This window comes from Podarcis gaigeae, assembly GCF_964106915.1.
Source record: "Podarcis gaigeae genome assembly, chromosome: 3".
Classification (NCBI taxonomy): Eukaryota; Metazoa; Chordata; class Lepidosauria; order Squamata; family Lacertidae; genus Podarcis; species Podarcis gaigeae.
Window position 1 is genome coordinate 46,290,511 of NC_139680.1, and position 72,089 is coordinate 46,362,599.

Consider the following 72,089-nt stretch of genomic DNA (forward strand, 5'->3'; position numbering starts at 1 on the left):
TCCTTTGGGGGCTTGGGCAAAAACCTCAATCAGGGGTGCAGTCCTGGAGAATTTGTACCGTGATTCTGGTGCATTTGTACATCAGCTCTCATAACTTCCTTAAAAAAATAAAACACTTCCTGCACCGTGGTGCACAAACAGAAATCTTGATATATCCAAAGGGCTGTATAATATAACATTTGATTAGCAAGTAATAAAATCAGCCCTCTCTATTTTTAACCATAATCATATATTAGGCTAGCTTTGAGAATAAGAGCTCCAGTTGTTTACCATTGCTTTATGCTATTGACAGTAATGCAGCATAACACCTACTTTGGAATCGTAAAAACCGTAAGATAATACTGACAGAAGCAATAATATAAAATCTTGCTAAGCTGATAAAAAAACAAATATTCTTCCCTGTGGCTAAAGCAGGCTAAGTGTTTGTGATGGACAAGACAAATATAAATTCAGCTTTAACGTTTTTCACAGCGGTTGGAGATCAAACACTGTAATGCTGAAAGTTGCAAAGGATCTAAAACCTTCTGAAATGCTCATGTACTGAACACAACCTTGGATGGGAATGAAAAGAATTAAATGTGTTGTTGGTTTTGCCTGTATTTTGAAATTATAGTTGGAAGTGAGCTGAGGATAAATACATCCTGAGTTATGCTTGAATGGCTTCTCTGTAGCAAAATTAGCAGTTTGAGAGTCTTTTGCAGGAAATATTGTACTTGAAACCAGGTTATTTTTCTTCTTCCTCAGTATTCTCCCCCCATTTATATCTGTGAGACTTTCTTCCAAATAAGCATGCTTAGAATGGCATCCTTTATTATGTAAGTGTACAAATATGTGACTTTACCCCCCTACACATTAGAAAGGTGTGCAATTCAGTTCCTGCTCAGTTTTATGTTTGGCTTATCTGAGTTGCAGATTGTATTCTACAGGAAGAAAGCTGCCTGCGATGGAGAAATAAGAAAAGTTGTTTTATGTCACATTGGTTAACATATGCAAGCTTATTTAACATGTGGACAACGAATAAGCGTAATTACATTAAAACTGGGATCTGTAGCACAGAAGCAATAAAAATAGACTAGGTTGTATTATTAATTCTTGTGTTAAGGGTTTTTGAGCCGTGTTGATTGGCCTGAATTTTTTGATTTTGTTATGGTACAAAGGGATTGTTTGAAGTAATTTGTCCCCGAGAGAGGCTCACAATCCCAAGCGGGTTTCAATTCAGCAAAGCAAATCTAATTTTGTTTGCTTTATGCAAACCAGAAGGGGCTGTGGTTCATTCTGTTTTCACTGGAGGGGAAAGGCGCACTAATGGGACCTGCTGAAATGCATGCACTGCAAACATCCATACCCCTGCATATATTAAATTTAGCTATGTGATGCTCTCTGTTCATCATCTTTTTGTGTACACAGACACGCTTTAGAACAAAGCCTTAATAGTAGGAGAACCTTACTACATTATGCCAACATGCTATTGTGTTTATATTTACCGCTGCCATTTACTTTCTCTCCCTGAATCAAGTGTGCTAAATGCGGTCCTTTTCCCCACCCTCATGCTGTTTATTTAAAATAGGATATGATAGAGCTGAGCTGCAAGCCATCCAAAGATTAATTTGTACAGAAGGAGGAAAATAGTGGGTTTTCATCCCCCACCCACCTCCACAACCTCAAAAGTTAAACAGCCGACATATTTAGCATCTATTTGCCTAACAGCAGTAATTTCCAGACCATCAGATCTAACCCGAGGGAAGGAAGGAAACATGGAAGTCACAGCACTTGCCAGTCAGGTAACGTAACATACAATATTCAACATTTTGACAAATCCTTATTTTCAGTACAGCATGATTCCTTCCGACACCTTCTCCTACTGATGTTTCTTGTGCTCTCTCTCTTTATCTCATCCGATTCCCAAAGGATCTGGACAGGTAACTAGCATGCATAACAATGCCCTCCCACTAGGTTCAACAAATATTAGAGCTATGGTCTAGTTATGGTGATTTATTTAGAGCAGCTCTCCCTAACCTGGTCCCCTTTCAGATGTTTTGCACTACAATTCTTATCAAGCCCAGCCTGCAGGGGTGATTTAGTCCCAAACAAACAGAGGGCACCAGGTTGGGATTGGTTAAGCCAATGCTATTCTTGTGGCTCCCAAGAGAAAATTGTACATTTTAAGTATAGTTCCAAAAGGCTTACCCATGCAAAAAAATGAATCAATCCTATTTTCAATGACAGAAACATCTCTCTTAAAACAGTTATAATGGTTGACCATTATTTATCCAACTTTAGAGAACATACAGGATCTTCTGTCATTCCCGGAGGGAACACATATACAGTGGTACCTCGGGTTACATACACTTCAGTTTACATACGCTTCAGGTTACAGACTCCGTTAACCCAGAAATAGTGCTTCAGGTTAAGAACTTTGCTTCAGGATGAGAACAGAAATTGTGCTCTGGCGGCATGGCAGCAGCAGGAGGCCCCATTAGCTAAAGTGGTTAAGAACAGTTTCAGGTTAAGTACGGACCTCCGGAACGAATTAAGTACTTAACCCAAGGACTGGGAAAGGCTTGTTTACCACATTAGAAGGAAATGGAGGGAATACTAGGTACCCACCAAACAGCAACAAGGACAGCATAAGCATTCTTACCCATCTATCTCCTTGCAGCATCAGGAAGGTGAACAAAACTCACATCTCACTGTCACGGAAAGTACCTCCTGAGAACTTTTGTTGACCAGATTGTAGCCTGATTGTTGGTTTTGTCAGTTGTGACCTGTGCAAATTCCCTAAAAATTCTACTTGTGCCAGGCCTTCAGAATAAAGACCCTTTAAACATAGAGAATATCCAGAGCCCTATCCTTAATGATAAACAAGAGCTAATACTGTACTCTTTTAGTGGAGTAAGATGAAGATTATTAGGTGAACAATGAATGCCAAAACTGTAGCAAAGTAGACATCTTCACTATGTGTCCAAATTATGAGTGAAATGCAAACACAATTTTTGAAAATAAATCTGGTTGTGCTGGAATTTTGACATAATGATGGAAAAAAATTCTTCTAATTGGAATCTGCTAATGTGCATGCTTACATACATATGTGTGCACATACACAGAGAGACAGAGTAAATGTTTCTGGAATAAAAAAACACATTGTCTATTAGGACACTTGCCATGGCCACTGAGAGAGCATGTACCCAATTGTAGCATGGAACATATCAGTTTGAAGGAAAATAGTGGTTTTGTCAGAAGAAGATATTTGATGAAAATGCTGGTTGCAGTCTTTGTAATCTCTGCTCTGAAAGATCTGGCTTCAACAAATAATGTGAACCCAAGACATTGGCTTAATTAATTTAGGTCTTGTGGAATGTTTATAAACCCAGAATTTTTTTAAAAAACTATTGGTAAAGCAAGGCTTAGGCATAAAATTATTAGAGGTTAATTCATCAGAGAAGAGAGTTACTACCACTATCAAAGAGTTAAATTCAGCTCTAGCAAACAACTGTTTTGACATACCAGCACTCAGGATCTGCCCACTTATCACTATGCTCAAATGACTGTGAATTGGATAGTAAAATGTTGCCCTCTACAGCAATATTATTTTGCCTTTAGATATTTTTATTAACTGTCATGGCTAATATGGAATAAAAAAGACACATCATTATTCATTTGAAATTCAGTTCCATTGACATCATTAAATAAAGTGGATCAATCTGCTTGAACAATATTTATCACTAGACTATTTATGGAACAAGGGTCTACAGTTTTTAAAAGTGGAAAATTCTTTCTTTCTTCATTCTGTGTGAATTGGATCAGGAAAATATATTTCAATACATCGCAATCACTGCTGAACAAAGCTGATTTAAAATTAAAGCTACATATCGCTGATATGAAATGGCTTACTTTGGCTTTTAAATAATAAAAAATAATTAATGCCAATGTGGATGTCAGCCATGCTTATATTCTGAAGGTGAGTATTGGAGGCTTGTAGACTATCAGTGATTACATATATGACTCAGTGCATAACTCTTCCCTGCCAAACCACGGTTGTTGGTGGCTATCTAATCTGCCTAATGGATAGACCAGCTAGGAGTGCATCTCTTAACCAAATGGGACACAGTTCAAATGTATACCTTAAACATTAAAATATTCAGGAGGCATATTCCAAAGCCAGGTTGCAGATAGCCCCTAATTATCAAAATGAATTACACATTTCTTATGTAGCCACCATCGTATGGTGTTCCTCCTTATTATGATTTTGATAACTGAGTTTGTAATGTCAGGGCAAAATAATTTACGTCAGATTGAAGACTACAGCAATCCATTCCATGGAATTGCTGGAGGCACATTAATCCGTTTTGCAATCATTGGAGCTAACTGCCATGTTTACTTGGAAGTAAGACACACAGATTTCAAAGTGTGTTCTCAATTGTGCTTAGAAACATAACCATGCATGAATTCTCTGTGATTTCCACTGATTTCAGCTGGACTGCACACATTTTCTGATGGAAATCACTGTTAACGGCTTGGTATTTGTTTATAGTAAACAGCACTTTCAAAGGCAAAACAGCAATCTTCATCAGAAAAGCAGTCTGGCTTCAGAACACATTCCAGATCAGAGCCCCTTGACAGCTTCTTCTTCAGAAGACTAATGCCACATGTAAATTAGCAGTGAATTGCCTCCTTCTAAGGTGAAAGCTAGAAAACAGGGTCTCCTGTATTCTGTGACTTCTTTGGGCGGCCCCACAGTGGCTTAAAGAATGAAATCAACCTGTTCACTGTCAACTTAGAAGTGCCCCCCAGAAGGCTCTTGGCATCAACCTTCCCAAGCTGGTGAGCCTTGAGGTCAATGCCACCTGATCAGGGTCGTCTCTTTCTAGGTTCCCTTGAACTGGCAACCCTTCATGTATGCTGATGGTTAGACCCCAGTGTCTTGCAAGACAAGGCATCAGATTTCCCATACCGCAACCCATATAAATAAGAGACCAATCAGACTGGTTTTGGGGTAAAAACAGACCACAATTTTATTGAATACAGATGAAAGAGGTTTGGCTTGGGCATAAAAGGTAAAGGTAAAGGGACCCCTGACCATTAGGTCCAGTTGTGACCGACTCTGGGATTGCGGCACTCATCTTGCTTTATTGGCTGAGGGAGCCGGTGTACAGCTTCCGGGTCATGTGGCCAGCATGACTAAGCTGCTTCTGGCGAACCAGAGCAGCGCATGGAAACACCACTTACCTTCCCACTTTGACATGCTTTCGAACTGCTAGGTTGGCAGGAGCAGGGGCAGAGCAACGGGAGCTCACCCTGTCACGGGGATTCAAACTACCGACCTTCTGATTGGCAAGTCCTAGGCTCTGTGGTTTAACCCACAGCACCACCCATGGGGCAATCTAAATACTTCCAGCTCGCCCACCGGAAGTGACACATGGTTGGTCAATCCAGGCTTACGTCAAATAGAGTGACCCCCACAGGGTCCGCCATCTAAGGGAGTGCCTTCAGCCCTGGCCCCCCTGGGCATGCGGATATGGCCACTCCCCCCAGATCCCTTTAATGGGATACACCAGCGTTTGGAGGGGCAGGTGGGGAATACAACCTTCCCTCCGTCCAAAACAAGGGATTGCCCCAATGCTCAACCAGTTGTGATGAATTGCTGTGAGGTAGACAAAAACCCCAGGTCAGTGCCAATTAGCTCAATGGGCAAATTCCTAACCAGCCCCGTAAAGAACTGCAACCACCGTAGCCACAGCAAAGTCATTGCCTATCAGTGTAAATTGTGGGTGGGTGGGATGGGAGGGAAATCCCGTGCAGGAACAAATAGGCTATGCCCCACGTGTGGGCTGCTTAAATGGGCAGGGGGCGGATCCGAGGGAATCCCACTGTCGGCTCCATTGGCTCTGCCCCCTGGCACAACCCACGTCCCAGCCTGCATTCCCATTCGCCAATGCAGCTCCTGATAGGCGGGTGGGGCATATGCCCCACCCCCACCTATCAGGAAGGGCACTGCCATTTGAATTTTACCACCAGGGCCCCAGTGAAGCCTCTTCCATCCAGCAATGCTGCCGCACCAAAAGAGCTGAGTGGACTTAGTAGTTCTCCCCCCATACCTTCTCCTTGGCTGGCTGGTACAAGGCCTTGCACAGGTGGCTCCTTGCAGACTCACAAAAAGTTGGTGATAATGCTGGTCAGAGAACTTAAAATCTACAGTTATTAGTATTTCTTGCAATAATACAAAAGAATTTAAATTGCAGCAGGTATGGAAAGCTCTGGAAGCTGTTACATATTTTTCTCAAAAATTCCAATATGCATTCCCCCCAGGAATAATTTTGGTCACATTTTTTGTTCCTTTGTTTAAATTCATCACAATACAGAAGAGGTTTGCTTTCATTGGTTCCTGTGTTACTGAGGTCCAAGCATTCCAGTTGCACGGTAGCCTTTTTCAGGCAGGGTTAAGAAAAATGCCAAAATGGATACAGAAATGTTGTCTTGTTGTGCAATTCACTTCAATGCATATTAGTTCTCAAGCAGAATTCTGCTTATTATTCTTATCCTTATTAATAAAAAAAATATTATTATTAATTCTGTGCAACAATTTGTAGACCCATCTTCCTATGGCTTTGTTTATATGACTTCCTTTCTCTCTCTCTCCTTTTATACAAAGTCTTGCAACATCAGGTTGAAAAGTCATTGTGATCCTTCCATATTTCCTTGCTCTACTTCATGTACCTCCATGTGGTAAAAGAGGTGCAGGAACAGATTCATGCCACTGAAATTTTGCTAAAATGCACTCCTCCTCTCTATGGTTTGTGAGCACTTCTCTCTCCATAATTAATCAGGGGTGCCTCTCGTGGTTTACTTGTGTGAGGTGGAATAGTCTCCTAAATTTTAAACAAGATACTTGATATGAGACATGAAGATTACTGAGCAAGAAAAAGTATGTGAGGAGGTAGGTCTCACAGGATCTGTGACAACACATGGGCTTCCTCGATTGTCCCTCTGAGAGGTGCTCTTGGCATTTCTTGCTTGTATGAGTCAATGTCTTAACCAATGCTTTATTAATGTCCCCATAAATGCTTTACACATTACTTTAAAATGTGTTTGTTAGGAGATGTAGCCAGAGCAAACTGTCAGCACTTTGAAGGCCCATTGAATTCAAGGGGAAAGTTATGCACATGATTAACTCTGCCCAATTGAAATCAAAGACACCTAAAAGTGCTTAACTTTGACTTGGCTCTGTCCTTTTATTTGCTTGGATGCAAATAATGAGTGCCTGCAAAGGGTACAGCTTGATTAACATTATGACTCTCTATAAAACAAATCATAAAGCAAAATAAATAAAGTCATTAAGGCTGAAAGCCTGCTTGCAGAAAGTTCTGCCGCTGACCCCAGTGGGGTCTAGGCTCCGTCCTAAGAGTTTCGCAGCATTTCCTTGAACGTAAGATGCAAAAACTGTTTGGTTAAAGCATCTCTGCATATTATTATTATTGCTGCCCAAAGGCTTTTGGTATTTGTTCTCTGTGTATATTGCACTTGCATGGGATTTTATTGTGCCAATTATTGTAGTTCATTAAGTTTATTGCAGCTGAATTAAAATAAAACATGACCCTAACAAACTCTGAAGAAATAACAACTCCTGTTGCTTATTCAAAAAGTATCGTTTTTGTTAAGAATCAAACCGTAGATAAATAGAGGAGTGACAGATCTAGAAAGGAGGGTTCACCAGAAGAAAAATGCAGTAAAAAAATGGTAAGTAACAATAATTATGATCAAGGCTGGATTTAGGTTTGATGAGGCCCTAAGCTACTCAAGGTAATGGGGCCCTTTATATGTCCAGTTGTCCTTTGTCAACAACAAATTGTCGCTGTTTTTTGTGTTGAATATATGCTATATGTGGGGCCCATCACTTACAGCATAGGAGCTTACACAACGCAAAACACTGTTGCTGCATGTAGGTTTTGTTTTATTTTATTTGTTTTTTTTATCTTATATTTTGGAAATATACCATACATCCAGGGTTTTTTTCCCTTAAATTTTTTTTGGGGGGTGGGGGCAAGAGAATGGGGCCCTAAGTTATAGCTTGTATAGCTTATACGTAAATCTGGCACTGATTATGATACAGTGTTTCATTGTTGTCCTATACACTTAGAAGGTATATCGCAGGAACATGTATCAGCTGTGCTTGGATGCAGAATAACAAAGTTTTGGAGCCGGGGGACACCTGCCTCCTTCCTTACTTGAAGCAGGTTGTCAATAATATGGATATAAAAGGGACACCTGACCATTAGGTTCAGTCTCGGACGACTCTGAGGTTGCGGCGCTCATCTCGCTTTACTGGCCGAGGGAGCCTGCGTTCAGCTTCCGGGATATGTGGCCAGCATGATTAAGCCATTTCTGGTGCACCAGAGCAACGCATGGAAACACCATTTACTTTCCTGCCAGAGCGGTACCTATTTATCTACTTGCATTTCGATGTGCTTTCGAACTGCTAGGTTGACAGGAGCAGGGACCGAGCAACGGGAGCTCACCCTGTCGAGGGGGTTCGAATCACGACCTTCTGATCAGCAAGCCCTAGGCTCTGTAGTTTAGACCACAGTGCCACCTGTGTCCCTCTAATATGGAGATATTCATCCCATAATGGATCAGGGCCCCCAAAAGCCTTACATTACACTGTTGTTTCTATACTTTTTATACTTTATAGCTCTTATTGTTTCTTTCATTTCATTTTAATAATGAACCACTTCTCATGAAACATTCCAAAGTGATTGACAATGAAAGCATCATAAAATCAAATATAGGTTTTCCTATAGATCTATGTTTGTCAAAGTCCTTGGGCTTTGCAAGAGGTGTGGTTGTCCAAAATGCTGCTTGTGGTGTATTGAAGAGCTCTGTTTTGTTAAAGAACAGCAGTGGAGGATTTTTGTCAGCATTAAAAGCTTCATTTAAGTTTTTCTTTTTTTAAGTCCTACTTTATTCTGCTTTGACATGAAATGGAAAAAACAAAAACAAAATACCAGAGGCCTGTAAGATCTACCCAAGGACACAAACAAGTACAGTCGTACCTTGGTTTTCGACAGCTTAGTTCTCGAATGTTTTGGCTCCCAAACATTGCAAACCTGGAAGTGACTGTTCCAGTTTGCAAGCTATTTTTGGAAGCCGAACGTCTGATGGGGCTTCCATGGCTTCCGATTGGCTGCAGGAGCTTATTCTAGGGTTTTCATGCATTAATTAGAGTTAAGTATGTTGGTTATATGAGGCTGGATACATCCCACATTTTTATGCATACTTTGCCCAAGTATATGCATTTTTCGACACATTCCTTGGCTTCTTTGGCTAGAGAATGGCATTGCAACATTCAGATAAGTGCACATTTTGAAGGATGAGTGTGTTTTGATTCATATATTGTTTTGAAAAGAGTGAATCAGGTAAGTTTGCCTATAAATGTGAACTGAATTAAATTTCTTCCCCAACTCTAGTTGTGTGAGGTTAGCATCTCAAAGGTTATTAGCTAACACTTCATCCAACTTTCAGAAAACAGGGGATTCTGCAGAGTCTGCTGGAGGATAAGTGGGCAGTGTTCTCAGAAGTATACGCATGTGCTGTCTGGTTGGAATGGGGAAGACGAAAGGGGAGTGAAGTTTGGTTTCACCTTAGTCCATTTCAGCCTCACTTGCCATGCCTCTTCTACTGGCACTCAACTTTTCTGCCCCCCCTAATGATTTATTCCAAATACTGTCGATCAGCTTTAACTAATACAGTTCTTATATGAAGCACCTCTCTAATCTCTTCAAACACAGATGTGGAAGCACGGCTTAGAGCATGGAGGCCAACAAAAGCTCTTTGCCTGTACTAGTGATTAGCTTTGATTGACACCGAACACTTCTGCTTTCACAGACATACTTTAACATCCATAAATGATTGTTTTAAAATGAGAAGCACTGGGCTTCTACGGTCCCTGCTTTAGTAAATAGGCAGTACAAGTGTATTAACAGATAACTCTGGAGCAAATACAAAGCACTGTATACTCTTTTTAATCTTGTCTCTCCCCCCTTTTGGGGGGGTGGAGAAATCTTCCAACTGCAAATATTCTTTCATAAAGATTTCAAAACAAATAAGCCAGGAGTATTTCCACCAAAGAACCTTAATTTCATTTCATGATAGGCACTCCGAACTTCCATCCCAGTGTCACGATTTTAAAAACCAATGACATACATGATTCCATTTAAAGCAGAAATTATCATTTACCCACATTTTGTTTCTTATGTCTACTGCTGTTAGTGCAGCTGGGAGATAGGAGAGGAAGGAGAAATGCAACAACTAAACACCAACACGGGCTTGCTCTTCTGCAGCCAAATCCTGATTGTTGTTGTTTGTTGTTTTAAGGAAAGGAAAGGAATGATTGTGTACTCAGTTGTTGTTGTTTTTACTCTGCAAGCTCTCCAAATGGGGACAGGAAGCTACCAGGCTAGGACAGAATACAAGAATGCTGCCTGATAAAAAATAGGGACAGTTTGAGCATATGGGACTTTTCCACTGGTACTTTCATGTGTGCACTGATCTCTGCTGCTTCTGTGGGCCAAAGTGATTCCTAGGCTCTCATGTGGAGATGGGGGAAGATATAGAGCAGATACCTTATGCCTTTACTGACACAGGACCACTTTTAACCCAAACATGTATTTGGGGTCCTATTTCTTAATCTTTTACCACATATTTGCATCGTGCATGTGCTCCTGTTGCGGGCCACATAAGATCAGGCTGTGACTCACGAGCTGAAGACCAGTGCTATAGAGGACCATACTTTTACCGGACGGACATTACATCTTTCTTTCTTTGGAATAGCTGTGCCTAAAACAAGGGAAGCAAAGAGGATAGCAAAGTGACTTCTGTCCTGATCAGACAATGGGATCATTAAAAAGAGTAAAATTCACACACAGGTTCTGAAAAGTTAAGGAAAACAAACAAGCCAGCAAAAAGCAGCAGCGCTATAAAGCAACATTGGTTTGTTGTCATTACAGCAATCAGCTGCATGAATTTCAGAGTATCTTTGACAATGTCTCACTGCAGCTTTTGCAAAGGTTAAGTATTACAATTAGGCAGTTAGGCAACTTGGCAAAGAACAGAATTGAAGCCACAGTCTCTGGATTTAAGCCAGTCCGCACCCCACCATGAGTATGTGCACAAAGAGACAGAACACACAATGCGGCTAACTTGTGCCAAACCAAAACTTTTTTTAACTTAATAAGTTAGTTATATCAGTGACTCAGTTTGACTCTCAATTGTATTGAGCTTCATTATGCTAAACTCTTTTAGAATACCTTTAACGTTGTTGCCACCATGCTAAAGATTTGGGGGTTTTGAATATTATTTTGGTGTTAGATATTTTGCTAGAATTTGCACACCCAAATTCATGGATATATTAATTTGAAAACAAGATAGTGAGGCAAAGCAAGGAAAGACACCAACTGCAGTTGCTCAGACTGGAACAGCTCTGAAGCCAAGACTTTATATATTAAGGTAATCATTGATTGACCTATGGGATCAATTGACAATTACTGCATTGGGTGTCTTACACTGCAGTGCTTAGTCACATTTGTAAGGGAGTCGGCGTTCTGGTGGTGCAGGATGTAAGGCACCCTGTATTGAATGCCAGGTACATAGGGAGAGGAAAGAGATTTGAATCAATTATTGCTTTAATGTGAACCTGCCTAATTCACATTTTCCAGAAGAGTATATGAACTGAAACACTGGTATAGTTCAAAATTCACACCTGTCTGAACGTTGCCAAGTTCTCCAACCCAAAATGTATATAGTAAATGAAAGGCTATCTGAAAATGCATGTATTAATGAAACCAACATACAGAAAAGCAGTATACATGGGAAAACTGTTTGCAAAAATGGTTACCTTAGGAGAAATTTGCAACAAAATAGTGACAAATTTTTCATGAGAACTGGAAAAAATAATCTAACTGTTGCAGAAGCGTGGTGAACTGAATTTAAGAACTGGAAAATGAGAAATTGAAGTCAACAGATTCATCCATTCCTATTGTTACCTAGGGATAAGGGAATTTGCCAATTTTATTTTCTCTTTTTCCATTTTCCCAATCTCAACTTCAGTCCTCCATATTTCCACATCAGTCTGTAGATTTATTTTTAAGCCTTCATGAAAATTCAACAGCATTTTAGTGCAAATAAGCACATGTTTGTATGTCATTTTGCCTAATATAAACATTTCTGCAAAGCAAGTTTCCTGAAACACAATGCAGTTTGGTATTTTATTTTCACTAATACATGCATTTTATGCACACAGTTTACCCTAGCACATTCATTTTTGTACACATGTTTAAGTAGATTAGCTTTTAAACATGAACAGAATCAAATTGCTCCCCCATCCTTACCAAAGCAACATTTTCATACACCCCCCCTGATGCTTCTGATGTTTTAAAACTGATAAGAGATTGGACAGCACAGGAAATTCCTTTCTCTTCCATGCATCAGCTTTAGTCCACTGCTACTCAATCTAGAGAAAATATTCCCTCTTCCACTGATCCTCAAGCAAGGAAGATGAGGTGATTTCCTGAACTGGTCAATCTCTAATAAACATACACACATTTCCTTCCCTTACTCTCAACAAACCCTGTCAGAGCCAGCATGGTGTAGTGGTTAAGAGCAGTGGACTCGTAATCTGGTGAACTGGGTTCGCATCTCCGCTCCTCCACATGCAGCTGCTGGGTGACCTTGGGCTAGTCACACTTCTCTGAAGTCTCTGAGCCTCACTCACCTCACAGAGTGTTTGTTGTGGGGGAGGAAGGGAATGGAGATTGTTAGCCACTTTGAGACTCCTTGGGGAGTGATAAAGCAGGATATCAAATCCAAACTCCTCCTCCTCCTTTTCTTCTTCTTCACCCCAGGCTTCCCATTTTCCATGCCCACCAACCATATGTGTGGGAAAGGTGGAATCCGGGTAAGATTTTTTTTAAAAGCTTGTTGGCTTGTTTTCATGGGAAAGCTGAAGCCAAGTGTGGCAACTCTCAAAGGATGTTGTGGGACATAAAAGCCCAGAGCTATTTTGGGAAGTAAATTCCAACCAATGCAATTATGGACATGAGAATGATTTGGAAGTGAGTGCAAGCAAGCAGTAGAGAATGGCTATAATGTGCTCCTGGTGAGAAACTTTCATTAACAGAAAAGTAGCCATAATTTGTACTTGGTTTAGTTTCAAGCGGCCTCAAGGCATAGCGCTATGTGTGCTGCTTCTTAATAATAATAGCACTGTCACTGTTGACAGAAAGGACTGTTGGAAGCATACGTTTTAATGTATGGCAGAAAGGAGAAAATGTACAGATAAGTTACAAGATTTTGTAGAATGACAGACAGGCCATAATGGTTCTTTGAAGCCTTTAATTGACCTCCAATGTAAAAAAACCCAACTTATTGTGAGGCTTCCTTGGGTCCAGCAACAAGGCCCTAACCAGGATGAAAAAAAGGAGAAGGAGTTAGGTTGAATGATTGGAAATACCACAGATGCTTATACCTTTATTTTTGGAAATAAAGCTAGAATAAAGGTGCAAATTTCAAACTTGCTTAAAACTTGGCTGTTTCCCAGGTATTTGTGGGTTATTAGTTATCCAGTTTTGGTTGATTTATGTTGGCATCCTATAGTTTTAATCAAAGTTGTATTTATTTATTTCATATATATTATTCACTGTTACTTGAAATGTTTTATTTTAAATTGAATTTTGGTGTACCCTTCCCTGAGAAGAACATTTTCTAAGAAATTCCCTCAGAATCCTGGAGGTTGGAGATTTTGCTTCATACCCTGAAGGATACTCAGTGAAGTGCCTCTCTCAGTTTTGCCAGCCACAAAGAGGGTAGAGAATTTTGGGAGGCCAATTTCTTCAGCCATATGGAGTGTTTCAACTGGGGCTTTAAATTGGTTTATATGCAATACTTATTATAAAAGTTAAAAGAAATATACATTCCAAAGGCACTTGTGGTGATATAGCAAGTAATGAAATTTACACAACAAAATGAAACAAAAAAGCAACATAATCAATTGCTCAACAATAAACAGCAACATTCTTCCATTTGCACAATTTTCTCTTTAATCACTTGCCCGCTTTTTGAATTGCAAGGATAGTCCGGTCTTATTACACCTCCTGCACTTTCTCCAAAGCTGTTTGGATACAGCTGCTTCTCAGAAATCATTCTTCATGGTGAAAATGGCACACAGCTTGGCTAGGAACAAAATGTAGGCCTTCGCTCCTTCCTGAACAAAGGATTTTTAAAGTGGAAGAAATTCTCTTCGACTCGCCTGAGTGGCTGGGTTGACATTCCGGGGAAAAGAGAATCCTATTCCTATTGTCTGTAAGTGATGGAGATTCTTGTGCAGTCTTAATTGTTCTGTCTATCCCTGGTATCCGACACCCAAAACATAATGGTGCAATTCAAGGCTCCTTCATGTTTTTGACTTCGAGAAAGGATAAACAAAATCCTTTAATGCAGACTGACTCTTCATATATTTAAAATTCATGGTACCCACATTTAAATAAACTCAGCTAATATGTTCTTTCTTTAATAGGAATACAGCTTTAACATTTAAATATTCATTTCTAGCTGTGTTTTCCTTTTGTGGTAATAAAATTCATAAATGTTTTAATGCAAAGTATTAAGTATTGCTGCAACTTTTACTTGGGACATACTGATGAATTCTCTGCAATGTTTCCATATGAAGAATAATAGCCATAGGGCAAAAAAAAACCCAACCCACCATTATCAAAGCCTACCTCCTGATGATCTGCAGTACAAAAGTGCTTCCACTTCAGAATTCGATTCTGAAGCCTTGATTTCACCCCATGAATTGCCTCTTGACAGTAATGAAAGTGGAGCAAAGCATCCTATAGGTACAGTTATATTCAGAGCTTCCTCCTGTAAATATATATGTCCATTTTAACCAAAACTGAAGACTCATGTGAAGATAATTGGAAGAAGATACACTTTGAAAAATGTGAGGTTGATTCCATATCAAACCTTTGCAGAATGATAGTTTGAGGACATTTAGAAATGATAATTCAGCCTAAATGACAAATGGAATATACAGCATGGTTCAAAAAACTTGTTGTTGTTTAGTCGTTTAGTCGTGTCCGACTCTTCGTGACCCCATGGACCAGAGCACGCGAGACACTCCTATCTTTCACTGCCTCCCGCAGTTTGGTCAGACTCATATTTGTAGCTTTGAGAACGCTGTCTAACCATCTTGTCCTCTGTCGTCCCCTTCTTCTTGTGCCATCAATCTTTCCCAACATCAGGGTCTTTTCCAGGGAGTCTTCTCTTCTTATGAGGTGGCCAAAGTATTGGAGCCTCAGCTTCACAATCTGTCCTTCCAGTGAGCACTCAGGGATGATTTCCTTCAGAATGGATGCGTTTGATCTTCTTGCAGTCCATGGGACTCTCAAGAGTCTCCTCCAGCACCACAGTTCAAAAGCATCAATTCTTCTGCAATCAGCCTTCTTTATGGTCCAGCTCTCACTTCCATACATCACTACTGGGAAAACCATGGCTTTTACTATACGGACCTTTGTTGGCAAGGTGATGTCTCTGCTTTTTAAGATGTTGTCTAGGTTTGCCATCGCCTTTCTCCCAAGGAGCAGGCGTCTTTTAATTTCGTGACTGCTGTCACCATCTGCAGTGATCATGGAGCCCAAGAAAGTAAAATCCCTCACTGCCTCCATTTCTTCCCCTTCTATTTGCCAGGAGGTGATGGGCCCAGTGGCCATGATCTTCGTTTTTTTGATGTTGAGCTTCAGACCATATTTTGCGCTCTCCTCTTTCACCCTCATTAAAAGGTTCTTTAATTCCTCCTCACTTTCTGCCATCAAAGTTGTGTCATCTGCATATCTGAGGTTGTTGATATTTCTTCCGGCGATCTTAATTCCGGCTTGGGATTCATCCAGCCCAGGCTTTTGCATGATGAATTCTGCATATAAGTTAAATAAGCAGGGAGACAATATACAGCCTTGCCGTACTCCTTTCCCAATTTTGAACCAATCAGTTGTTCCATATCCAGTTCTAACTGTAGCTTCTTGCCCCACATAGAGATTTCTCAGGAGACAGATGAGGTGATCAGGCACTCCCATTTCTTTAAGAACTTGCCATAGTTTGCTGTGGTCAACATAGTCAAAGGCTTTTGCAAAAAACTATCTTTAGGTTTATTGCATAAATCAACAGATACCCATTGATTGTCTACAACAAGGCTATCAGAACAGTGCATCCATTAATGGAGATTATATTCTACCTGTTGTTAGTTTACCTTATTCAGATGGGTTTCTTGTCTACAAAAGTCCAGTTTACCACAGATTATACTATTCCAAAATGAAAAATGATTTAGAAATCAGGCTAACTTCTAAGTTACCCCCTTCCAAGGTTTAGGCATGTATGAAACAAACTAAGAAGCACATTCCACACATTAAGAGCGCAAAATATGTATTCAGTGGCTCTTGGGGGTCAAATTAATTGTTGAACTACACTTCATGTATATTATTCTTTTCAGGGACAGGTTTTTAAATAGAATATAACCACAAGGGTGCTGATAAGAGAACAGAGGGACTACGAAGCCCTTTTTCTTGAATCATTTCCCCACCAAAACAGACACCAAACGCTGGGTAGAGGTGGGACACAAAGAATAAAAGTGTTCCAAAAGGGGCTAAGCTCTTTTCATTTGTACCATGGTACTTGACTGAGAGATCTCTACCTTCCTGAAGACCAATCTGATTTTTTGTGGGTGGGAGAAACAACATCCCAGTCAGAATGCTGGGCTGGGTGGACACAGATTGCCCCACTCATCTGGTTAATAAAACTAGTAAAATCTGAACAAATTCCCAATGTTTAAATTGATACTGGTTGTTTAATCTATTACTCAATCCCAATTAAACACACCAATAATATATTATTGTTTCCTATAATATAATAGCCTATGTGTGCTCAGGAGAAACCCTGTTTTTGTAATTACCCTTTATAAACATATTGTGTTTCGTGTGAGTGTGTGAGTGTTTGTGTGTGTACCCAATCTGCAGGTTTTATAAAATCTATCTGTGGGTGTTCTCTTGAGAAGAGAGAGTCTAGCTTGTAATAAAAATATATGATTGATTTAAACTTCATTGCCCAACCTGCAATATTTTTGTAGCATTTGTGGGTATTGATCATATATCTTATGTTTTTATTAAAACCATACCCTCCATTTTCCACAAAAAGGAAATAAATCTTTAAAAAGTGACGATTGCTTAATTAATCACAGGATAAAGTGAAACGATGTTGAGAACTGGAGTGATTAAATAAAAGCCAAATGAAACAGTAGGTGGCTCACAGGACTGCTGATCATGCTCCCTCCCCCACCTCCCCCAAAAAGAACCCACCATGAGCAATTTTAAAGAATATTTAGGAAAATACATTTGGGCTTAAAGCCTGCTCTGGAGTAAGACTAAGGAATTCCTCTATGGCAGACCTGACCAGCAGGTTTGGTGACCAGCAGCCAGATAGAATTGAAAAAGACCTTTGTCTGTGTAGACAACAGTGAGCAACCTGGACCAGTAATCTGACTTTGTATACAGTGAAAATTTCCATTCTAACTAAACAAAATTAAGAATATACATAAAAAATGAGCAGTGATCAGTACTCCAGTACTGAAGGTTCGCATCCTACTATATTATTTTCATTAGATAGATATTCTATCCATTTGCATAATAAATTCCATATTTTTTCTCGTAATGATAGCTGTCAAATCTCCTATGCCTTATAATGTTCTGCTTCATAATTAGTTTGGAAGCTTGTGATTGTTTGCATTTAAGTCAGCAGATAGATGCTGCCAAGCCATTTGAGCAGAAAAGTTGTCATAATGGCTTCCGATTAGTGCTTGCTGATTTATTTAATCTCTTTTGATCAAGCTGCAACTCTCAAATAAAATCACAGAAAATCAGTGCAGGATTTTTTTTAAGCAGCAAAGGCTGTTAGTGGATTGCTTGCAGGACAGAGTACATGGATATGCTGCAACACAAAATACATTGTTTTCAAGATCAGAGACTGTGCCAGAGCAACTTTTATAATGTAGCAACACCTCAAATAGCTTTTGTAGTTAAGAACATGAACAATCTGTGCATATAAACAATGGACTGTAGAGACCCACCATATCTGACCAGTGCTGTCAGAGTATTCCCCAGTTTTATGATCATGGTAGATATTCAAAGTCATGTGAACAAAAGTCCTCTCACACAACAGGCGTTTCTCTTCCTCTCTTCCCTCCATGCGCCCACAAAATTTGCTTCTCCCACTCCCCTAGATCAGATTTGTGGGCATGCAGGAAGCTACAGGTTCGAGGAAAGGTAGGAGCAGTCCAGTTCTGCTCATGTGTCAGGAGCAGAAGTCCAGGACCAGGGACTCAGCTAGACTGGTAAAGAAAAAGCATTTTCTATGTGTTGCATATATACGACATGACACCAGATGGCATTGTGGAGTTCCGTCTTTCCCTACGGGATTTCCCTGTGTGAGAATACACCGCGTTTAACTGAAACACTTCTTTGACATGTCTAGCTCCAGCCCAGGTCAGGCCTAGTGATCACAGCAACCCTTCCCAGTAGGTCTTTTCCCAATGAAGCATTTGTGAGGAATGAAGATCCCAGCCTTCCCTCTGATCTCCAAGACTCCTCCCTCAGGTTTTTCCCCAGAAAACTGAGGCTCTGTCACCTTATCTCTCTTTGGTCCACCCTCTCCATCCCTCTTCATGTTCTGGGAGACAAGGGATGAGGAGAGCTGGTCACAGCCAGAGGTGTGAGGAGAGCTAGCATCCCAGGGGGGTGGGGCAGTGATGTCATTCCCCCTCAGGGATGACACCCGGGGCAGACTGCACCCACCGCACCCCCTTCCTCCACCAGTGGTCACAGCAGGAGGGGAAAATTGTTGGGATACTGCCAGGGAGATAAAGCCCATCATGGCCCCCACGTCGCCACCGGACGATCCATCGATCTCCCGTAGATACAGTATCAGCAATTAGCGACACGAGCTCCAGAAAATAGCTTGCCACATTCCAGAGCTGATGCATGCTCTATCAGCAGAATTCGCACAGCGAAAGATGCACGTAGGAGAGCATTATTTAGAGGTTTATTCAGCGTTGGTCAGAACAAAGGAAAAAAACATGACTGCCTGCTTGCGTGTTCAGGCACAGAGAGAGAAATGAAAGCAAAAACAAAACATAAACTTCCTGTGAACAGGAAATACTCAGACTCTGCGACTCAGAAAGCCTGCTCCCTTTTAAGGTGGAACGGAAATATCCTAACAGAAATTACATCCACTCTGTCTCATGAACCCCTGCTCTCCAGCCTCCACTTCAGCCTCTGGTGCTGGACTGCCCTCTTGTCACAGCCTCTGCATGCTCACTAAACCCTGTTGCCTCTTCACCAATCCCCTGGCCTTCATCCCCTGGGGGTTCATTGGGGGTTCCACAGCTGATGCCTCCCACCACTCCTCTACATCCAGCCAGTCCATAACATCACGGAAGTCCATTCCTTTAGTGGGCAGATACAAGTGGATATTACTCTATGATTAGGATTGTTTTAAGAACACATGCAGCATATACAGAATTTCTATTTCTCGGTGCCCTAAATACTTGAAATATGCCCAGGATATCATACAGCTTATCATTCCAAAAATTAGGAAAAGATAACCAGTATTTTACAAAATATTGTTTTCTTCTGTTCATGCTAGTTAATTTAGCCATTGCAACATTCTTAAACTAATTATAATCCTGTTCAGATACATTTGAATTTTCTCTGTTCTCCAATATTTTGTTCAGAGGATCCTCAAAGAATTCACCATGTCTGAGATGAACAGTGCCATGCTATACATGTCTATTTAGAAGTACTATTTAGAGTTCAACAAGAATTACTCTCAGATAATTATGTATATGGGACTAAAGCCCAATTTTCTGTATTCTTAAAATATGTTTAGTATCTGTGAGAAGAAATAACAAAGGGTTTATAGCCAAGCTTTAACCAGTCAAATAATTAATCTTTTCTAGCACATTAGTCCAAAAATTGATTATAGCTGGACATAAATGATAAAAGAGAATAATATTATCCCAGCATTTCCTATAAGAGCTATAAGAGGGATTGTAATCACTACTTATTCTTTAAAGTTTGAACAGGGAGATACACTGTCTCATCATCAGTTAAATACTTTTTCTCTTTATTATAATATTGTTCATATTGCAGTCAAAGATATATATTAAAAACACATAGATTAGCTGTAAATAAAATTATAAACACAAATAAAAGATTAGTGAGAGTGCTGTCATGCGAAATTAGTTCAAGTGTACATAATCAGTGGCTTGGATGCAACTGTGCATGCAGGGAGACATCTTAGAATAGTGATATCCTCAGTTGTTCAGTAGAGAGGGGGACAATGAGGCTAAAGAGGGTCCCTACTATTGTTACTATACAGTACAGCTATTCGGTGCAATTATGACTTCTCTAAGAGGGTTCTCTGGACTTGCTCAATGGGCATTTCCCATCCTCTCCTTCCTCCCTGGAGCCCTCCATGCTTCTCCCTACTCTTTGGAACCGATTTTGGTGTGGGAGTCAAATTATATTGGGACTGCAGCATGCAGGCAGGGATGGTTTTCAGGGAGATCTCAGCTGATGAGGAAAGAATAAAAAACCTCATGTTCTTCACACTATGGACCTGATTAAAAATAAACTCCATACTTCCTATTAAAGAAGCAGTGTAGCTGGCAGTCACAAATATTATCAATTCTTTACTCAATAAAAACAATTAACAATTACCACATTTGATGGAATTGGTTCAGTATTGGGTCATTAGGGACAGCTATCTAATGACAGTTTCAAATCCTTTTATAAAAGCCAACCTCTGCCACCCTATTTTTTGAAAAACCCTCTACAAATAAAAGGACCCAGGCTGGCCATGGTTTTTCTAGCAAAGCCCTTTTCCTGCCCAGAGTATATTCCTAGTCTGTCTGAGACATAAGGTACCACATAATGCAAAATTTAATAGCACTCTCTCTGATGTTGACATTAATTGAAATTTGCGGACCACTCTTCCATATACTGTTCCAGCATTGTTCATCTAATTGTCTGTCAAAATCTTTGTTCCAGGCCTTCGTGTAACTTGGCAGATCCTTAGTGTTAACTTCCAACAACCAATCATAAATCTTTGAGATGAGCCTTTTGAAATATTAATCGAGGAAGGAAAGGTTTTTTTTTTTTCTTTTCCTGCAAAATGAGCAGAGCTATAAAAAGTAAAAGTAACTTTACAAAAATAATTGTTTATTTGATGTACCTGTTGATTTGCATGAACACAAACAAAGATTATTCCATTGGTGATTATGCATCAAGCTACATATTATGTGGTGTAATGTGATTTTTGTAATCCACTGTGGCCTTTTTAAACTTAAAGCAGAAAGGAAAGTACACACAAACAGCCTAGTAAACCTTTCCCCACAGCTTTGTATTTTAGGTGTGGATGGGGACTCCGTATCATTTTTCCACAAGCAAAAAAGCAGCTGCGGGATGGCAATTTTGAGCTAGAAAAGAGTTTGCAGCCTTTCTCTAAATGTCTTCTTCACTCCCAGAACCAAGGTGGACATGACAATCTCTTTTGACCTTTGTGTGCTTAATTTGCTTTTTCAAAAACTAAACAGTAACCAGGGGTGGCACCTGAATCAGGACTGCAGCACTGGTAGCTTGGGTCTTTAACCCTTTATCCCTGCTGCAGTTCTGATGCTATCATTCAGTTAATTCCCCAAAACTTGCTGAAATTTAGTAAGGAAAAAAACAAGCAGGCAAACATGTAATTAATCTTACATCTAGTAAGGTCCTCAGACTGGCGTCCTAAAAAGGGGAAAGATGTAGAATGTTGTATTCAGCTTAGCGTCTTCCCTTAAATACCAGCCCAGCCTCTGCCTTACCTTTTCCTTCCCAATTTCCAATGGACTAGCCTAGGATGGGAAAGTTGTGACCTTCCAGATGTTGTTGCAGCTTCCATTATGCCTCATAATTAGATGTGCTGGATGGGGCTGATAGACCTGTAGTCCAACTATATTTCTTGAGGGGCAAAGGTTGCCCTTCTCTAGAAAAGCCCAGCTACAAACCTTTGTTCTGCCAGCAAGCTGCATATAAATCCATTTAATAAACAGGAAACATTAACAAAACATGAGTGGTACCCGAGTGAGTAAGGAAGATTCAACAGACAACTCATTGTATGCAACATCACATTACTTGAAGCTAATGTTCGCAATGAAATGAATTGTTTTCTACAAACAGTTCCAGCTTCTCCATAGGGTACCTTCTTTTTGTATTGATTCCTTCCTGTCTACCTCCTTTCAGTACACTGTGTATTAAACAATAGGAAGATAACAAATCAAGGCAGAAGATTTATCAGGGAGCAGCAATGTTTTCCCCCTCCCTCCTCTTGCCAAGCTCAGGTGCGTGAATCTGCTAGTTAAACAAACAAGGAAAATAACACAGAAATGGAAAAAAGCCACATTAGACAAAGTGGGAGAGGGGGAGTAAAGAACACAATCTAAACTCTACACAAATTTAATTAGAGCTGCAGGGGACCTGTATGCCAATAATCAAACTCTGAGAACCTGCTCTAGTTTCTGTAGTGCATCTATGCCATGCCATTTCGTGTTACGGTAATTTGTTGTTGGAATTTGGGAGTGAGCATTAAAGATTGCTTCTAATAAATTCCCATTACTCTAAATGGATAAAAAGAATGCCAAATGTGTAATGCAGCACTGATAGGAGCCTTCGTGGTAAGCGCTTCAGAGATCTACCATCAACAGAATTTTATTTCATTTTCAGCATGCAGTTTGTTCAATCTGAATTGTAAATCTTCTCTAATCTACATTCTAGTTTCTGTTTCTTAATATTTATCTGTATATCACATTACATTGCCATATACTATGTTGGGGGAAAATATTGGCACATGCATTACATTTGTGGTGGGTGAGGTTGTAAAAGAAAAAACTAAACAATTTATAGCAGTCATGATTGTTTACCTATATCTGATATTTCTAATTTTTTATATAGCTGCCCACCAGGTTCTCATCACTTAAAAGTTTTTTTCATGTTTCCCGACTTCTTAGCATAGCCATTAGTTTGATTGTCCCTAGTTGCTCCCATAATTGCTTAATTAAATCTAGTCTGCTGGGCTTTTTTTCCAAGCTCTAGAAAATGTAATTCTAGCCAACGTAAGTATATATATTATACCTGAAGCTGACCATTTCTTACAATGCTGGTATTACTAACATAATTCAAAAGGCATGTTAATGTGTTAGCTCACATTCCAGTTTGGAAGATTTTGTTAATGGTTCAATATGTTTGCACTTCTTGATGTTTCCACCAAAGCTGGAAAATGGGAAAACTCATTTTTTCCCTCTTCCCAGGAATGAGTGAAAATGTATATAGAAAGGGTCATAGTGACATTCAGTGGACACACACTTAATTTATAAAGCACTTGATAAAAGACATGCTGATCTGGATCCTGAACCAAAGTACAGTCCAAAAATACAAATACAATACAAAACTACATGCCTGTTCCTAGCGTTTACATCCTTCAAGCTATGCGAGAATTGGTTGCCAAGGCTACAGTTTTCTAAACACCTTTCTAGATGGCACACCCACACTAAAGACAGTGGGACTTCCTTCTGAATAAACATGCATAGCATTGCAATGCCCAGGTCTGGACACCAGGCACAGGAAATACAAAGTTTCTATACAACTAATAAATAACAATGACAAATAGCAATGACAAACCTAGACAGCATCTTAAAAAGCAGAGACATCACCTTGCAAACAAAGGTCCGTATAGTTAAAGCTATGGTTTTCCCAGTAGTGATGTATGGAAGTGAGAGCTGGACCATAAAGAAGGCTGATTGCCAAAAAATTGATGCTTTTCAATTATGGTGCTGGAGGAGACTCTTGAGAGTCCCATGGACTGCAAGAAGATCAAACCTATCCATTCTGAAGGAAATCATCCCTGAGTGCTCACTGGAAGGACAGATTGTGAAGCTGAGGCTTCAATACTTTGGCCACCTCCTGAGAAGAGAAGACTCCCTAGAAAAGACCCTGGTGTTGGGAAAGATTGAGGGCACAAGGAGAAGGGGACAACAGGGGATGAGATGGTTGGACAGTGTTCTCGAAGCTACCAGCATGAGTTTGACCAAACTGCGGGAGGCAGTGGAAGACAGGAGTGCCTGGCATGCTCTGGTCCATGGGGTCACGAAGAGTCGGACACGACTAAACGACTAAACAACAACAATAAATAACTGCAGAACTAAGCCTTCAAGTCGCAGTATGACTGGTTGGGCTCCAGCAGCTGTAATTTCTAGCTAAAACACTTGCATCCAGTTACCCAAACACCTTCCTGCGGCACAGGATGATGCTGACTAAAAATGAATATATAAATAAAATAAAACTGTGTGACTACATGACATTAAAGAGCTCAGTAGGCCAAGAGACACATAGCTTCTTGAAATACTGAAACACAAATATATTTATATTATAACTTTCTGCCTTAGATCTTATTCCAGACAGTGCTGTGAGGGACTAATTCAAGGGTTCTTTATTAGAGGCAACAGCTATGCAGTTTTAGAGCATCCATTTTGTGCAGAACCTCCTTTAGTCCCTACTATACCATAACAGTGAATATAAAGAGAACCGTCAACACTTTTACAAGGATTGCTACCGCTTTGTCAAAAGGTAATCTTAGTCTCCGCTGCTTTAAAGTGTCATGCTTTTGGGGGGACAGGTGAGGAAGTTTCAGTCCCAATTAGAGGTTAGGTTACGGGCTCACATTCCTAAATAATTGAAGGGCGAGCATCCTTTTACTCCCCTGTTTGTTTTCAAGACACCTTCATTTTCTTCTTCTCTTTTTCTTTCTTTCACATTTTCCCAGCTTTCCTGGCTCAGTTAATTTTGAAGTAAGAGAGAGAGAGAAGAGAATAAACACTGCATGTCTCCCATCTGTCTTCTCTTCTACAGGCTAAACATACCCAGTTCCTTTAACCTTTTCTCGCAGAACTTGTTTTCCATACCAATGACCAGCCAGACATAGAAAGTCAATGTAAACCAATGATGGAGAACCTAAGGCCAATTCCTATCTCACTGATCATTGGGCCATGCTGTCCAACTACATCAGGGGGCATCACAAGTTATTCATGTAAATGAGGATTATTATTTTGTTGAATTAAGAAGAATGAAGAATCCTCATGTAGTGCCATCCTAGGCATGTTTACTCATACTTCAGCCTCTGTGTTCAGTGCAGTTTGCTCTCAGGTAAGTTTGTATATGATTGCAGCCACAGTCTAGCTTCCACAGTGAATGTCTGCAGAGTCAAGGCATACAAGTGCTCTTTAAAAGTCTTAATTTTCATTGCAAGACACTTTGTGACATGGCTGATGGGGCTGAAAAGCAGAAGGCGGTAGCACAAAGATTTAAATGTGGACCAGAAGTAGGTTGTCATGAACTTCAAAGTAAGGACAGAAAGGAAAGGGGGAAAACAAGTGGGACAGCAGTATAGGAAAGTGATAAGAGGTTTGGAGAGAAAAGTAGGACTAAGATTCATGAATAGATATAAAATGATAGCATAGGGACCATTAATATGCTCTTAACATGAGCTGATCTTAAAATCAGCCTAAATGTGATATAGATTCAGTTACAGATAGGTAGCCGTGTTGGTCTGCCATAGTCAAAACAAAAAAATTCCTTCCAGTAGCACCTTAAAGACCAACTAAGTCAGTTCTTGGTATGAGCTTTCGTGTGCATGCACACTTCTTCAGATATCTGAAGAAGTGTGCATGCACACGAAAGCTCATACCAAGAACTGACTTAGTTGGTCTTTAAGATGCTACTGGAAGGAATTTTTTTGTTGTGATATAGATTATTATTCTGCAACCTAATGAATGTATGTTCCCAGTCCCATTTTCATAGATTTCAAAACTGCTTTTGCATTATGCCAAATGTCATTGATATACATATGGTTGCTATGTGATTAACGGTGGTGCTTGGGTTACTCTAGAAAAATATGGGATCATTCAGGGCGGAGTGCTCAGAGCAGCGGTTTCATGCTATCCTAGAAGCAAAAGCTTTTAGGATGCATAAATTCAGTTATGATTTGCCTTTTTTCAGTGGCAGAGATCACAACAGAGATCACAACCAGACATTACATGGGGAGGGAAATGCTATATCTGTTTTGCTTTTATGTTCATGCTGCAAATGCACGCTAGTTTCAACACTATGCGGTCCCTTTTCTTCCATTTATTTTTTTGTTACAGATTTTTTTTGTACATAAGGCTTTCTGTATCTATGTTTTGGCTTTATGTCAGATAACCCTATGTAAATAGCACTACTGGTTAATTTAACCTGAACATAGGGTTATCTTAATGCTTTGTGTCCAAGAATATTTTGGTAGCCTACATTCTGCAACAACGTTCTGTTCAACAAAGGACTTGTCCAACATTCATTGAAAGCTTCCTGTTTGCAGGCTCATATTATTGTGCTCTTTCTCAGTACAGCTTATTCTTCCTTATTTAATCATCTATTGTGAAACTACTGGCTTCTTTCTATTTTAAAAAATCTTTTCCTTCCATTATTACAATATAGCCCTATTTTGCTATTAATAGGAATGCAATGCCTTGGAAATTGTATTGTGTGGATTCTCCATCAACAATAAAATGAGAATGACAGAGCAAAGAGCTAGTATGGAAAGAATTCTAATCCCAGTTATAGTTCCTACAGTTCTTACTAAAACCTTGTGTTATTATTACTGCTAGTGTTATTATTATCATTTTCTGCATTACAGGTAGGCCCGAAGAAAGAAGTTAAAGAAATGAGATCAGCCCACTACTAGGATCATGACTGAAGCAAGATTTGAAGCAGAGATTTCCTAGGCTAGAGTTTACGCTCTTGGTAACTACAGTACACCAGTACTCACCTATGAACAGTATTAGCAATTGATAGCTTTCCTTTTATAAGTACTCTGTGTTTTCCAATAATATATATGGCTTTCCCTTCTGTTTGTATGCCTGTGTGTATGTATGCTTGTGAACACACTTCCATCACCCATCTGTCCAAGAATAGACTGTCTTGAAAGATTAAGTGTGCCTATTTTGAAATGGAGACGACAAGTCATAATTTTTAGCTAACCCGTTTCCTTCTTAGTGAAAACAGAAATAAAAATATATTGTGCACACTTCATTGCCGAAACCTTTGACCTCTGCTGCCTGTCTAGCTGCGGCTGTGATGAATGCTTTGTGTCTCTTCATTTTTAATTGCTCATAAATTGTTATCCCATGAAATACAAAACTAGCCTTGTCCTCATTTGAGTAGGGGTTGGAGGGCAGCCTCATAGTAATACAATTAAGGAGGGTCTTTGTGTATGGGTGTGGGAGTGAGGAGGGCAGGGAGGTTACAGAAGGTTGTAGTTGTGAAAGATGTGGTTTTCTTTCTTGTGGAAATACAAAGCCCCTTCCTCACTTACAAAGATATATTGTTCATGATAGACAATACGATACTGGAAAATGTTCTCTGGAAGACTTTTGGAAAGACATTAAAATAAAGTATTTTTGGTATATTCCTTTATAAGCTAATGTACAGTATTTTTAATACTTTAATTTTCTGGTATAACAGTTATATTCACTTAACACACCTTCCTGTTATCCATTTTCTTGTATTGTCTTCCATTCACTTGTATAAGCTACAAACATTTCTTTCATTACTGACTTTTACTGACATCCCTGAGGAGAGTTTATACATTTTTCCTAATCCAAAGCTCCATGTATACCCTGATGCCCACACATGACTTTGAGATAAATGGGGTAGCTCTTGAGCTGTGTAGCATTCTGCCTTCCCCACTTTCTCTCACCGTGCTCCATTTTTAAAATGGAAAGCACTAGGCTGCCCATCTCTCAGCCAAATAAAAGTTTAGAGAAGTGGCTTGGTTATTAAAGGAAAACTAAGCAATCTACATGGGACGCAGGTGGCGCTGTGGGTAAAACCTCAGTGCCTAGGACTTGCTGATTGTATGGTCGGCGGTTCGAATCCCGCGACGGGGTGAGCTCCCGTCGTTCGGTCCCAGCTCCTGCCCACCTAGCAGTTCGAAAGCACCCTTAAGTGCAAGTAGATAAATAGGCACTGCTTTATAGCGGGAAGGTAAATGGCATTTCTGTGTGCGGCACTGGTCTGGCTCGCCAGTTGCAGCTTCATCACGCTGGCCACGTGACCCGGAAGTGTCTTCGGACGGCGCTGGCTCCCGGCATCTTGAGTGAGATGAGCACACAACCCTAGAGTCGGTCACGACTGGCCCGTACGTGCAGGGGTACCTTTACCTTTTAAGCAATCTACAAGTTTCATAATCCACTCAGCTGAATTCCCCCCGCCCCCCAATTGTTTGGAGCGGTTTCCTCCTATCCTAAAATACCTCTTAACTTCCATCTGGTTCTAAAATTCTGCCCAGCCTGCTGCAACATCCCTTAGAAGAATTACATCTTTCATGGGTTCCTAGCTTTTAAAGTAAAGCACAGTGATATACTGGGCTTCTTGTCTCTGAAATGAATAACAAGAATTTTCAAACCCCTTCTCTAACTGGACGAATCAGGCAGTGTAAAAGTAAAGGTTTATAGAAAACACAAGTGGGAAACAAAAACCCCTTGAAGAGCACTCCAGCAAGTAAAGTCACGCCTTGCACAACCCCTCCTTCACCTATCAATCTAAAGTTTTGCAGGCTTCATCTCCTCAGAAGGGGTTATTATGCTTACAAAACCACTTTGTGCTAGGCTGTGGTAACACTCCCTCTAAAGACTAAACCTACCTGTCAGAGCTGCCTCTAGGTCCCAGCTCACAGAGGACCAATGCTAGGCTGTAGTAATGTACAAAAGTCTTTATTGAAGTTCAGTTTCCATTTCAAAGCCACAGCGTGCAGCCCTACGTCTTAAACCCTAGATCGGTGAAGTACCATCTGAGTCTCCTCCCCTCTGACACCAGTTTAAGATCCTAGCCCTGCTCCACCTTTTCCGCTGCTCTCTCCTCCTCTGGGTCCTCCTGCCCGCTGGGGCATTCCCCTTTCTGGACTCTTCCGACGCTGAGTCGCTTAGCTCCTCCCCCTGCCTCTGGCGGGCTTTAGGACCCGGTTCCCAATCCTCATTCTCTGCTGTCCCGCGCTCCTGTACATTTGAACTTGCCTCTCGTGCCAACCCAGTGACCTTTCTCCTAACCGTTACACTACTTCTGTCACTGCTCCCCTCTTCCGTGATACTGGCCGGATCTGACCTCCCCTCCGTTGTCCGACTCTCCGATGGAGGCGTGGTCAGCCCTGCCTCGTCTTCTCTCCCTGGTGGGGAATGCACTGGCCCCGATACTTGGGACTCTTTCCCCCCACTCTGCTCTGGTGGGGAAGCTGGTCCTGATTTCCAACTACTGCTCTGGGAGTCCCTGCTGCCCCCTTGCTCCTGGGGCGTTCCCCTTGGGAACCCCCTACCCCTGGCCACTGGCGCCCCCTTCTGTGAATCTTCCGATTCGCTGGAGAGGCTCATGGAATCCCTCGGGCCACTGTCCTCTTCTCCTACGCTCCCCTCGGATTCTTCCCCTTCGCTCTCCATTTCCTCTCTTCCCTTTGCCTCTGCTCCTGAGCCCCTGACACTACCGTTTGGGAATACTCTTGGATTTGTCCCTGACTGAGGAAGTCCAGACAGTACTGTTGGCCATCAGTGTGTTTTATCAGGTTTAACTGGTATGCCAACTGCAGCCCTTTTTCGAGAGTGCAGACCCAGCCGCTGTGACTCATGTTCTGGTCACAGTCAGACTAAACTAATGCAAAGCACTCTTTGTAGGGCTGCCTTTAAAGGCAACCACCAAAGTCCTGATGAGTGTATGGCACGGTGGTCAGTTTCAATAATTCCTGTGCTATACAAGCTACACTGGCTTCAAGTCCATTTCTGGGCCAAATTTCAAGGGCTGATTTTAACCTTTAAAGGCCTAAATGTTTGGGCCCAGAGCAATCTAATAAACATCCAGCTTGCCCACTGTGAGGACACACTGTGACCTCCTAAAACCTTTGACACATGAAGAGTTTTCTAAAGACATGTAAAGATAGAGAATGCAAAATAACACCAAGGTTTATAACGATAGCAGATATTTTTAATGTGTTGCCTTAAAGGCATATGCACCAGACTGCAGATGTGGTCTCTTATATCTACTCCAATGAAGTGGGGAGCTCCAGGTATGCCACAGATGTGTGTTTGGACTGGAGCTAATCATAAATAGAAGTGAATGAGTGACTCTGACAACTTTTTATGTGCTTCAGAGCCCTTACACCTGCTGCCAAGTAGTAGACTGAGGTGAGTACTGAGTATTATGGAATATGCAGAATTATTTTCCTTGCACAAGTCAAGTTTGTAAACAATGTTGATTCATTGTTCTATAAGTAACTCCAACATCTGGCTGAATTAGAAGAACTTAACATGTGAAAAAGTAAAATTAAGTTCTGATTTATCTGAAAATTCAAATAAAGCTAGTTTATGGGAGTGGGTTTCTGTTTAGCTCTTTGACTTGGCTTATTGAAGATAGCTTTATGTAAACTATCAATATTCTTCATCATCATTTTTATCTAGGAGAAAAGTTTCATCCTTCAGTAGTGCACGTAATAGAATTGGTCAGATTGAGAAGCACATGTTTATCTTGGATCTTTAATATTTCACAGTTCAAGCAACAAAATTTAACTACACTGTTAGGTATATGACTGGTCACCTCAGCACCACATATCAACGTATCCTGTGTTTTGTTCTCCACTTTGAAATGTGTAGAGATATGACCAAAAAATAATCAAATACTCATTCCCACTTGTTAATTAATGCTATTATAACATTTCTTATTCTATCTCTCAGACTAAATTTCCAGAGAAAATATTCTCACCTTCAAGTGATCTTCTTTGCTTGTAGTTTGGGCCCCTCCAGTTGCTTATCCCTCTTGCCACCTCAGATATCTCTATGGCTTCTATGCTTAGCTACCTACTAGGTTCCTTGACCAATTTTCAAATGAAAGAGATATCTGTGAAATATATAATAGCATTAGAGCACTGGATGTGACCAGATACCATTTCATCCAATTTCATGCACAAAGGCAGAATCCTCCACACATTAACTAACAGTTCATACCACACCTCATTCTCCCTGTGAATTAACCTTCATCATGTGTAGCATAAGCATGGAGCATGAATGAGCATGGCATGCCATGGTTGCAATCTCTCCAGGCAAGAACGGTTGAAACTTCAGGGCTACTAATCATTCACATTTGGATGAAATTTCCTTTTCTATCCCATATATAGGAATCAACTAGACTGTACCAATATAACAGGTGGTGTGCCAACTTAAATATAGCCTCAGGAGTTGTGTATGATGGCTACAATCACTTAACTGAACATGTGACTGATGTTGCCAGGACTGGTGTCAAATGCCTGGCAGGTCACCATACATGCTTGTTAGTCTGTCCTCAGCCTGTGGCCCACAAGTACAAGATAAGTTAGAAAGAAAACCTCACCTAAAGATTTGTCTTGCTGATGGAACAAAGAGCTACAATATGCTATCTCCACTTGTGCCTGGTGCTTCCAAGGCTGTAAAGGCAACCTGCAAAATCTGTTATACCAGAGATAATTGAAAAAGTATTAAGTGTATATCAGAAGCAACAATAATGATTATATGCCTTTCAGCTTTCTTAAAACTTATTGTCTTTGTCCGGCCTATATGACAAATAATCTAGTGCAGACATGTTGAAAATCTTGACATGACGACTATATCACCTTATGTCAACGTTGGATTGGACCCTACAGGATCACAAAAATCAGTTTGAAATTCAGTCAGTGCAAGGATTTTTGCTTGCACAACTTGTCCCCTCTCGTTTCCCCATGCATAACCCACACCCTCCCCAGATCTGCTTCAGAAAGTTGTGAGTAAAACAGAAAGTATTTAGAGGGAGTGTGGGGTGAGGAGAGGAAGGGAATTTCCATGGCACAAGTAGAACACTTTAAATTTTGCTTTATGTATATATAGAGCAGGAAAAAAGAAAAGTGATATTGTCCTGAAATATTTATACATATGTGAACAGTCTTTGTTTACACATGCTTTCACATGCTAAATTCTATAGAGTTTTTCATTTGCTTGCAAGCCTACCTTCACCTGCCATCAGGCAGAGTGAGGTCGCTGCCTCAGCCTGCTGATGTTGGGTGGCCGGGAGCATTGGTGAGGTCTTGGAGGGCAGAGCAGTATTTGCCAAACAATCTGCCCTGTATCCTAGTAAACTGGCCTGCTTCTAGCAAGTGCACTGGAGGCAGCCAATGTCTAGTCTGGATTCTATACACTGCAACACGAAAATAAAAAATTGGAGGGGGGGCACCTTTGAACTTTAGGTTACTAAGAATATTTGAAGATATTTTGCCATGCTGTCTTTTTACCCCATGTCCAGGTTAAAATGAAAAGAAGGTTCTCAAAGTTCCGTAAATATGTATCCTGAAAGGCCTCGTGAGAACAAATTCCTCCAAAGACATGAGGAGCTGAGCATGTTATGTCTCTTTTGTTTTTGAAAGGTCTACTCAAAACCTTTGCTTCAACGTGAAAATATGAAACAGCTTTGCCCATACCTCCACCCTGTCCTTGTTTTCTCTGTTGAAAACTACACACACACTGTTAAAAAACTTCATTGAGTTATATGCAGTTAAGTGTTACTCAAAGTAGGCCACTGAAATTAGGGGACTTGAACTTAGTCATGGCTGTTAGATTTGCTGCAAACGGAATCCCTGATCTGGACCTCGCGCAGAGTAGAAATGAATTTGCTTTCTACCACAATAATACAGTGGTACTTTGGTTTAAGAACAGCTTAGTTTATGAACAACTTGGATTAAGAACGCTGCAAACCCGGAAGTAGGTGTTTTGGTTTGTGAACTTTGTCTTGGAATAAGAACATGTTCCGCTTCCTGTTGTGTGTGTGCATGTGTAAATTGAGTTCCCCGCTGCCATGGGAAAGCACGCCTTGGTTTAAGAACGCTTTGGTTTAAGGACGGACTTCCGGAACGGATTAAGTTCGTAATCAATGTACCACTGTATGTTTCACAGTTTTACTAGAAACAGTCTTAAAATGGTTACAAATAAATGTTACAAAATAACACATTGCTATTTAATCGCAAGCAATGAAGTCCATTCTTGTTTAAGTTCAGTAACTTTCCTTATTGTAACCCCAGGATGAAAACCTAAGCGACTTGTTTGTTCAACAACACTGAGCTGAGCATCTACAACTGCTGTTGGCTCCATTGAGTGACAAAGCCACTAAGTTCTCAGGTTTCATCTTCCTGCTATGAGTCATCTATTAGCAAACTACAGTTTCTCCTTGCCACATTTATCTAGAAACGAACCTCCTGCCTAACTGCAAACTTCTCTGCATAAGTTTTTTTTTACCTCAATTCATACAGACACTACATTTTATGCATATTAAATGTATATCTTTAACAATGCCCATTGATTTCAATGCGCCTAATTTAAAGCAGGACTTCTTTGGATACCAACCCCTTTGTGTTCAGAATGGTGGTTACATTTCCAAATAACTACAAAAAGAAGCTGAGAGATGCCATTGATATGGGAAACTAGTACCACTTTCTGTAAGATACTTTATTCTGCTAGCTGGGTCACTGTTCATTTCTCTTCTTCACCCCACCCCACACACAGCCATGACATGGTGCCTTTTTGTTGCTCGGCAACTATTACAGTACTGCAGCACATGCATGTTAGGCCATAAATTCTTATCAACTTTCCTCCTTCCTCCTGTTAAATAACAAACTCCATAACAGGACATTCTTTCCCTCTCTTTCCCCCTGATGGCTAAATAACATCTGTGGGGATTTCAAAGGCTGCTTCGTATGCCTGCAAGGACTGAGATAATTTATTACAATTCTTGACAGACACACACATATTCCTGACATGATTATCAGTAGACATCTCTCTGTCTCTGTTCCCTCTCTCCTTCTTCCTCTCTCTTTCTCTCTTTCCTTATCCCGTATCTTCGAAGCTGAAAGTGAGTGAAACACTATTTTTACAACAGATCTAACAGTTGAGAGGGACTAATTCCATATACTTTTTGTGCAAGAAATCAGACAAAGCCTTTTTCCTGTGCTTCCCCTCCTTGTGGAAACCTAGCCTCCTGCTGCTTCCATTTGTTTTTGATCTGCCTCATTAAAAGACTATTGATGGCTTTAACTATTGTCCTTGTTTAGGTACGGATTTACAAGCACTAATATCTGACTGTGCTAAGATTAATGGGAGCCCATGGAGTTTACAATTATCCTTAGCTCCCTTGACCACACATGTAGGGGTTTTAGGAGGGGTCGTGCACTCCGATGAAAAACTCTAAAGCAGGCTTAAACTTGGGAATGTTTTAATAGGATTGAATCTGTAATAGGATTTGGAAGCTTGGCCTAAAACATATAGTGTATTTACATATAGATATTAATGTGGAATCATTATTACCTTTTCAAATAAAGTTTGCTGATCTTGCTTTTTAAATAAACTTCTTACTAAAAGAAAGCTTCAAGAATGAACTCGTGGATACATAATATTAAGGGGAATACAGGAGCTGAAAGGTATTTTTTTTTACACATAGTTTCATAATACAAGGTGGATTTTAAAAGCTTTAAATTCGGTGGCATTTCTGATGTGATAATCTGTATATTTTTAGCTAATGTGCTGTAAAAAAAAAAAGGTACAGTAACACATTGGTAGTCTTCTGCCTTTTCTTAAGCAAAAGAATTCTCCAAGAAAACATGGCTGGGACTTTATTGAAGCAAGAGTCCTGATGAATAACAAAGCTCTCCCATGCTGGCTCCTCCCTTATTCAAACAACAAGGGCACATTAGGAGGCAGTGGCAGTGGAATAAATTAGATTGATTCAAAATAAGACTGCAAGCAAGGAAGGGAGAAAAAATAAGTGAAGGCAGGAAAGGACTCCAAAAATGGATTTTATCAGTAATTACTTTCCATTGGGATCTTGACAATGGCTCATTTGAGCTTTGTTCACATTATGTATTGATGTTTAATGTTTCACCCACCTTTTTTATTTCACACTGTATGCTGTTTAACTTGTGTGGCGAATTTACAGAACTGTACCTTTAAGAGATACCCATTCAGCTCTATTCTGTAGCACTGCTGTGAAGCAAGTGTGTGCGTGCTGCACGTCCTCAGGGTCATTCAAGAGCTTACCTAGGAGACATTAGTGGTAAATCCTAAGGCACCAGACAAGTCATTGGTGGCTGGAAGGTGTCATGAAAAAGTAACAGCATGTTAAATTACAGGATCTATAAAGCCACAGCTTCCAGAAATTGGAGCTTTGGGTAGAGAAAACTGCTCATTGTCATCTCTGCTCTGCAGAGTTCTTGCTTTCAGTAAAACAGTATCAAGGTAGGGCACAGGGTAATGTTTGGACTGCTGTGGTATTAGAGCCCACCTGCAGAGTTGGTAGACTCTCCTTTACTGGGCACACATAAGCAGGGGCTGTGCAAACATATGCCAAGGATGCTGTAGTTGCAAGATTCTTACATTGAGCAAAGGGTTGGTCCAGGATTTTTGACAGTGCCCCCACAGCTATGGAACTGACTTCCTATTGATATATGTATTGCTACTTTAGGTATAGGTGTGAAGATTTGAAGTTCTATCTTTCCTTTTTTAATTTAATTTTTTTATTGAATTATTATGCAGATACAAACAAAACAAAGTATACAAACATGTCAACTGAGTAAAAAGAAAAAAGAAAACAGAGCAAAAGAGAGCAAATGTAAAAAGTAAGAGCATAAGTATATTACAAGATAACTATAATAGACATCCCAGAATGTCATTTCTCTACCAAGATGCTGACCCTTCTGGGGTGAATCTCTTTTTATTATACTTTTGGTTTTTTGACTTCCATCAACCTCACGGTGGTTCATTTCTTATAACTAAAGCAATTTCTCTGTATTTCAATATATTCCTCATCTTGGTATAAGGAGACATTTTCCCACTTACAAGTTTATTCTAAACACAACCAAATCTTGGTTGTTGAACCTTGACTTGATAGGTAGGTATTAAGGCATTCCTATTCCTTCTGGGCTATTTTATTTGACTTGTTCCTTAAGGCTTCAGCTAACTTAGCAAGTTCCAAGTACTTGCTCAGCTTTTGTAGCCATTCTTCTCTGGTTGGTATATGGTCATGAAATGGACTTTTCCCACATATCTCTTTCCTATGGCATCCCCTGAGAAGTTGAACTTTTGAATGGCAGGGGAAGTTGTTGCAACTATGGATGGGGGGAGACTCTTGTGCAAGTGGAAGCATCTATCTGTCATTCACACACACACATATATCAAGAGGGTAGAAGAGAGAAGAATGAATGAATGAATGAATGAATGAACGTATCTCACATTTGTAAACAACCTGTCTTTCAGCCAGTGTGGTGTAGTGGTTAAGAGCGGTAGACTCGTAATCTGGTGAACCAGGTTCGCGTCTCCGCTCCTCCACATGCAGCTGCTGGGTGACCTTGGGCCAGTCACACTTCCTTGAAGTCTCTCAGCCCCACTCACCTCACAGAGTGTTTGTTGTGGGGGAGGAAGGGAAAGGAGATGGTGAGCCGCTTTGAGACTCCTTCGGGTAGTGATAAAGCGGGATATCAAATCCAAACTCCTCCACTTCTTCTTCTTCCTCTTCCTCTTCTTCTTCTTCTTCTTCTTCTTCTTCTTCTTCTGGAATATTGTCAGTTAGAATCCCAAGAAGGAATGATTCCGGGGTTTTTTGAAATGTAATTTTTTCATTTCCTCGTAGATCGTGTCCTACAACCACCACATATCAAAGAAGGTTCCCACTTGTAGTTTACATTTCCAACATTTATTATTATCGTTTTTCTTGATTTTGGCCAATTTTGCAGGAGTTTGATACCACCTATACTGCATTTTCATCCAATTTTCTCTAATCTGATAACATGCTGTGAATTTCTGAATTTTCTTCCAGAATTCCTTCCATTTTTCTAATTCTATAGCATTAGAAGTTCTATCTTTCCTTGTGACCAAGGTCCCACCTGCACTATGCATCTGAAGTATTTATCATATCCACCGAATAACCCCATAGCCGAAGAAAGCTAGGCCTCATCTGCACTATACATTTAAAGCAGTTTCAAACTACTCTAAACAGCATGGCTCCCCCCGAAAAATCCTAGGAACTGTCATTTGCTACAGTTCTCAGAATTCCCTGGGAAGAGGGACTGAGTGTTAAACAACTCAGAATTGTATCTCTGTGAGGAGCATGAAGGGTCTCTTAACAGCTCTCAGAACCCTTAACAGTTCCCAGGATTCTTTGGGGGAAGCCATGCTGTTTAGAGTAGTTTGAAACTGCTTTAAATGTATAGTGCAGATGAGGCCTAGCTTTCCTCGGCTATGCTCAGCTCTCCGTGAATCTATTCTACTGAACCTGTAACATTTCTTTGATGTATGTCACTTTGTGAGATAGTAGCTGTGAAAAACAGCTTATAAGTACTTTGAACTATATGAAATAAAAATTCTAAGACTCCACAGATAAAAACAGGAAATACATTTGGAACTCTCCCATTTTCATCTCAAGAGCTGCTGCCCAAGTGTCTCTCCCCCACCCCATTACATATTGCTAAAGGCTCTACTCTGTTATACAGTATATTCATGTACTCTCCGGATCAGCCTGTCCTGCATTGATTTAAAAGCCAGGAGGATGTATGCACAAGGAAAATATAATTGTATGAAAGCAGGCTATTTTATTTAGTTGCTTGTTTTTGTGTTTTTATAAATTTTTCTTCCAGCCCTCAATGCACTGTATTTTCCAGGGAAGCTTACATAATTTTATTAAACAACAGCAAAGTGCAGCCGATAAACCAAGAACAAAAACTGGGGAGGCGGGGTGTGTGTGGAGAGGACAGCAGTATAAAATATCCAGGAACTGAACATTGCATTGATGGTGCAACATAAGCAATGCCGGATTTACGTATAAGCTAAACAAGCTGTAGCTTAGGGCCCCACCAAAAAATGTAAAGGAGAAAAAACTGGATGTACATTTCCAAAATATAAGATTAAAAAAACCCCTATATACAGCAACAGTGTTCTGTATTGTGAAGCTCCTATGATGTAAGTAATGGGCCCCGCCGGTTAGCCTGCTCCCTAAAATATTCTTCGTAATTGTATTTCAGTTCAACAATTACTTTAATAAAATATACATTTTGTTATGTGCAAATGGCTTTAGATACCTATTAGGTCCATAAATTACCACATAGGATATATAGCATATGTAACTGGTGTTAGCCGCCCTGAGCCTGGCTCTGGCTGGGTATAAATAAAATTTATTATATTATAATTATTATTAAACAGCGACATTTTGTTGTTGACAAAGGACAGCTGGACATATAAAGGGCCCAATTATCTTCAGTAGCTTAGGGCCTCATCAAACCTAAATCTGGCCCTGAACATAAGACTCAATAAGAATTAAAATACCTGAGCTTTTCACCTATCACTGACATTTGCATAGGTACCAAGTGGAAGAGCATCCCAGAGATGGGGCTCCACATCGCCCGGCTGTGAGTGTGAAGGCCGCTCCCTGCAATGCCCTTTACACCTGGCCTAGGGGGTGGGGCCCACACTCACCCAGCCCTACAAAAGTAGCTCCTCTTGAGGCCGAAGGAACCTCTCCTGGCTAATGTTTTATTGATGTTTTGATTCAATATGCTGTAACCTGCTTTGAGATTTTTATTAAAAATATAAAGCGGTATAGAAATAATAAAAAGTGCCTCTCTGAAGCTTCTCCTCCTTACTTATAATGGAAGGTGCACCAGAATTGGGCCTCCATCGGTGACCTGTATATGAACAATGGTAGAACAGTTGGTTTACTTGAGAAAAGTTCTAGTTCAACTCCTGGTTTCTCCACGTAGGGCTGAGAAAGATTCTACATGAAACCCAGGAGAACTTTAGATAGTCAGTGTTGATAGTGTCATGCTAGATGGACAACGGTCTTGCTTGGTACAAAGCAGCTTCCAATGTGGATACAGGTATAAGCATTTCTTTTCCCAGGCACTCAGCATTACAGGGCTTTAAAATTTAGCACAAGCACTTACAACTGAGGTCAGGCTGGGAGCCAATGGAACTTTTTAGGCACATACGCTTTGATTCCTGATCAGCTGCACCCTGGGTCAAATGCCTTTTCCATTCTGGCTTCAGAAGCAATCCAAACCTATACGTACTTCTTTGGCTACAAAGGTATGTACAGTGGTACCTCAGGTTAAGTACTTAATTCGTTCCGCAGGTCCGTTCTTAACCTGAAACTGTTCTTAACCTGAAGCACCACTTTCGCTAATGGGGCCTCCTGCTGCTGCCATGCCCCCTGAGCGCAATTTCTGTTCTCATCCTGAAGCAAATTTCTTAACCTGAAGCACTATTTCTGGGTTAGCGGAGTCTGTAACCTGAAGCGTATGTAACCTGAAGCGTATGTAACCTGAGGTACCACTGTAATAGCAAGCTGTGGGTTGCATTATCTTCCATTCAGATGCATTTGCATGAATGGACACTGAAACTAGATAGATTTCTTTCCTACCCAGAAGACAATGTCACTTAGAAATCACTAACATTCCAAGTGAAAACAACAAGGAAACCTTTAACCTGTTAAGGATTAACACTTTTATTATGGTATAAGCTTTGTTGGGCTAGAGTTGGTCTCATAAGATGCAATTGCTTCCTGAAAGAACCAGAGGGGTGCAGAGGAGCAAGGGAAAGGTGTAGCCCGCATCTCGGACCCTTCATCATAGCCCAGTATGGGAAGGGAAGAAATATCATGGCACTGTAGGGTATGTATAGAATGAGGGAGCATGCAAAAGTACAAATGCATTCAGCAAGAAGAACTCATATTCCCCAAAAGCCTGTGCTAAGAAAAGCAATCATCCTGTATGAACCGGCTGTAACAAAACCCGGTTCTGAAGTGCCACAGGGAGAACTGATGTTCAAAGAGATGGCGACTCTGGCAGCTGCTTTCATGTGTGTGCCTGTGAGACCTTTTCGAAAATGTCATCTTAAGGATATGTAATGCATATTAGAACATAGGTAGTTTCTGTATTTGTCACATTTATTATCATCTACTGCACACTTCAGAAAAGTTTTAAGGACTGATCTTTATAATTTCAGGGTGGTTTTTTTTTAAGTGCAAGAATGGTGCATGAAATGGTTTCTCAAGAAAGATTTTTGAAAGGGGAAAGCATTGCACAGGATGGAGTATGAGAAAACAAAAGTTATCCTCCTGCATTTGATCTCGTGAATGGCAGGTCTCCTGTAATGGAATGTATAAAAAGCTTTTTATAAAATGTTTCATATAAAATTCTTGCAGAGCACTTGTTTTAGATTGGGCTTTAATTGGTATAACCTCACAGCAGATGACTCAACTAAAAGGTACCAATTTTAGTTGGCTGGGATGAATTTTAATCTGTGCTTATTTTTCGAGACTATTTTATGTCTCTGGTGTTTTACATGCAGAGAATGGAAAATAAAGTAGTAGAGATTCCTTTTCCTTCTAACAGTGATAGCTTTTCTTTAAACAAAAAACAAAAAAACCCTGTAAGTAATCTTACACTTCCTTCAATGTTTCAAAAAGGCACCTACAGGATATTTTAATTTAAATGATGAATTAATCAGCTGCTCAGTTCAAAAGCAAACAATGAATCAACTAAAAATTGTTTTATTGGCAAGAGCAAGAGCAGTGAGAGGGAGCAGGAATAATTATTGACATCATATTCTTCCCCCTCCATGCTCTTACCATTGCAAAATGGATTCGGAGTGGGACAAGCAGCTTCAAGGTCGAGAATGGTTTACAACACACTCTTCCTACATTACCTCTCTTCACAGATGAGCCTTCCATTTCCAGTTCCACATACAATTATACCCTGCCATGTGCTTACCTGCTTTTTGCCATACTTGGATAGAATGCCCTCCTCCAGCAAGAAAAGAATAATAATAATCACTTGATTTTCTGGGGTGCCTCTGATGTGTGGGTCTTTTCTAGGGTTGTCATATAGTCGTACCTCAGAAATTGACAGAATCCGTTCCGGAAATCCATTCGACTTCCAAAACATTCAGTAACCAAGGCATGGCTTCCAATTGGCTGTAGGAAGCTCCTGCAGCCAATCGGAAGCCGCAGAACCTGCCTCAGACGTTCGAGTTCCACAGAACGTTCTCAAACCAGAACACTCACTTCCGGGTTTGCAGAGTTGAGGAGCCAAAACATTCGACTCGCAAGGCCCTCAACTTAAGAGGTACAACTGTCTTTTGAAGAGCAAAACAGGAGACACATTTGCCAACTTCTACTTTTAACACTGGATCGCTATAACAACTCTACCCATAACAAAGAGGACATATGGTGGAAGTCCCATACTAGAACACCTTCATGTTGCAAAAACAACAGTATTCTTCATTTTAAACTGGTCTGTCTTTGACCCTTTTTTGAAAATAATATATCCCTACACTCTAGCACCATTCTTGAAACTACACCAGTTCACTTCTGGTCCTGGGAGATTTCAAAATCTATCCATTCCTACTACTAGACCTCCTGCTGGCTGCTTTTATATATGAGCAGCAAGGACATTTTTATTGCAATGAGCTTTTGAAGAGTTCCATCCTTAATACCTTCTCATGCAGTGTTGTCTTTAGATGGTACTATGTCTTTAGATGGTCCTATGGACTTATTTTTTATAAGCTCTGCCTCTCTGATATTCATGTATTGTGGCCACACTAAGCGTATGTTTAATTCTTCCAATGAAATCAATGAGGCTTCAGCTAGATTGTGCTCTTAACTTTAAACAATTTTACACTGTGCAACATTTTTAGATTGCACTTTAAAAATTCCTTTAGGGTACAAATATCTGTCTTGCTTTTTTCTAATGACAACAAAAATACAGATGAAAAACCTCATTATGCATGCATGTGAAAATTGAAAGTGGATAAATAATGAGGGATTGTAACTTTAATATCACCCTAAAATTAGGAAAGTTGCCACTAATTATCTTCTTCAGAAAGGCTCCCCAAATCTAACTAAATATCTATGAAGAGCCTGATTTGCCATGTATCTTATATGATTATATCTTTCTCACAATGACTAGATCAATGGAACTCAAGTGTCAGTCATTGATCTAATGGACAGATGGTGATTTCCATTTGATAAGGATTAGGGTTTTGGCAATGAAAATGGCTTAAGGTAACTTTTTCTCCCTTGTGCTGATGATAATCTTTGCTAATGTCATCTGATTCATGTACAGTAAAAGTTACTCATGCATTGCTTTTCAAAATTCCATGTACATTTAACAGCGCTAAAATACACGTAACAAAATTATTGCATTTGTAATTGTCTAAGCTGTTTGTTACAATACTTGCAGAGAAGATTGGCACATAATGTGCACATCATTGCATATGTTACAAAATCGAAAAAAGAAACATGGGAATATTATAAACAATAATTTCAGACTCCTGTGACAGAAGGTACTACGGGGTGGGTGGGTGGGTGCGCACACGTGTGTGTGTGCGTGGCAAAAAAAAAATCTTATCGTTTAGAATTTTAGAACTACTTCAGCAAATTGCATAATGGTTTAAGTAGTTGTGTGGTTGTGGATCATTGCTCCCTGTTACAGCTTTAATCTCTCTGCTTCAGATACAGGTAGACAATCAGGAGCTCCCTTCATTTTGCCTCCTAACCCTGCCCTGTTCAATTTATGTTTGTTCTCTTCTTTTAAGCACCTGCCCTTTATTTTTTACAAAATAACAATTGAAAGGGGAAGTATTTTCTTTGTCAAAAGCATTAAAAATATTTTTTTTTCTGGATGGCTTGAGGAAAAGTAGTCCCTGGGCCACCCAGTGGTCTGAGAACAAATTGGTAGGCCTCTGCCTGTGGCATAGCGTGGGTTGCCAGCACCCAGGGCTGCAAGATGGGTGGGAGGGAGGGTGAGAAACCGATTACACATGCTCATTCAACTGCCTAACACTGTATCACCTAAGACAGGAGTTGACAAAGTAAGTGGGCCGGATCAGGCCCAATAGCCTTCAGGATCTGACCCGCGGACGGTCCATGGATGAGCATGGGGATTCTGTTCGTTTCAGGCCCAATAGCCTTCAGGATCTGACCCGCGGACTGTCCATGGATCAGCATGGGGATTCTGTTCGTTTCAGGCCCAATAGCCTTCAGGATCTGACCCGCGGACTGTCCATGGATCAGCATGGGGATTCCATTCGTTTCAGGCCCAATAGCCTTCAGGATCTGACCCGCGGACGGTCCATGGATCAGCATGGGGATTCCATTTGTTTGGGCTGCGCCATTTTCCCCCTGCACCATTCCATTTCCCTCCTCTTCCTCACACACACTGTGGCGGCGGCACCTCCTCCCTCCCTCCTCCTGGCTTCTCCCCGCCCTGCCTAGAGGAGGAAAGGGGCTGGGTTGAGCTGGCTGAGGGCCATTTTAAACAGCCCCTCTCCAGAGCCAGCCCTTTCACACTGCTCATCTTCCCTCCACCGCCGCCACCCTGGTGCTCCTGTGGGCCAGAGATCAGAATAGATGAGCTTGCTCTACCTACCCACTAGAAGCAGCAGTGGTGGTGGCGACAGCCCCAGGGAAGAAAAGCACAGCAGTTGGGGCTGGGGCTGGGGGGTGGGGAGGAGAACTACTAGCCCCCCTTGCCTCTTCTTCCAGCTCCACCCCCCCGTGCTGATACTCCAGCCCACCACAAGGACTGAGGGACAGTGGACTGGTTGATGGCTAAAAAAAATTGCCAACTCCTGACAAAGGAATTACTTTCAGCTGCTTTCCAGAACAGTAGCTGTATTGACCAATTGGACTTTTTTTAAAAAAAGCACATTTATTTGGCAGCAATCCCATCAAACACAGCAATGTTTTCTTCAGAGTATACCTGCATAGGATTGGACATTGTAATCTGAGGAACCCATGGTGAAAACTGAAGCTGAGTATTTATTCCAAGTTAGTCTATCCATAACCACTTTTTCTTGTTTTCCCTCCATCTCAGACTCTGCCTCCATCCACCACCAGCACACACAAGCTGGTAGGGCAAGGCTTCCATTTCTAAGCCCAACAGAGCAGGAAATTAACCATTTTGGGGAATGGATCATTTCAGGATCAATCTGAGGGGAATCCAGAGGGGAAAGACAAAAAAAAATAATGATGCATCAAAACAGTTCCTTCCCTGCCTCCCCCAAGTTCCTGGCCTTCATTGGAAGTTAGGCAATTGACTGGCTGCCATTTGAGCTGAGTATAACACAACACAACACAACAGTTGTTGGACTGCTATCATGACCACTAGCTATGGTTGCTGGGGCTGATGTGAGATGGATTTCAACATCTGGAGGGTTGACGTTTTCCCATTCCTAGAATATACCAAGCAACCTATTCTTTTGGGTTCCTGAGCAAATAACTATAACATGTAACATACATAACATACAAAAATATCAAAGCATTCTGTTAGGAAAACAAAAAGAAATCTTCACAACTTGCAAAAGTATACCTTCAGAAAGTAATTTGGCTCTATAGTCTTGCTGTCATCGGCCAGTTGTCTAAACACACCAATGTTGTTGTGCAGCAAATGGTCTCATTTGATTCTCTAAAAGGTATATAAGCAGCACCCAAGGTATGCCTCCGGCAGCAAAAAAATCACAATGCTGAATTCGGGGGGGGGGGCAGGGGGAATGAGTTACAGCAAAATTGGAGTGAAAGGGACACTTTCATAGGGCAACCTAACACACCACTGTCAGATGGAGGGTTTATAAATAAACAGCTGTCTTGGAACCAAAGAACTACAGCATTGAAGTTGAAAATACCAGCACCACATGATGTCATGGCTAAGAATGGACAAATTCATGGAACAAATAAGGACAAGTAAGAAAACTGAGTGTCTGCCAGAAACAGATGCAAGCAGATCTTTTTTCTCCGTGCAACTGAATAAAGCCTTTCTATTGAAGTTATTGTGAAGTGGGAGAAATGGAAGGTCCTGGAAGCATCTTGTTATACTCGTGCCACTCAGTTGTAGGAAAAGCTCAAAATATTGAACTTTACATTTGATGCAGTTTCCCATCACACTGGGCACATCCATTTCAGTCTATCCAGAAAGAAATTATAAAATATTTCTCCAGGACATTTTCTTCTTCAAGGCACCAGACTTTTTCTAATAAATATTTCAGCACAGTAAAATTATGCTCTGGGAAAGCTTTTGTCATACAAGTTTCCAATCCAATCCCTCTCACAACAGTACAAGCTTAACATTCTTCAAACCATGCACACCTCTCAAATACTGGTAAATGTGTTAAATATTTATAGGTTCAAGTACATTGAGGTTTCCTTTCAGGGCCTAGCCCTCACAAGGCGGCTTACAGACTGGAGCAGGAAATATACAAAAACATTTGCAACTTTGACACAATCATCTTAAAGATATAGACCAGTAACACTTCTTCAACATTTATAAAGCAATTTAAACAAATGAGCGATTTTACAGAAAACAAAAAAACTAGCAACTATTAAAAACCTTAGGGTAGGCCTTTAGAAACAAATGAGGCACCAATGAAGGCCTGTGGAGACCAGCCAAGGTGTAAGGGAATTCCATAATAAGGGGGCCACCTCTGAAAAGGCCTTGTCTCTTAAGCCTGGCAATCTAATTGATTTTACAGTTAGGCAAATGAGCAGTGTCTATGAGCATTAAGAGCAGCTTATATGGCTGCAAGCACTCATGGTTAGCGTTGCTATACGTCCGGAAAATCCTGGATGTGCCCTGTTTTGGGAGGCCTACATGCCCATCCGGGGGGATTTTTAAATCTTACAGCAAATGTCTGGGGTTTTGGAGGGGGGTTAAATTTGGGAAGGTGGGTGGCTCAGGTTCAGGCACTGGGTGCTCTGCACACCGCAACTGCTGCCAGCCCGAGATGGGGAAAGAGGTGTGCAGGCACAGTGGTGGCACACCCATGCCCACATGCCTCTTTCCTGGCTTGGGCTGGCAGCAGCACGGGCTGTCTGCTTTTTTGCTCTTCAAGATATGACAACTCTAACATTGGCTGCATTCAAATAGCTTATTCCTGGCATTTCCTGACCTGTTAATGTTCAAGTTTTATGTGGTCTTTCACAAAATACAAAAGCCACTTCTGGAAATCTAGTGGAATCGAGCAGACTTAGAGTTCATTTCTGTGTTGTTTATGCAAAAAGTCCGTGTGCTATGCCATTAACTAAAAATAAATAAATCATGAAAGCACTGGCAAAGGAAGAGGAGTGCAGGGGGGCACACCGCCCCGGCAGCACGATCCCAGTGGGGTGCAATCATGGCTACCCTTCCCCCACCTGCGCTGGGCGTCACGCCCCCACAGACGGCATGTCATGTCCCCAGGTTGCACACCACGCCCCTACAGGCGGCGCACCATGCCCCCGGGACACACATCAGCCCCATCTGCTTTCTGCCCCCCGGTGCTGGAGCATGAAGCTCCACCACTGCGTGAGAGTTTCATGGGCAATTCACAGCCACTCATGTGATAAAGTTTGGAGTGATATTCTGACATAATGTTCTTTTACTGGTAACTTCAAATTTAGTGCAACATGGTGGTATATCAGACAAAATTCCACAGTCTCATAATGCAACAGGTACTGCAGTGTGAAACGCATTCTAGGAATAAGGATAGAAGTGCTACCACTATAACCAGTAAAACTAAAGCAACAAGCACCATGTCCCAATTCAGCCATTGCAGCCCAGATTTCTAGGTGATGTTCTCCTGGTGGTTTCAAGTAGGTGTTGAAAAGCATGGTGGACAAGGTGAAACCCTTTCACCCCGTAAGTCACAGGCCATGTGATGGACCAGATGTCCTCCATCCCCAGCTTCTGATCCTGGTCTTCAAATGAAATAATTGCAAACAGACTTCCATACAGATCAGTATTTGGCTCCTTGTGGCTATGTGTGTGTGCCACTCCTGATTGCTGCATTTGCCAGCCCCACCTACCCCTTTCCCCTCCCTCACACATGACCACCCCCAGCAACTTTTTCACCTCATTTACCCCCATAGCTCACTTCCCCCTATTCTTTCTCCCAAAGCCAGGACCTCCCAGCTCCCTTAAACAGCTGCCTTGGACCTGCCTGCCATTCCTTACACAAACTGCAGAGTGTGGTGACACCTAACATTTGTTATGTATATAGGAAGATATATATGATTTAAACCCCTGATTAAAGCTCAGAAACAACTCTCTGATGGACTTTAAAAGTAAAAACAAAAAAACAAGCATTTTGAATTAAATTCTGATACAGTACTAATTGGCAGTCCGTAGAATCACTGCTCAGTTGGTTGTGTATACAGTCATATCCCCAGGATGCCCATTGCCTCCCCAGGATCAGAAGCTGGAAATGAAAAACAGACCTGGGTATCTTCTGCATACTAACCCACACTATGGACAGCTTCTACAGTAAGTCATTTCTGGTATGTGTTGGCGGGGCAGGGGAGAGAGAGAGAGAGAGAGAGAAAGAGAGAGAGAGAGAGAGAGAGAGAGAGAAGACCTCACCGCATCCTTTAAGGAACAGAGTTCCCTTTGAAAAGGGATTGGTTGTTTAACTACTCTAACAATAAAATCTCTAGGAGGGGAAGAGGGGACTCCCTCTTAGCACCCTGAATAAACTACAGCTCCCACAATTCTTGGGGGGGCGGTAGTCATGGCAGTTTAATGTGATGTCATTGTGCTTTAAATGTATGATGTGTGGCCTACATTATTCTGTATTGGTAACCCCAATGAAGTCCAAAAGTTCACCACATACTAGTTCTAAAAATAAAAAAAGCCACAGCAGAATTTCACATGTAAACAATAAATGAAATTATGATGTATTTTGTGTATTTGCACTGGGATGCCTTCAAAACACTGACACTTTAATAAATGCCAATGCAAAGTGGAAGAGGTAATGAAACTGCACTGTCAGACTCTTTCCAGCTCCTCTTTACGACTGACAAACCTCAGTTCTTTTTGTGTCAAGGAACTGAAACTCAAAGCCTGCCATTCCTGAACAATTGTAGTATTTCTCTTTTTGGAGAGGAGACTATGTGTATGCAGGGAATACCTTTAGCATTCCCTCTGTTCTCATTCATGTTCAAAATTATACACACCAATATGGCATTTGGGAAGATGCATGTTTAAGTGACTCAGGATTTTTTTTAAACTCATAATTTTATTAAACTATCTTTTACTGAGTCAGACCATGGGTCCAGAGAAGTTGAACTGGTGGCACTTCTCCAGGGTCTCAAATGCCACCTATGCAGGGTCTCTCCTAACCTTCATACAATTTTTTTAAGTGGCACATCAAGAAAGTGAACATGACACCTACTATATGTAAAGCACCTGCTCTGTTCCTGACCTATGACCACACACTCGCAATTACTCACAAGAAAAGGATATTCTGATTACATATTAGGAAGTGGTTCAACAGCGGAGCAGACCATCGGAAGGTGATGGAGGTGTTTAAACTGAGCTTGGATGGCCATCTGTCAAGGATTTTTCTGCTGTGATTCCTACATTGGAGGAGGTTGGACTAGATGGCTCTTGGGTCATTTCCAATTCTATGATTACCCACAAACAGAAGTGAGAGGCACAATGCAGGGATGCAACCTTCTCCAACTTAGCGGTTGTTCATTTATCCCAACATGCCACACTACTGAACATCAGACATGAAAATGCTGGAACTGAAAAAGAGGAGAATGAGGGCAGAGGGAGGGAGGCGAGGGGGGTACGGGATTGTAGTGCTTTATTATAAAAAGTGAAAACCTTAATATAGTGGGGTTTTTTCTAAAGCATGGAGGCTAGCTTTTTCAGTGGCAGCACTGAATGCACTCCAGGCTAAAATACAAGAGGTACCATCTGCATTGTCATTCCACCAACTTCTGAAGACTCACCTGTTTTGGTAAGCATTTCCTTGATCTTTCCTGCTGGACTAGATAAGTCTTTGACCGGATCCATCAGGGCTCTGCATCTGTTTGGAAATGTGCTGCCCTTACATCAGTGTCTCGTTTCCCATTAAATGTGTTCAAAATGGAGACAGAAGCCAAAACACAACATCAAAAACGATATTTTTAAAAAATAAACAATACTTTAGTGGACATGGTGCTTCTCATCCCCTTTCGCATCAAGAAACCTAGTTCAGATGGAGACCGGTTTTGAATTCCAGAGGCTTTGGCACATTAGATTACAGAAATGTTTGAGGAAACTTGTGCCCCCTTAAATGCAGTACCTACTAGAACTGACCAGATTTGATAACAATATGTCAGCTGTTGGTAGCCTATGTGAAACAAGTGGGTGGTCTCAATGTGACTAGTAGCAGCCTATTGTCTCCATCATGAAAACACCATCACAAATGACACTAATCGGCATCCTTGTTTGCAATCTTATTAGAGAGATCAAGGCATGAATGAATATAGAGAAAGAACTGCCCTCTCAGGTCCAGGGGTGGCCTCCCCAGAATGGAGCTCAGGCCAAAGCTCACAGAGAGGGCAGCGTGGGCAAACGTAGATTTTCAGGCAATACTTGTTTACTTTCCCATTTCCAAGAATGTTGATATTTTTCTCTATTGAAAAGAAAAATCAATGAAAAATAAAACAAATAAGGGACTTTTAAGACGTTTTTTAAAAGTATAATTACCTTAAATGCAAGTTTCTCACTGGGTCACATCTCTTTATTTAACGTAGTGGTTTAGTGATTCCTAAAGGAAATGATTATGTCTCTTTGTTCTCTAAACAAATAAGTTGTGTGTTCTTTATCCTCTGCAGTAGCTGATAATATGATAGGTACAGCTCTAAGGAATAATTATACTAAATGGCCGTACATACCTCAAAAGACTGAATCCATCTATTATGCAGAATTCCCTACAGAAATCTTAGAAATCTTATATGCATTGATTGCTAGTTAGCATTAGAAAGACTTTTGCAAGCTGAATTCACGATACAAGTAAGAACTATTTGCATTAGCAAACAGGCAATACAGGCTAGCTGATAAGTACGTGGTGAAATAATGCAATTAATATAGTTATGTCTGTTAATTAGTGTTTGCTGACTGCTAAAAGAAGATACCTGTTAGGAGACAAAGTTATTTTCCTGATAGGACCCATCTTGTGAAACTAAGGTGGACCCACTTTTGATCTAATTAAAACTGGCAGAGGAGAGACGCTGAAAACTTGTGCCACTCTGACATGCATTTGCATATTCATATATAAGATAGATTGATATTTGGCAATTAACATGGGCCAACGAGAATAAAACCTAATTAGTAAACATGCGTTCTTTATTAACTTTTGGGTCGCGCTTCTGTTGTGTCCCAAAATGACTGAACAGAAGGGCCTTTTCAAGGGAGGGGAGGAAAGTTATGAAGCCATTTTTCATTCAAAGTTTCTCTGCTGATTATTTCCATACGTGCTCATGACTCATATCAGTGGCCTGAGACAGACAGTTACTTGAGTTCCGTAGCTCCTTCCTGGTCTTTCGGCAGTAGTGCAAAGCTCACCTGCTCAAGAACAGGCATATGTTGTAGGGCAATGGGAAATGTGTCATATTTCTTTGTCGCAGCTGCACTACCACAAAATTGTGTGGCCTTGCCCCCAAAAGCATATTGTAGAGCTGGGAAATGTTCAGAAAACAGCAACAAAAGTGATCAAGGGGATGAAGCAGCTCCCTCATGAGGAAAAGGTTGCAGCATTTTGACCTCTTCCGGTTTAGAGAAAAGGAGAGTTAGAGGAGACACAACAGAGATATAAAATTACACAGAGTGTAGAGAAAGTGGATAGAACTCAGGGACATCCCTGAAGCAGAATGTTGGAAGATTCTGGACAGACCAAAGAAAGTTAAACTATGGAATTAACTCCCACAAGAGATTATGATGACCACCTACTTTTATGGCTTTTAGAAATAATTAGACCAATTCATAGAGAAAACTGGAATAAAATGATTTCTCTACTGTGATAGCTAGTATGGTGATTAAGAGTAATGTTAACAATAACCATGCTCAATTTTTATTTTTATTTTTAAAGCATGCCTCTATTTTCATTTCTATTTTCAAGATAAAGCAACTCTAAAATGTATTCCCCATCCAGACTGGAGGTTGGTTTTCCCAGATTCCTCATTCTCACACCAACACCAGAATAAAGAGAAAATATATTATTGGGAATACCTTAATCGTCATAAGAATCTGCAACAAGCAATAACTACTTAACATTATTACAGCCCACAGGTAGGCATCCTAACGGGAACAAGGAGACCCTTTGTTTCTTATTAGGCAATACCATCTGTCCTTGATGTACTGAATCAATGAGATAGCTGATCTGTGAGTATCACTGCTCATTCACTGAATGGTGGAACAGGGGGACTACTGGGATGCTGCACTGCACTTGCATACCCTACAACATTTCTCTAATAAAAATAGGGATGTCCTATTCCATAATGATAATTTTACTATTTATATCCCACACATCTTACTGGGTTGCCCCAGCCACTCTGGGCAGCTTCCAACATATATAAAAACATAATAAAACATTTGTAAAAAAAAAAACCCTTTCCTATACAGGATTGCCTTCAGACAGCTCGGGAGTTGAATAACTCTATACCCTCCTACATTTCTCCAATGAAAATAGGGACATTCCGGGATCAAATAAAAAACTGGGGTGCCCTCTCTAAATCTGGGACATCCCTGAAAAATAGGAACACTTGGAGCAGGCTTCTTCAAACACGGCCCTCCAGGTGTTTTGAGACTACAATCCCTGACCACTGGTCCTGCTAGCTAGGGATCATGTAGGCGAAAAACATCTGGAGGGCCAAGTTTGAGGAAGCCTGACTTGGAGGGTCTGCATTTGCAGTGGACTAAGGCCTCCAGGGTCCAATGGCAGCTCTCTTCCCACCTTTAAATCTGGCCAGGATGTGGATGTGGAGTGGAAAGTTATCCCTTCACTTCAACGGAGTAGCCTCTCTTACGCCCTCCTTGCTAGCACTTCCTGGCAAGTGTGACCAAATGAAGGAAACAATCAGCTAAATCACATACTAATGATGCCTATGAATGTCAGGCATTGGTATGCTGCTTTACATGATATAAACTTTTTTCAGTTCAGCAAACCTATCCAGTGACATAATTTAGGTAACTTCAAACATAGAATAGAAACCTAGAAAAGTACAGGAAGTGTGGTGATGACATCAGGATACAGAGAGGTTTGTTGGTCCTTGATGAATGCACCCAAAATTGAGGACCACGTAATCCATACGAAATCGCCAGGCTGACCTCTAGGAGGGTGTGCAGTTTCTTACAGTGCAATCCTGCTTAGTGTCTACTGAGAAGTAAGCCCCATTGCTTTCAATCAAGTTCTGTGTCACGTAAATGTGTTTAGGATTCTATCCTACACATAAGCAAACTGAAGCTCATCAATGGCTAACAAAATAACACCACAGCCAGAATCCAAGCAGCTTTTTTCTTCTAGCCATTCTCCTTTGACAGACATGAGGAACAGGTGGTTTTTCAGTGAAATCATTTATGACCATTATGAAATGCCTTTGAAAATGTTCATGGACAGAGGTCAGAAAATATATTATTATGCTGACCTAAGGGGGGTGGGGTGAAAATGGCAATAGGGCCATAATTAAATGTAATTATATATGTGTGCAACTGATCATGAACTTTCATCTTCAGGTAAATAACCTTTTTTCAGTAGGGAAGGTGAAATTGCCTCATTGACTATTATCTCTTTACCTGCCTGTCTGTGTTTGCCTAATATATCTGTTAATCTTTAACTAAATGGGAGAAAGAAATCAGATTCATAGAATCCATTTGCAAAATGAGAAGACACCAACTTTCCTCTTATGTACAGGTATTTATTTTAACCAACTTCAATGAAAAAGAGTGCAGTACACTTAATCACCTTCAATCAATGTCAACCACATTACTAGTTAATGGGAGTTTATACTGCATAATATTATTTCCTTTGTGTGAAGCATTTTCTGACATGTTACATTTAGTTAAATGACTTGTCACTGTGTATTTTACATGAGAGAAAAAAAGAAATATAAAAATACATTAAGTGAACTTGCAGAAACCAAGATAGAGAATCAATTCTTTAATATGATTACATAAAGAATTAATTATGGATTACAGAAAGTGCAAATAAACCTTTGAACTAAAACTGGGCAAAGTATACTCAGCACACTGAATGCCCAACATAATTTGACCTTTTAATTTCACAAGCTGCTTTTAAACAGATTGTAGTTTCTGTAGAATTGTCCTAAGTGCCTGTTTCTGACATACTGTTTCCCACCCCCTCTGTATGGAACAATAATTGTGCAAGAATTATGGTGAGGGAATGCTGCATCAGGATGCAATACTGACAAGGATTTTGAAAGAAAAATGTGAAAACAAGAGGCTAGATTCCACGATAACCCCACTTTTGAAATTTGCCCCACAACAACCATGAGGTTTCTGACTTTCATTACTCCAAGAGTGTTTTGATGTGAGGGAAATATACAGTAGACTTGGCCTTAGCCATTTCTCTGTTGCAAATGTTCAGGTTGGGCATGTCATGTCTTATGCCACCATGACAGCGCCGTGCTTGCATGAGATAGTTAGCAACAGCCTTTGAGGAACCCTGGGGTTTGCAGAAGAAAAAGTGGTGGCGGTAGGGACTCCCTCAAAGAGCCCAAGGGTGACTGAGCATGTTCAATGGTGCCCTGACTTGGTCTGAACCTGGTTTGGTCATGGAGCCAGAGACAAGGGGAAAGCTAGCTCCAGGACTAGGGCTGACTAAACTCTGAAGGGTTAAAAAATCAGTTGAACTGGCCACCTATACACTACCAAGCCTGGATCAAGTTATTAATTTACAGGGCCCTTAACAACTTGAGTCCAGAATAGCTTTAGGACTGCCTGAATCATTATATCCCTGCCCTACCTCCGAGGTCTTTGGGTGAGTCACTGTTAGTGGTCCCCCATGGCTCAGATGCATGGGAGCAGAAAGTTTTCACGTGGAGGACTCATAAGATTCAGTTGTCAGTAATCTGTCTAGGAATAAGAATAGGTGAACCAGCTCAATTCCTTTCTATGTCAGGTTTCCTGCCACTGAAACATAGGCATGCTTTGTCTCATTTTTCAAGTTTATAAAAGAATACATGGAAAATCTATGTAAATTGCATGCACACTCTTCCTGTAAAATACACTTTTTTTTAGTGCTTTTCAATATTGTTTCCCCCTAAAGTATGCATTTTAAATATAAGACACATATAGTAGTAGTAGTATTGCAAAATCCGGATAAGTGCATAATATGACTGAAATTTGCATACTGATTCACAAGCAAGTTCTGCGATGTTGATTCAGGTTGGTCCGGTTAGTTAAAATCAACATTGAAAATTCCCCCCATTCCCCCCCTCTTCTCAGCTCTAATTATCCCTTTAGGATTGTCATGCCATGATACCTCAGCGTTACCTTTTCCTTACCTCCTCTTTCTTTAACTCCAGGTCTTTGCCCCAACCCCATTATTTGGGTGTCCCACTTCCTTTGATCAATACCTTTTCGCCTCCCTCCCTCCCTCCCTCCCTCCCTCCCTCCCTCCCTCCCCAAAGCAGAAAATCCCTCCTGGTTATTAGTACTGTGAAATTTCTTCCAATCTCTCTCTCATTAGCCCTTTTCTTTGCCTTACCTGCTATTGTGTTTCAGCTAGCCTTTTATGTTGCTGTACATACCATTTCTTGATTGGTTTCCCTATACCTGAACATCTTCTCCTCCCAAAATAAACCAGTTCAATGAAGCTGTCATTTGTGCATGAGCTGCCAGCTGCACATGTGCAATCTTTATGATACACTGGTATAGAAATATTTTTTATAAATAATAAATAAATAAATAAATACGGTAGGCAGATCAAATACAGTGGTACCTCGGGTTAAGAACTTAATTTGTTCTGGAGGTCCGTTCGAAACCTGAAACTGTTCTTAACCTGAGGTACCATTTTAACTAATGAGGCCTCCCGCTGCCGCTGTGCCACTGATACACAATTTCTGTTCTCATCCTGAAGCAAAGTTCTTAACCTGAGGTACTGTTTCTGGGTTAGAGGAGTCTGTAACCTAAAGCATCTGTAACCCGAGGTACCACTGTACTCTGTATCTCCCCCATGCAAATTTCAATGAAATGTCACAAATGCACATGCACCTTTGACAAATTTTGACAAATTTCGAACACAAATTCATTTTTAATTGTTGGAGAATGTTTAGAAAAAACACAGGAGAAATTTTCAACACATAACTATTATTTCCGACCAACTATTGTGCTCTTTTTTTAGCCAGGTGGGTAAATTTGATCCTTATTAATATGTGAACATTTTGTGTATTTTGTACTGTCATTGTTGTTACTTTTTTCTCTCCTGGCTTTGAGACTTTCTATTATTAAAAGTGACCAATAAATGAAATAAATAGTTTTGTTTTGTTTTTAAAAAGTGACAAATCCGTAAAGGGTGGACGTTAGTGAAATGTTTTTGTGAATCAGAAAAGAAGAAACCTTTTCTTTTTCTATGTGAATCTAAAGTTTCATGGTCTCATGATGAGCAGTCTGTGGTGCCATCAAGGAACAACTTGGGGGCAAATGTCCCCCATTAAGCAGAACAAGCAAAATGCACGCCCTTCTGCCATTCACACAGGGCTCAATTTCCATCTAAGGAAGGGACCCCCACAGAACCATTCACTCCAGAGTCTAAATTTACCTAACTGCACCACTGTGGGCACCTGAGCATTTGTTTTATTATTAGCAAACCAAATGAATGAATACAGACAGGTTGGGAAACACGAGTCTCCCTCCCTCCCTCCTTATGAGCTTAAAGCTGAGAGCAAGCGCACACATAACCTGCTTCAGAAGATGCCAGGTACCAGAGAGTTAAAACACTTGCTCATTGGCTTTCTCTGCTCCTATTTTAATTTGCTCTCGCGCTCTCTCTCTCTTTTTAGACAGCTCTGTGAAGACAGCCTGGTTCGCTGCCTCACCATACTAATGAGACTCATCCATCTGCCTCTGTCATTGCCAGCCTCTCCTTTCTGCTGAAAGTCAGAGATGAACGCTCAGGACAGGTCCTTTCTAGGCTGCAGTACTTAATCATTTCTAAACACGCTAGATGGCCTCAGGCAGTGAAGGCAACAGGCATTTAACCCAGGCTTGGCAGCTATGGCTTCTGCACATTCTGGCTGTAAACCTTGATAATGAAAAGTAGCTGCGCTTTTACTCTCCACTTAACCAGATGCTCTTTGCTTCTTGGGGCAAGAGGTTAAATAGATATAAGAACCCATGCTAGTTTGGCGGCCTTTTATTTGAAGTCCGTATAAGAGCATGGAATAGAACACGCTGCTCTTTTGAGCTCTACCTCTTGGGACCTCATATTTAGGCATCTGTCCGCTAACTACACTGGAATATAACCTTCTCACCCAAAGCTTTCCCCCCACTGCTTTTAAAGTAACAATGAATACAGTCCAGAGCCATAATTTTTCCACATAATAATTTGATGATCTGTTTTTACAGTAAAACTGGACAGAAGGGGTTTTATTAGTGTTATAAATGGTAAGACATAGATAACAATGAATATATTTTTTAAAAAAAACTTTTCCCCCATTGTGGTTTGAGCCTCTGATTTATTTTTCCACTCCATCTACCACTCCATATGTCTTCAGAATCTGCCTTTTTCCCAGAGCTGATGTTGGTATAAAGCAATTGTCTGGGATGTGTAAGAATTAAGTATCCCATCATTCAGACTAGACATGCAATTAGAAGAGTTCCACTAATTTCCACTGCTGAGACCCTGTCACTTTAATTTATCCTTACTTTCCAGCATTTAGGTCTTCTCTGGGTTGAGGCCAAAGGGTTTTTACATAGTTTCAGGCAATGATGGTGCTATAAAGGCTGGAGCTACAGGGGGGTAGCATGGCTGCCTGTGGGGGTGCTTCTGAGAGAAGGGGTACAATATGAATTGGTCTAATGAAACAAACATAGCTGGGGGACGGTATGCTCACATGCCTTAAAAACCACAATCCAACACTGGTATAAGGATGCTTAATCCCACTGATTTAACTATTGAGTTGTACTGCAGCCCTAACATACTTTCCATACAGCAAGCCCTCACCCCAAAAAGGATGTACAGTATACAGGATTTTAAAGGTATATTCACCATACATTATTTTTAATCTAGGAACGAACGAATGAATTTTGCTTTCTCGCTCTTCCAGACCTTCGTTCAATTTACTACATTAATGCATCAGTCTACGAGTAAGCTCTCACAAAAATTCATCAGCATCTTGGTGCCAATTTCCACTAATATTCACATTTCTATGCAATTTTCCTAATATACAAATTTCGCAAGCAATTTCCCCCAATATAATGTAGTTATTTTTTTGCATGTTTTCACTAGTCTATGCCTCTTAGGCACACTTTCTCCTAATATAAACTTTTTTCTTTCTTTTTTTTTTTTTGGTCTGGAGATCTGCACTGCAAAATTTGTAGCAGTGCAAATTTCAAACGATAGCTGAGTTTCCATTCACATTTTGTCTCAGGAACTGAAAGTTAGGTAGGTTTGGTTTCAAATCTCTCCTCTGTCCACCCTCCTTCATTTTTAGCAATTGAATTTCGCTTTCCCAGTTCTCATCAATGACTTCATGAGACTACATATAGAAGCAAGGAACAGCCATAACTTTAGATCTTTCGCCGCCCTGTCTCAGAATGGAATCAGGCTCATGAAATATTGCATATACCTTTCATGCATAGGCATCACAGCATGCACTGTGCAAGTAAACTGAGCCCGAATTAGATACTTTTCCTTCAGTAGCATAAGTGCAGTTGCAAAGCTAATTCATTGGCTCCTCTACCCCATCACAAACAGGTGACTTGAAAAGGAAGAAAGTCTTTGTAGTAACTGAGCCCCAAATTGCAAAGGATAATTTCTGCCTATTCTCATTTGAAATAGAAGATGCTTCATGTCAGTTGTCAGTTTCTGAAAGGCAAATAGTTGTTTTGAGGTGCACTCATACCCCACCGTAAAGCCTAGACCAATTCTGCAGTCTCTGCCATTATTTACAATGGTAAAGGGTGGGGGAGAGGAAAAGAGGACAACTTCAAATGCTAATAAGCAATAATAGCAGAGCATTCCCTCCTCCCACAAACCAGGAACAGATTCTTCTGTTGTTATTATGCGTAAATCTCTTGAGAAGTGTGGGGGGGGGGGAATCAAGGAGCAGGAATTATATCAGGTAACCTACATATCAGCAGGGTTATTTATCCTGTAAGTGCTTTTTCAGGTATTCTATCAAAATTAAGTCACACCCCTTTCAAATCAATAGTACAATAAATACTAGGCAGTACCATTAGGAAAAGGAAAATGGCATATCCCAAAATACTGTCAGGAAAAGAGTATGATCAGCATGCCGTCCTGGGGCTCAGAGATTTTTTTAGAGATTTGATAATATTATTTTACCAGTAGAAGCAGTTCTACAGTGCAGACAAAATAATTTTCAAACGAACAATCAGGGGGATTTAAAGTTGCCCAGAGTATCAGAAATTTAGGATTTAGGAGAGCAGGGATCTTGGAAAGAATTCTGGTGCCACAACACCACTGGGGCTGTATTTGAGATCTGTTTGTTAACAAATGTGTATACTGCTTAGCTATAAATAAATCATCTCAGCGGTTTACAGAGTACATAAAACATACATTAAAAATTATCAGTAGAAATCAGAAATAAAAACAAGTTTATAAAAAGGCAACATGAATCAAATTAATAGTTAATAGAGACACACTCAAAACTAAAATTCCACATTAAAATATATATCATCCTGATAAGGTCTATGTAGGTTTGCCTAAACATAAACTTTTTTGGCAGGTATTGAAAATAATACAGCCAAGATGCCTGCCCAAGATCAAGGGGCAGGGAGTTCCAGAGTGTAGAAGAAACCACATTAAAAAACAGGTTTCTTCATTGTTTCTTGCATGGCTATCTCTTGCATTTGCTACAGACATGGAGTCCCACACAAGGAGATACTGCAAAAACAAGTCCTCCTGCTCAGAGCCCCAATGAGCTGTTCCTTCCATGTAGGTCATTCCACTCCTTTTTCTCCCCCCTGTGTTCATTTTTCTTTCCCAAACATCCCTTTACATTCTGTGGCTACTGAGCACGCTCAGTCCTTACTGGGTTGTGTTTTAGGACACCCCCCCCCCATTCCTTTCTTAGTCTTTCTTTTAAAATATTTATTTTTGTCCTATAAACTTCAGGGTTCCCTCAAGCATGCTGGAACCTCCATCTTGTTTCTCAATGGCCTTGCTTTGACTGCTTGGAAGCAGCCCCTCCACTTGAATTTGCTACTGAAGGAGCGATCTTCATTAGATTTCATGTGTTTGCCATCCAGTTTCAGCACTCTTATATTTGGAGGCTTAAAAGATGTGCTAACCATGCCAATGTAAAATGGCATGGACCAGAAATAGATAGATGATAGAGATAGATAGATAGATAGATAGATAGATAGATAGATAGATAGATAGATGATAGATAGATAGATAGATAGATAGATAGATAGATAGATGATAGATAGATAGATAGATAGATGATTGATAGATAGATAGATAGATAGATAGATGATAGATATAGATAGATAGATAGATAGATAGATAGATAGATAGATGATAGATAGATAGATAGATAGATAGATAGATAGATAGATAGATGATAGATAGATAGATAGATGATAGATAGATTAGATCAGTGTTTCCCAACCTTGTGCCTCCAGATGTTTTTGGCCTACAACTCCCATCATCCCTGACCACTGGTCTTGCTAGCTAGGGATGATGGGAGTTGTAGGCCAAAAACATCTGGAGGCACAAGGTTGGGAAACACTGGATTAGATAGATAGATAGATAGATAGATAGATAGATAGATAGATAGATATAGATGATAGATAGATAGATGATAGATAGATAGATAGATAGATAGATAGATAGATAGATAGATAGATAGATGATAGATGATAGATGATAGATAGATATAGATAGATGATAGATAGATTCCTTCATCCATGCTTAGTAGTATGCTTGGTGCCTTGTCAAACCTTGGAGACCAATGTATCAATGTTTTCAGACAGAGATTTGCCAGTATTAAACAAGTAGTTCCCATTAGGGTGATGGGTGCTTAAGCCATAGATGTTTCTCTTCTGTCCAAGTCTGGATTCATTGGGGGGGGGGGAACAAAGACAGTCCCTGTGGCATCAAACAAGGGCAGCATATGATATTTCAGCAGTCAGTAATCAAGAGTCATAACAAGGTTTGAAGGCCTGTTTTCAGACATATTAAAGATTAAATCTCCCTCATCCTCCCTCAAAACAGTGCATTGTAATAACACTGCTTTTATGCCTCGTAATAAATACAGCAATATTGTCCACTCAGGATAAAGAGGCTGACATTTTAATCAAAGGGATTTGAGCCTTTAGCATTCATATTAGGTGTATATGTCCATTTAATCATTAATAACAATAGACATCCTGTGTGTCAGATCCATAAGTTAGGCTGTGATATAGGTGCTCCCGAGAAATAAACCCATGTGGTCTGAGACAGTTGCCCTGCCCTGCGTTTCCTAAATGCCACCCAACCATTGAAGATTAATAGTTTGTGAAAGGGCCGATACAATACAGCCCTGTTGGCCTGTATACTAACCCAGAAAGACAAAGGCTTTCATTTTGTACTTCACAGCTCCATACTTGCGTAAATAGAGTTACTAGTTGCCTAATGAATGTTAGCTGCAGTACTCCCTGTGGTCAATGGGGCTGTTGTTTAATGAATTGCTTAATGTGGTTGATTACTGCTACAATGCAAAATGAGGGAAACAGCCAGGGAGATTTGAGAGTCTCGCTAGAGAATATGATGAAAATGAATAGGATCAATAGGAACCTTTTGCTCCACTCTGAACAAGCGCATCATAGTCTGTCTCACTGCAGCTAATGTAATTCTAGGTCTTGTTCTTTTTTAAAATAATAAAAAACACTAATAATAATCCACAAATATATATCTCTCATTTGACATTGAATTCTAGGGCTCGCTTTCCTGGAGTTATAAATGTTCCCCTGACTCCAGTCCTGGTTACTCACATGGACAGATAAATTAATTAGGAAAACTTTTATGCCAATTACTTTATGCCCTTGGCTTTCGTATGTTTTTGAAGAGCAGCAGCTAATTAAAGATATGATTCATAATTACTGGTCGATAGAGGAGTTGAGTAATAGAATCAGGAACTGCTCCAAAAAATTATCCATCACATCACTGCTAATTGTTACATAATACATAAAGATGTCAAAATTCAAGTTAAAAAATCACTTGCTTGTGAGAGATTTGTTCAGAAAGGGTTTTGCTTCTGTAAGTATGTGCTTTGGCTTCAGTTTAGGATGCGGGGCACTTTGATGTCAAATTTAGCACTGGCTTTTCCCCAAAACTCTTAAGCATGAATGCAAATATTTCACTTGCATAAGTGCACAGTTCCTGCATAATGTATCATCTGACGATATTCGCACATGCAAGTCATCACTTACAAGTAAGATCGCAGAACAGGGCAGTTTTCCACATTACCACAGCAAATACATAATTCCATGCTTGCTAAAATAATATAAATGCAGGTATATGAGCATCTATAGGTTGAGAATGGCATTTCCACCATTACTGGGCAAGAATTTGCTCCACATCCACTTACCTGAAGGAGATGCTGATAAGTTTCCCAAGGGGAGGGGATGAAGCAGTCACCTGGTGTGAGTTGATTGATTCCAGGGGAGAGGTTCAGTCCAACAGGCAATACTTTATCCTTATCAAACCCACCAGTTCTCCCCTGCAAATGGTTCCTAGAACAATTTGCCTCTAAAATGGTTTATATCTGGTCTCAGACCTTCACAAGGGGAAGAAACAGTGAGAATTAGCAAATGGGCGAAGAGTTATGCTCATCCTGCTGTTTCTACCCTGCAGTTGTTCCCCAGTCACACATTTTATTGCTATGAAACAAGCACAGGATTATGAATCCAGGTTTTGACTCCTAGAGTAGCATCAACAAAGTAGTTCCATTAGCGCTGGTCCAATGGAACTTCTCCTCTCCCTGCGCATTCCTGCATCATTCCCAAACCAGGCCTATACCCCAACTGAAATGGATCTAGAAAATCAGTTTCTTCTAAGAGCGCTTCTTACTCATGTAGTTTATACATTGATGAAGGCATTTAGCATAGAAGCAAAAGTAATTTGGAGTAGCCATTTACCATTCCTGGGGAGATGACGTTGCGGGGCAGGATAGCCCCTGCGCCATTGGGAGTCCTCGGCCGTGTCATCCCTTGGGCTGACCAATCCGGTCAGTCAGGGGACATGGCTTGGGCTATTTAAACAGTCTGTGGTCGAGGACCCACCCCTTTTCTGCTTCCTGCTCACTCAGTTCAGACAGGCAACTACAATTCTGAAAACCTATTTCTTGTTCATTGTTGGTCATCTGTTCTGTATCCTATGCTTTTATGCTTTTGTGATATCTCAGTGATGTTTATTGTATGCCACCTTGATATTTCTTATGAGTTGGTGGTTTAGATATAGTTTTATAACTACAAATAAATATGCTTGGTATACTTTTACCCCTTTGTAATTTTTAGTCAAATGCACACAAACACACACAATTTTTAAATCGCTTTTTAAAAGAATATATATAAGCTGCTGCCTCACTCTTCCTCCAAGGAGCCACAAGCTGAACCCCCAGCCCCCCCCCTTATAGCAACAGGTTTAGCACCATCTTCTGCCTGCCATTCACTAGGCCTTTGATCGTGACTTCGATTTCAGATGCATCAAATGAACACAACCTTGGCAAGAAACCACCATAATATTATGCCTAAACTAAAATGGTATCTGAATAAGAAGAAAAAATTAAGTGGGTGATATCACTAAAACATTGTAGGGTGATTTATGGCTGTTTAATGCAAGGGAAATGTAACATCTGAGGAAGGCCAGTGTTTTTCCTACCCTTACACAAGAATTTGAGGCAGAGCAATAAAACCTAAAACGTCTGAGCCATGTGCATTCAGCACGACGTAATCTTCCTCTTATAGCACACTCTTTTCCTGGCATATCCTAGCTCTATTTATCATTCATATAGCACTTTCTTGTGGTGGAGTGCAGGGTGGAGGAAGAAAATGGGGGAAGAAAGAGAAAGGAAGAAAAGTAATTTAAGCTCATGTACATTAAGAGGGTCAGTTTGTGGCAAATGAGCACACACAAACACACACACACCCCATAGGTTATAAGTTCAAGTCCACTGAATAATATGCTTTAGAAGGAACATCACAACAAATGCCAACAAATTTATGAACCCACACATAAAGGCTACAGTCTTTTGCGTACTTACGTACCTGGGAGTAAGTCCCACAGAACTCACTCAGACATACTTGACAGTAGACACTTTTAAAATATATGTATACAAGCTGCTGCCTCACTCTTCCTCCAAACAGCCACAAGTTGAATCGCCCCTCCACCCCAGCCCTTATAGGAACAGGCCTGCCTCGTTGTTCAGCACCATCTTCTGCCTCACTCATAGGATTGCTCTGAAAGCTTCTTATTTGGTGTAGGTCCAATTGACTCCTCTTCTCATGCAAACATCTCATGATGGCAGCCCCACAGCCATACCACCATAGAAAATTAAAACAATGCAACTCAATTTTTTCTATTAAAAAAAAAAGTTAAATTATAATACAAATGTTTCCTACAACCTCAGGTAGGATGTGGTATACAATGACCCAACAAGATGTAATGTAAGAAGAGATCCATGATTAGTTATCTTAGGAATGGATGTTAGGGGAGGAAGCTTAATTTATTCGTTGTGGTGTTTCTCTAAATTAAATTTCACACTCCTCACCCCCAAAGCCACTTTAGCTTGCAGCATAAATTCTTCCTTGTAATAACCAGCACACAGCAAGCCAAGGCCACAGAGTTCCCCTTCACAAGTTTTTTATCAATGTTAGGAATAAGGGTGGTTGCTGCAGTAGGAACCCAATATCCATGTCTGAAATAATACAGGCACATATGCAGTTCTTGTCATCAAGTTTGGGAGGCCCTCGGAAGCTTTAATACAGGTGTGGTGCCTGGGAGCTGTCCAAGGTACCTATAACTCATTAAATCCAGCATCTTTTATATTGACCTAACAGGAATGTATGTATGCATTTAGTACTTTTATCCAGCGGTACCTTTATCCCCCCTTTACACTCCCACAAGAGCGTTAAAAGACACAATATTAGAAAAGCAATATAATTTGAAACAACAACACACACACACAAAAATCACTAATACAGACCAAAGAGAATAAAAAGTTAATCAGGTATCAAGCCAAATGCTTCCCTAAACAGAACAGACTTTTCCGGGTGGTGGGAACCCATAAGCAAGAAGATGAGAGAAAGCAGTCTGGGTGCTACCACTGAACAGAAACTTCCCCTTATTCCCAATAACCACACTTAGCTGGTGTTGGGACACAACATAGATGAGACAGTCGGAGAAATAAGCAGGAGGTTGGGATCATGCAGATTAACAGAAAGACTCACAATCCACTTTTGGTTTTTACCTGTGTTGTTTTCGTGGAGAATGCTGTGCTCTATTCTTTTACAGTGCTCCAATGAAAGAGAGAGCATTTTCTCACTGGATGGGGAATAGGAGACACTGAGCTCTAACATTTCGGTGTGGATTTTTTTATTCCCTAACTGTAGAGCCACTACAAAGCTGACACTCCATGTATACAACATTCATGTATGGTTTTGTGTGAGAGTGCCATGGGGTGCTTTAATGAGTGCAGACCTGTAGATGTTTGAGTACATCCATTTGAAGATTTCGCCTTTCTGTGGCATGTCTAAACAGAACTCATGGCAGGTGGGAGATGTTGCTTCATGTAGGTGCATCTGAAACCATATGTAAATTCCTGTTGTATGGAAGAGTAAAAAGCAAGAAAGGTAGGCAGAAGTGACACATTCCTGCCTCAGAGTTTCTCGTGACATCTAGAGCTGATCTGAGATTATTCAGGTATGTGGTTTCTGTGAGAGCTAAATCACCAATGAATGCAATAGAGCGACCACAAACCATTGCCTCGTTGTGGGGTTGTGGCTCCAGGCTCCAGGGAGTCTTCTATTGCCTGGGTTATTGCAACATGCTGCAGAAAACATTTCTGAATCTGAGAAAACTATGCTTTTCATTGTCTTATCTTTTCACCTTCAAAATGTTCTCATGGAGGAAACTTTCAACCAGATAAGATTTTTGTCACTTCTTGGATTTCAGCTAATTATACACTTTCAAGGAGAAGGGATCATTTATTCTGCATGGGTTGGCTTCTTTCTGCCATGGTATAAATATTATTTTTACAAAATTTGAAATAATATGGTACATGCCACCCACATGTCAGATATAATCACAATATTAAAGAAGATGTGCTTCTAGGGAACTTTGCATCATCATTATTTTGTCACCTGTCTGAAGTCAACAGCAACACGTCTAATGTTGAGTCATATTCCTAGTGAAAATATCATGGGCTTCATATAATGTAAAACTTTCATTAGCAACAGAGAGCATTAATTATGGCCTGTGAACTCCCAAACTATCTTATGATGAACAATGTTAAGCTGCATTGTCTGCAGAGTGGATTGCACTGCCATACACAGTGTCATTTATGTCTCCATGGACATGCTCCAACTGCTTCACAAATCAGCTCATATGTTAAAACACCAATTGCCACATCTGTGCCTCCTTATTCAGGGACAGAGCACATGTTAGCATCCAATAATTTAATTTTGAAAAGATCCCCATTCCTTCAACACCACCACCCCAAAAAACCATTGGCTCTACAGGTAAATTGCCTGATGGTAGATGGACAGAATTGTCTAGGACAGTGATGGCCAAACTTGGCCCTCCAGCTGTTTTGGGACTACAACTCCCACCATCCCTGACCACTGGTCCTGCTGGGAGTTGTAGTCCCAAAACAGCTGGAGGGCGTTGTAGTCCCAAAACAGCTGGAGGGCCAAGTTTGGCCATCACTGGTCTAGGACAATTCTACCTCTGCTGCATTGCCTGTAGCTCAGTTCATACGATTCCTCAGGATGACCATGTCTTTGCTCCATAACCCCAGAACTATTATTTAGCCCTGGTTAATAGAAGAAAGAAGTGATGCTTGTAATTTGGGTTCAGTTCCCTTCCAACCAAGCAGATGACCAGAATTGTAGCTTACTGCTCTTCTGGAACAGGTGGAACTGGATGCTGCAGGAAAGGTACTGAGTATGCAATGAACTGGAAAGGAGTAGCAGAAGAGATATGGCATTGAGGTGAGAGGGGGTTCAAAGGGAACCTCACAGTGTTTAAGGCCAGGTGGTGCTGTGTGCTGGTGGGGGATTGGTGGGGGAGGGTTGAATGAGGGGAAGGCAGGAATGTTGACCAAGGGATAGAGTGTCTAAAGGACATAGACAGTGGCCTGAAAAGTGGGAATATGGAGAAACAATTAAATGATGGATTGAAGAAAGGAACCAAGGGGAAATAGGACTAGGACAAAACTTGACACATGGCCTGGAGACAGGGGGACCATGCATTACTAGACAGAAAGATGCCAATGGCACATAGGGTTATGCAGCCTAGACCCTTACAGGGCAATTCTTCAGGTTGTAGTTTCTATTGTCACTATAGCATTGTGACCTGAAAATCTTAAAGGGGCACAACAGACCTAAAAGCAGTGGGTAGTACGTTGTGGTAGGGTCTTAATTTCACATATTAGTTTAAACTAACTATTCAGTTCTTTGGCTGAAGTCTTCTAGTACCTTTTACAGGCAATAATATTTGACCTATTGTCAAATACATTGCTTCCTTTGCACCTTTATTTCCCTCCCACATCACTTTCTCAGTGGACTATAAGTCTTGGGGTCTTTTTACAATTTTTTGTGCAACCTTTTGTACTTGCAATTGCTTTAGAAAAACAGAAAGATTATATGAAGAAGACAACGACAAGGTGTCATGATTGATCTGGTCAACCCTAATGTGCCTTAAATCCCACTTTAAATAATAGAAAGTTATATGGATGGAAACTAGGCATTCAGATATGCTGCTCTCACTCTAGAGCCAATAAGAAGAGGAGTGGTCATTCAGCAAAGAACATTTTTGAAAATCTTCACAATATTTTTGTAAATCTTCACAAACGTGATGCAGCCTCGTGCCATGTGGTAGTTATATTTATTCTGCAGTTTTATATACACATACCTGGGAGTAAGTCCCATTGGTCTTACTTCTGATCAGGCCTGCAAAGAATTGCACAGTAATCCAATCAGCTGAGAAAATGACATTTCCCTTATAACTAAATATTGCTGCTTCTTGAATGCTGGGAATTCTCCATCTACACCATCGGGGGGGTAGGTGTTGCAGCAAATCAATAGCAGCTCACAATTTAGAAATAATATTTTCTGGAGAAGCCCCAATATTTGAATCCATCTCCAGATTTTGAGCCCAATTTGCCAGTGTGCAGATAAATATTTGTTCTTATGCCCACATTTTCTTTAGTTAACTGCTCATCTCATTTTTTCATAATACAGAAAATAGCAATTTCAGGTTGATCACCTTAACAATTAAAATTAGTTTTTCCAATAAGAGTTCAATAGATTATTCTTATTACATAAATGTGATTGTTCCAGTCACCTGCAATTATCCCACACCTCTTATAACAGTACAGAACCTCTTATTAAGCTGCATCTGAGGGCAAAGTAAGAGAAACAAGTCTAATCTGAATCGAAATACCAAGACAAATTGTGAGGGACTCTTCCTTTGTGTGTATATATAGGCAGCTTCCTTTCTTACAGGAAACACCATGCCTCCAATTTCCCTGATTACTAGTTTCATTGTCAGTCTTATCATGGCAATGATAGGCTCTCTACAAATGTTCTCTTAATGTTATTTGCCTAACAAAAGTGAAAGCTGACCTATAGCTCTTGAAGGTTTTTTTTTTCCTTTTAAAAAAGAGAGAAGTCTTATCACATTTTTTCTCTCTCTCTCAGAAACCTCTGCATAGAATACCAGCTTGCTACATAAATGTAATGAAGGATCCTTCATCAAAGAGCACATGGTAAGAGTAACCACCGTGTTAGTTTAGATTATGGATGATTGAAGAAGTCCAATATGAACAAACCTGATCCACACCTACTGGACAAAAGTGCAGACTGAAAAATAATTGCCTACCAGCTTTTGCACTTCCTGGGTGTTCTAGTGAATGCAAACAAAAACACATTCAGAAATGCATTCCTGAGAGAAAATATGTTTAAAATAGATTTAAGTATGAAGTTAAAAATCTGTAATGCAGACATTCGTTATCATCCTGCTAAGACCATTGTTCTATCGGCACAGATCTTTCTACCCTCCATCCTAACCATGCATGGTTCTGAGTGTTCTCCCAACTCTCAGGAACAGATCTGGGGCAGAGTGGAGGACTCCTAAGGAGGATGGAAGCCCCAGGGTGCTAGTAGGATCCCTTGCACTGTCTTCGGCTGACATGCCAGGTTAATTGAATTCAGCCCATGGAATGGAGAGGACTAGCGATTTGTCACATGTGAAAGTGATATAAATTTAATGTGCTATAGAAGCGTTAATGCTGCGTTTATCATAGCTTTATGATTGTGTTTGCTTGATGAGTTTTGTGAGATTTATATCACAGTACGGTTTATGTAGTGTTCTTATATCTTCCAAGGATCTTAGTTCTTTCCTCAGGAGCAGCTGGTATAGAGGCAGTGCCTCTTGACCCCAGCGTTGTTGCAGATTACTTGGATGGCTGTACGGTGGGACAGCAAGATCAGGGTTGGAGGGATGCAACAGGAGGGTGACCAGATTGTCTCCACTACAACATCTGCATGGTCCTGATTTTGCCACCAAGCCTTGCCCCAGTGCTGTCCAAGCAAGCTGCAGCAGCACCGTCATCGGGAGGGCAGCTTTGTGTCAATGTCCCACCCCTCTGGCTGCCATTGTCTTTCCCTCTCTGTCTTAACAACCGGCTTGGGAGGTAAGTTAGAGTGAGACGTAGCGTCTGGCTCAAAGTTCACCAATGAACATAAGAAGAACCTTCTAGATCAGGGCAATGGCCCATCCAGTCTGGCAGGCTGTTCTCATAGTGGCCACCTAGAGGTCTATGGGAGATCAAGCAAGACCTGAGCACAAGAACATTCTCCCCTCCTGTGGTTTCCAGGAAGTGGTGATCGGTTGCCAACAGGGCACCATTTGGTTCACTATAATTAACACAAAACTAAGTAAGGGTAGCTCATTACAGAACCTTCGCTATTGCTAAACAACTTGAAGATGCTTTCTGAAGGCCATTTGGTTTCCAGCAACTCGTTCAGAAGCATTCCCATGGCAGAAGCAGAGCATAGCCATGGTGGCTCAGGAGCCACTGAGACCTACATTGTTGAGTGTGGGTTTGAACCGGGGCCTGTGCTAGGCAAGCTTGATTCAGAACCACTAATGGGGTTTTTTTGCCACTAACTCCGAGAAGATGTGGCTGGTGCTCCGTGCGAAATAAATGGAAATAAATTTTAAAACAATAACCATGGAAAGGGGACAGGAGGATCTTGCATAAAGGGGTGAGTAATTAATGTACACACCAAGTGCCACGGTCCTCTGGAAGGCTACCCTGCCTTCCCCTGAAATTTAGGCTCTATTTATTTACAAGAAAATAAAGTGGACCCTTCTGGAAAGAAGCCTAGCGCAGCGGCTGCACCAATGCCGCCGTGCAGAAGCTTTAAATCTTTTATATCTCCCATACCTCCGGGGGCTGGTGTTGGATGGTATCGAGCCTGGGCCAATAAATAATTTATGCTAAGTAGCAATTTAGTTGTTTGGCTTGAGGTAAAGAAATCCAAGAAATTCATAAATAAAGTTCCCTCTCTTTTTTCTTTTCTTTTCTTTTTTTTGTGCTGTGTTCCAAAGTTAATTTATGTTACTCTGCAATTAACTAACATAAAGGTGGGAAAAAATATGACAGGCCTAAGGTAACAAGTAAGGCTCATAAATCTGCCATCTCTTAACTCATAGAGCTTTCGCAGTACTTGTTGGGTGTGTTGTTGAGAGTGCAAAGTTCCTGCTTAATCCAGTTCTCGTTTTTGGATCATTTGCAACTGGAGAGACACAAAAACAAAACGTGCAGTGATTGGTTTCTATCATCTCCCCATTTACTCTTAATGAGTGGGGGGGGGGGAAAGCCAACGTGTTACATTTGGTTGGTTGGGTACTGGTTTTTATAGATAATACTAATCTATTCTAATGAAAAGACTGCCAGTGATACACTTCCATAGAAAAACCTCAATTCTGTATACAATCAGGGAATAAAAGCCAAGGGCCAACCCAAATGTCTGTTACTTTGTGATGATTTGTCATACTCTTATCCTACACTATTAAAGCAACACATATCTGAAACAACAGTAACACAGAACATCAATACAACCACCACTCTAGAAAAACATTAATTTTTTTTTAAAAAAGGCCAAAAACTCAGTATTTAAATCAGCAAACATGAGACAAAAATGATATAACGTTTCCAATCATTTGTCCACATTGCCACATCAGTTCGACTATTTGATTTCTCTCCCCACCATCCATTCAAGATCATTTAATGGGAATTTCTCCTAATATTATGCAGTTCTGCTTAATATACACATTTTTGAAAAGCAATTTTCCCTAACACAATCTCTTTAGTCCCCCACCTTTACTTCAAGAGGGTGAATTAGGCTGGTTAAATGGCTTATATATTTGTATATTTATTAGCTGCACTTTCATAGGAAATATAGCAAGGTGGTGTAGAATATCAAAACATAATACAACAATAACAATGACAGCAAGGCTGGATCTAGATACATCAAAGAAGCGTTTCATAAAAATGTGTTGTAAACTTTGTATGAGAAATCGCGTTGGCAAAAACGGAACTCCACAGTGCCATCTGGTGTCACCTTGTTATAATGCATATAAAACGCTTTTCTTTAGCAATCTAGCTGAGTCCTCTCACTAAAAAAAGAGTTAAAGGGTTTAGAGGATTGTTTCAAAATAATTTTTTTATATGCTTTTTTGTTTTATCATAACATCAATGCATACTGTGTTACAGTTAAACACAGAATAATAAGAGAAAAAATATAGCATAGATATAAGACATATGTCTGTGAATAATAATAATGGGACACAGATGGCGCTGTGGGTTAATCCACAGAGCCTAGGACTTGCTGATCAGAAGGTCGGCGGTTCGAATCCCTGTGACGGGGTGAGCTCCCATTGCTCGGTCCCAGCTCCTGCCAACCTAGTAGTTCGAAAGCACGTCAAAGTAGGAAGGTAAACGGTGTTTCTGTGCGCTGCTCTGGTTTGCCAGAAGCGACTTTGTCATGTTGGCCACATGGCCTGGAAGCTGTACGCCGGTTCCCTCGGCCAATAAAGTGAGATGAGCGCCCCAACCCCAGAGTCGGACACGACTGGACCTAATGGTCAGGGGTCCCTTTACCTTTACCTTTATGTGAACAATAATGGTAACATAACTTATTAAAGGGTTTAGAGGATTAAGCCACACGCAGTCAGTGCCACTGTTGCCAGCTAATGCAGTGACCCTGAAGCTGTTTTAAAGTGGTTAAAATAAACTTTAAAAAGTTGAGACATCCATATCACAGGTTTCCTGAATCACTTATGATTTGGCCCTTAAACTTTGAAAAGCTGGTCCTGTGCATGGTATGGTGAAAACTAGCGGGCCATGAAAGCAGCATGAGCATGTCTATGTCAGAGACTGGGAACGGTGAAGCTGTCCCCCCTGAAATGAGAGCCGTCGTAACGGGGCTTCAGCACCGAGGAGAAAGGAAACAAGTAAATAACTGTAATTTATTTATTGAAATATACATGCCTTTTCCTAAATGCTTGTGTTCAAGTCTGTTTTTTTAAAAAAAAGGTATTTAACACCCTTTTTTAAAAGAAAATTGCCTACCAAATTGCT